At 35.9% G+C, this 71,126-nt stretch overlaps 1 protein-coding gene across 1 annotated transcript; it reads right to left on the minus strand.

Moving 5' to 3' along the window:
• Positions 1-31,834: 31,834 nt before the first annotated feature.
• On the minus strand, positions 31,835-39,689 carry KERA (keratocan). Its single transcript, XM_001363039.4, has 3 exons — positions 39,512-39,689; positions 36,947-37,840; positions 31,835-33,788 (listed from the first exon to the last, which is right to left on the minus strand). Exons 2-3 carry the CDS (start codon positions 37,830-37,832, stop codon positions 33,616-33,618), a joined length of 1,059 nt encoding a protein of 352 aa, XP_001363076.2. The 5' UTR covers positions 37,833-37,840; positions 39,512-39,689; the 3' UTR covers positions 31,835-33,615.
• Positions 39,690-71,126: the final 31,437 nt, after the last annotated feature.

Genomic DNA, 71,126 nt, shown 5'->3' on the forward strand with positions numbered 1-71,126 from the left:
CTTTGATTGGAATTGTGAACCTTGTGAAACTATTATTTCTCTATCATTGAAAGTGTTCAGTTAGAGCCTGTATTTCTAAGGGTGACCAATATTACTTCATGAGTTAGGTTGGACAGGATGGACCATTAGCATCCCTTCCAACTCTAAGATCCCATTATTCTTGAGCCTATGAATATCATAGCTGCTGTATTTGCTAAATCAATTTATTTCCTACTGCTTTCCCTTATCTTCCCCTGTCCCAGGCCATCCAAGCTCCTCTTCCTTAAATGCTTGATCCACATCTGACATTGGTAATATAGCAATTTTAGAAACAATTTTCATCATATGTTTTATTTAAAGGATCCTGCTTGGTTTGAGGATTTGGGGTTTGATTGCCTACACATGTTGTCATTTGCTTACAATGTTGAACAAACTCAGAACAATTCTCTTTGGACACTCGAGGGAACGTGTTTCATGATAGATGCCTGGTTCATATAAAAGCTTTTTCAGTTAACCCTGACTGTCCATTATTTTAATAAATGACTCACCCTCCTATGAAAGATAGGTTTAGTTTCAGCCATGAAAGTCTAATGGCTCTTAAAATTGAACTTGTAGACTTCTTTTTTTTTTTTTTTTTTTTAAGTTTTAATATTATTTTATTTGGTCGTTTTCATACATTATTCACTGGAAACAAAGATCGTTTTCTTTTCCTCCCCTCCCCCCCCCCCCCCCCCCCCGCCTTTCCCTCTCCCATAGCCGACGCATGATTCCACTGGTTATCACATGTGTTCTTGACTCGAACCCTTTTCCCTGTTGTTGGAGTTTGCATTATAGTGTTCATTTAGAGTCTCTCCTCAGTCTTATCTCCTCCAACCCTGTGGTCGAGCAGTTGCTTTTCAGCGGTGTTTTTACTCCCACAGTTTATCCTCTGCTTGTGGGTAGTATTTTTTTTTTTAGATCCCTGCAGATTGTTCAGGGAAATTGCATTGATACTTATGGAGAAGTCCATCACCTTCGATTGTACCACAATGTATCAGTCTCTGTGTATAATGTTTTCCTGGTTCTGCTCCTTTCGCTCTGCATCACTTCCTGGAGGTTGTTCCAGTTCACATGGAATTCCTCCACTTTATTATTCCTTTTAGCACAATAATATTCCATCACCAACATATACCACAATTTGTTCAGCCATTCCCCAATTGAGGGGCATCCCCTCATTTTCCAATTTTTGGCCACCACAAAGAGCGCAGCTATGAATATTCTTGTACAAGTCTTTTTGTCCATTATCTCTTTGGGGTACAAGCCCAGCAGTGCTATGGCTGGATCAAAGGGCAGACAGTCTTTTATCGCCCTTTGGGCATAGTTCCAAATTGCCCTCCAGAATGGTTGGATCAATTCACAACTCCACCAGCAATGAATTAATGTCCCCACTTTGCCACATCCCCTCCAGCATTCATTACTTTGCATAGCTGTCATGTTAGCCAATCTGCTAGGTGTGAGATGATACCTCAGAGTTGTTTTGATTTGCATCTCTCTGATTATAAGAGATGTAGAGCACTTTTTCATGTGCTTATTAATAGTTTTGATTTCTTTGGCTGAGAATTGCCTGTTCATGTCCCTTGCCCATTTGTCAATTGGAGAATGGCTTGATTTTTTGTACAATTGATTTAGTTCTTTATAAATTTTAGTAATTAAACCCTTGTCAGAGGTTTTTATGAAGATTGTTTCCCAATTTGTTGCTACCCTTCTGATTTTGGTTACATTGGTTTTGTTTGTACAAAAACTTTTTAATTTGATGTAATCCAGATTATTTATTTTGCATTTTGTAATTCTTTCTAATTCTTGCTTGGTTTTGAAGTATTTCCCTTCCCAAAGGTCTGACATGTATACTATTCTGTGTTCGCCTAATTTTCTTATAGTTTCTTTCTTTATGTTCAAGTCATTCATCCATTTTGAATTTATCTTGGTGTAGGGTGTGAGGTGTTGATCTAAGCCTAATCTTTCCCACACTGTCCTCCAATTTTCCCAACAGTTTTTATGAAATAGTGGGTTTTTGTCCCAAAAGCTGGGATCTTTGGGTTTGTCATATACTGTCTTGCTGAGGTTGCTTGCCCCCAGTCTATTCCACTGATCCTCCTTTCTGTCTCTTAGCCAGTACCAAATTGTTTTGATGACCGCTGCTTTATAATATAGTCTGAGATCTGGGACTGCAAGACCCCCTTCCTTTGTATTTTTTTTCATTAATTCCCTGGGTATCCTTGATCTTTTGTTTTTCCAAATGAACTTTGTTATGTTTTTTTCTAAATCAGTAAAAAAAATTTTTGGGAGTTCCATGGGTATGGCACTAAATAGATAGATGAGTTTGGGTAGGATGGTCATTTTTATTATATTGGCTCGTCCTACCCATGAGCAGTTAATGTTCTTCCAATTGTTCAAGTCTAGTTTTAGTTGTGTGGAAAGTGTTTTGTAGTTGTGTTCATATAGATCCTGTGTTTGTCTCGGGAGATAGATTCCTAAGTATTTTATTTTGTCTTGGGTAATTTTGAATGGGATTTCTCTTTCTAGTTCTTGCTGCTGAGCTGTGTTGGAATTATATAGAAATGCTGATGACTTATGTGGGTTTATTTTGTATCCTGCAACTTTGCTAAAGTTGTTGATTATTTCAATTAGCTTTTTGGTTGAATCTCTAGGATTCTTTAAGTAGACCATCATGTCATCTGCAAAGAGTGATAATTTGGTCTCCTCCTTGCCTATTTTGATGCCTTCAATTTCTTTTTCTTCTCTAATTGCTACTGCTAGTGTTTCTAATACAATGTCAAATAATAGAGGTGATAATGGGCATCCTTGTTTCACTCCTGATCTTAATGGGAATGGATTTAGTTTATCCCCATTGCAGATGATATTAGCTGATGGTTTTAGATATATACTGTTTATTATTTTTAGGAATGACCCTTCTATTCCTATGCTTTCTAGTGTTTTTAGTAGGAATGGGTGTTGTATTTTATCAAAGGCTTTTTCTGCATCTATTGAGATAATCATGTGATTCTTGTTGGTTTGCTTGTTGATGTGGTCAATTATGTGGATAGTTTTCCTAATGTTGAACCAGCCCTGCATCCCTGGTATGAATCCTACTTGATCATGGTGGATGACCCTTCTAATCACTTGCTGGAGTCTTTTTGCTAGTATCCTATTTAAGATTTTTGCATCTATATTCATTAGGGAGATTGGCCTATAGTTTTCTTTCTCTGTTTTTGGCCTGCCTGGCTTTGGAATTAGTACCATGCTTGTGTCATAAAAGGAGTTTGGTAGGACTCCCTCTTTGCTTATTATGTCGAATAGTTTGTGTAATATTGGGGTTAACTGTTCTCTGAATGTTTGATAGAATTCACTGGTGAATCCATCAGGCCCTGGGGATTTTTTCTTAGGCAGTTCTTTGATGGCTTGATGGATTTCAATTTCTGATATGGGATTATTTAAGAAAACTATTTCTTCTTCTGTTAGTCTAGGCAATTTATATTTTTGTAAATATTCATCCATATCACCTAGATTGGTAAATTTATTGCCATATAGTTGGGCAAAGTAGTTTTTAATGATTGCCTTAATTTCCTCTTCATTTGAGGTGAGATCCCCCTTTTCATCCTTGATGCTATTAATTTGCCTTTCTTCTTTCCTTTTTTTAATTAAATTAACCAGTACTTTGTCTATTTTGTCTGTTTTTTCAAAGTACCAGCTTCTAGTCTTGTTTATTAGCTCAATAGTTCTGTCACTTTCTATTTTATTAATTTCTCCCTTAATTTTTAGGATCTCTAGTATGGTTTTCTTCTGGGGGTTTTTAATTTGTTCATTCTCAAGTTTTTTGATTTGCATTTCCAATTCCTTGGTCTCTGTCCTCCCTAATTTGTTAATATATGCACTCAGGGATATGAATTTTCCTCTAAGTACTGCCTTGGCTGCATCCCATAAGGTTTGAAAGGATGTTTCACCGTTGTCATTTTCTTCAACGAAATTGTTAATTGTTTCTATGATTTCTTCTCTAACTAAATGATTTTGGAGTATCATGTTATTTAATTTCCAATTAATTTTTGATTTGGGTCTCCATGTACCCTTGCCGATCAATATTTTAATTGCCTTGTGATCTGAAAAGGCTGCAGTTAATATTTCTGCTTTTCTGCATTTAAGTGCCATGTTTCTATGACCTAGTGTATGATCTATTTTTGTGAATGTGCCATGTGGTGCTGAAAAGAAGGTGTATTCTTTTTTGTCCCTATTTATTTTTCTCCATATGTCTATTAATTCTAATTTTTCTAAGATTTCATTCACCTCTTTTACCTCTTTCTTATTTATTTTTTGATTTGATTTATCTAAATTTGATAGTGGTTGGTTCAAGTCTCCCACTAATATGGTTTTACTGTCTAATTCCTCCTTCAATTCTCCTAGTTTCTCTATTAAAAATTTGGATGCTATACCATTTGGTGCATACATGTTGATTAGTGATATTTCCTCATTGTCTATACTTCCTTTTAGCAGAATATATTTACCTTCCCTGTCCCTTTTGATCAGGTCTATTTGTACTTTGGCTTTGTCAGATATCATGATTGCAACTCCTGCCTTCTTTCTATTGGTTGAGGCCCAAAAGGTCTTACTCCAACCTTTAATTCTAACCTTGTGAGTGTCAACCCGTCTCATATGTGTTTCTTGAAGGCAACATATGGTAGGGTTTTGTGTTCTAATCCAGTCTGCTATTTGTCTGCGTTTTATGGGTGAGTTCATCCCATTCACGTTCAAAGTTATGATTGTTATTTGTGGATTCGCTGGCATTTTGATGTCTTCCCCTAGTTCTGACCTTTCTTCTTTAGCTTTCTCCTTTTGAACCAGTGATTTACTTTAGGTCGGTCCCCCTAGTCCCCTCCCTTGAGATGCTTCCCTTTCTAGCCCGTCCCTTTTTATGCTCCCTTCCCCTCCCCCCTCTCCTTCCCTCCCTTTTTGTGCTCCCTCCCCCCTCCCCCTCCTTAATTTTCCTTTCTTTCTTGCCCTAATGGATAAGATAGAAATCAGGATCCCACTGGATCTAGATGTTCTTCCCTCTCAGATTTGATTTCACTGAGAGTAAGGTTTAAGTACTTCCACTTCACGCTCTCTTCCTCTCCTTCTCATATGAGAGTTCTTCCCCTCCCCTTCCCATGTGTATCTTTATATGGGAAAGTTTATTCTATTGATTCCCCCCCTATTTCTTGAAGTTAATCTTAGTATTATCACGGTTCCCCCCTCCCTTTTCCTTTTTTTGCCCCAACTTTCCCCAAATCTTCTTGATTCCCCAATCTTTCCCTATGCATGTTTCTTCTAACTACTCTTATGATGGTACAATTTATGAGAGTTACACAAAACATTTTCCCCACATATTAATATATATAATTAGATGTAAATGTAGTCCTTATAGAAGAGAGTTTGACTTAAAGAGAAAGATAAGATTTATCTCCTTTTCCCTTTCTTTCATATTTACCTTTTCATGTTTCTCTTGCTTTCTGTGCTTGGATATTGAACTTTCCACAGAGCTCTGGTCTTTTCTTAGCAAATGCTTGGAAATCTTCTATTTTGTTGAATGCCCATACTTTCCCCTGGAAGTATATAGTCAGTTTTGCTGGGTAGTTGATTCTTGGTTGGAGACCCAGCTCTCTTGCCTTTCTAAATATCGTGTTCCATGCTTTGCGGTCTCTTAGTGTGTTAGCCGCTAAGTCATGTGTGATCCTTATGGGAGCCCCCTTATATCTGAAGCTCTTCTTCTTGGCTTCTTGTAGGATTTTCTCCTTTACTTGGAAACTCTTGAATTTGGCAATTACATTCCTAGGCGTTGTCTTTTGGGGATTTAGTATAGAAGGTGTTCTATGAATCCTCTCTATTTCTATTTTGCCCCCTTGCTCCAGAACGTGGGGGCAATTTTCTTTTATAATCTCCTCTAGAATAAAATCCAATTTGTTGTTTACCTCTGGTTTTTCTGGGAGACCGATGATACGGAGATTTTCTCGTCTTCCTCTGTTCTCCAGGTCCGTGACCTTCTCAGTGAGATATTTTCTGTTTTCTTCCAATTCATTAATTGTTTGGGTTTGCTTTATTGATTCTTGCTGTTTTATCATCTCACTTTCTTCGAGGTCCTTAATTCTGGTCATTAGGGACTGGATTTGCTTTTCAGCCTTGTCTGCCCTTGTATTGGCTGCTTCGAGTTCTTTTTCCAATTGAGCAGTCTTATCTGTCAGACAGCTGATCTCTTTCTCCCATTTTTCTTTCCAGAAGGTTTCCATCTTTTGGATAAGTTCCAGTTTGAGATCTTCCAGAGCTTGTTGATAGTTTCCATTTTGGGAGGCGTGTTCTGAATTTTTTTGGATTTCCTCTTCATTCTCCTCTTTCCCTTGGGTACTTCCACCATAAAAGTTTTCAATAGTCACTTTTTTCCCTTTCTTCCTGGAGGCTTGATTTTGGGCCATGTGAGCCATCCCTTTGGTGGTTTTATTTCCCTTTCCTTTTTGGTCTGGGGTCTGGGTTATAAGAGTGGTTTTTCTGTGAATTTAGGTTGCTTCAGACTAGTTCTTCCCAGCCTCCGAGCCCAGGTATTCAGCTCCGCCCAGATAATCCGTGCGCCTTGTTCAGCGCAGCCCGCCCGAAGTCCGCTGGCTTCTCCAGTGAAAGCGCCCTGAGACGTTTTTTCCTGGCAGTCCCCAGATCCCAAGGACCCTGGAGTGCCCCCCCAGACAGAGACGCTCCCCACTCACTCGCTGTCCTGGTGAGCGCTCAGGTAGCTCACTCTGGTTTTGTGGGGGAGGTGGGGTGGGGGAAGGGCGGCTCAGTTCACTTTTCTGTGCAAGCTTTTCCTTCTTATTTTAGTGTGGAAATGTTCAAGCCCCACGTACCTTTGCCTCTGTGGGGTACTGGGGAGTCCTTCTGTTCCTCCAAAGGTGATTTTATGCTCCTTTGATGTAGTCTATTTCGTTCGGTGCTGGGGAGAGGAAACGTGCGGCGTCTAGATTGCAGCCATGATTACCCGGAAGTCTCTGTAGACTTCTTAATAGAGCTGGATAAATATTGCATTGAGTTTTTCTTGGTGCCTGGAAATGATTATGGTAGATTTTAAAAACAGTTTCATAAAGGACTTTTAATTATAGAATCATAGAATTTTCAGGTTCCCAGCATCTTGTTGGACTTCTATGATTTTACTGATGAGGAAACTAAAATTCAAGGGAGAGAAGTTTATTTTTCAGTCACAAATACAATTTGTAGTGAAACTAGGGCTGGTGGTCAAAGTCTCCAAATCAATTTCATATCCCTTTGTCCATAATATCCCATTCCATTAACCAGTCCCAGACCTGTGGATTTTTTCTATTATTACCACCTCATAACTGAAAGCTGGGGACTGAGATACCCCTTTTGGGCCAGACTTAGAGTATTTCCAAAGATTTTCATGGGCCTAACACTCACATATATAATCTGTGAGCTTGAATTTCAGGGCCAAGTAGCCATACTGTGCAATGAACAATATTACCTGACTCTGCACCAAATGGAATATTTCAGGGTTTTGTATGTGATGTATATGAGTATATGTGGGTGAATAGAGACAGTAGCTAGCACCAATGAGAATTTAATGGCTAGTGTCACTGATTTTTCCAAATCTATTGGCTAGCTAAAACTATTTATGGGAGACATCTGGTCAAGATGGCAGCTTAGAGAAAGCTAAAGTTCAGAGCTCCAGAAACCCTTCCTTACCTATCTCAAACAGAATGCTCCTAGGGCACCGGAATTCAAAACAAACAACAGAATAGACCCCGGGAACACTCCTCCTGGACCTGGAGCAAAAGGTACGGCCCCCCAAAAGTCAGAACCCGAGATCACCTGGATCTAAGGGGTAGGCAAAAGGAAGGTCCCAGAACCCATCCCCCCAACCCAGAGCCCTGAATCCGAGGCAGCAGCAGGAACATTAGGGCAGGCAAAAGGGCCTCGGGAGCCGGCTATTCTGAAGGCTACACCCTGAAAACAACCTGAGCCAGTCACTGGGGCACCCAGACAGCAGGGAAACAGAGAGAGATGGGGGGAGCCTGTAACCCCCTGACCAGGTCCTTCCATCTGAGTCTCACTGCCTCAGGGCATACTCAGTCTGAGGTTAATCCTATCACAAGCCCTTGGAGCTCCAGGAAGCCACGGCCCGTCCTCCTCAGAGTGTAGGCTCATCTGGCCAGCAAAGGCATTGAAATACATCTGAGAGTGTCAAGCCAGGCGCAGAGCATAGAAGTAAGGCAACAGAGAAGCATTCGGGAGAGAACTGAGGAGGGTAGTAACACTGAAACCCCGAAACACCAGCAATTCCGAGCTTCCTGGGGAAGACAGACAATTTGCCTGGGACTAAAGCCACTGAACACCAGACAGATAACAGAAGAGCCAGCCCCCCTCACTCATATAGAGATGGCAAACAGCACAGAAGCAAAAAGCCTCAAAACAACAGGAAAAACAAGAAGGGGGCAACTTTGGACACATTTGATGGAGCAAAAATACAAAATACAGAGGAGATAGAAGAGGAAACACAAGAAAATGCGCCGAAACCTTCCAAAGGAAATGGAAACTCTCCACAAACTTTTGAAGAATTTGAATAGAAAATGATCAAAAAGATGGAAGCCTTCTGGCAGGAAAAGTGGGAATTAATGCAAAAGAATTTCACGCAACTACAAAACCGGTTTGACCAAACTGAAAAGGAAAACCAGGCTTTAAAGGTCAGAATTAGGCAACTGGAAGACAACGAGCAGGTAAAAGAGCAAGAATCAATAAATCAAAGCCAAAAGATCAAGAAATTAAAAGAGAACATAAAATATCTCACTGACAAGGTGACAGACTTGGAAAATAGAGGGAGAAGAGACAATTTAAGAATAATTGGACTACCAGAAAATCCAGAATTAAATAGCAAACTCAACATCGTAATAAAAGATATAATCAAAGAAAATTGCCCAGAGATTCTAGAACAAGGGGGCAATACAGCTACTGAAAGAGCTCACAGAATACCCTCTACACTAAATCCCCAAAAGACAACTCCCAGGAATGTAATTGTCAAATTCCAAAGCTTTCAAGCAAAAGAAAAAATCCTACAAGAAGCCAGAAAAAGACAATTTAGATATAAAGGAATGCCATTCAGGGTAACACAAAACCTTGCAAGTTCCACTCTGAATGATCGTAAGTAATGGAACATGATTCTCAGAAAGGCAAGAGAGCTGGGTCTTCAACAAAGAATCAGCTATCCAGCAAAACTGACTATATACTTCCAAGGGAAAGTATGGGCATTCAACAAAATAGAAGATTTCCAACTTTTTGCAAAGAAAAGCCAGAGCTCTGTGGAAAGTTCGATATCAAAAAACAAAGAGCATGGAATACCTGAAAAGGTAAATATGATGGAAAGGAAAAAGGAGAAAATTGTTATCTTTTCATTTATTCAAACTCTCTTCTATAAGGACTACATTTACATCAATCTATATATATTAATATATGGAAAATGTAATGTGTAAATTGGGGGAAAAGAAAAATCAAATAGAATAATCTTTCTCACACAAAGATTCACATGGGAAGGGGAGGGGAAGTAAACTCCTATAAGAAGGAGAGGAAGAGAGCTTTTACTTAAACCTTTCTCTCAGGGAAATCAACTCTGAGAGGGAAAGACATCCAGATCCATTGGGATCTTGAATTCTATCTTAACCAACAAGGGTAGGGAGAAGGGAAAACCAAGGGGGGAGGGAGGGAGGGAAAACAAAAGGGGAAGGAAGGAGAAGGGGGAGGGGGAGGGAACAAAAAGGATGGGGCTAGAAAGGGAAACATATCAAGGGAGGGGACAATGGGGACTGATTTAAAGTAAATCACTGGATTAAAAGGTTAGAGCTAAAGAAGAAAGGTTAGAATTAGGGAAGGATATCAAAATGCCAGAGAATTCACAAGTCACGATCATAACTTTGAATGTGAATTGGATGAACTCACCCATAAAACATATACAAATCGCAGAATGGGTTAGAATCCCAAATTCTACCATATGTTGTCTTCAAGAAACACACATGAGGTGGGTAGACACCCACAAGGTCAGAATTAAAGTATGGAGTAAGACCTTCTGGGCCTCAACTGACAGAAAGAAGGCAGGAGTGGTAATCATGATATCTGATAAAGCCAAAGCAAAAATAGACCTGATTAAAAGGGATAGGAAAGGTAATTATATTTTGTTAAAAGGGACTTTAGATAATGAGGAAATATCACTAATCAACATGTATGCACCAAATAATATAGCACCGAAATTTCTAATGGAGAAACTAGGAGAATTGGAGGAAGAAATAGACAGTAAAACAATATTAGTGGGAGATTTGAACCAATGATTATCAAATTTAGATAAATCAAATAAAAAATAAATAAGAAAGAGGTAAAAGAAGTGAATGAAATCTTAGAAAAATTAGAGTTAATAGACATATGGAGAAAAATAAATAGGGAAAAAAAGGAATACACCTTCTTCTCAGCACCACATGGCACATTCACAAAGATTGACCATACACTAGGTCACAGAAACATGGCATACAAATACAGAAAAGCAGAAATAATAAATGCAGCATTTTCAGATCACAAGGCAATAAAAATAATGATCAGTAATGGTACGTGGAAAAACAAATCAAAAATTAATTGGAAATTTAAAAATATGATACTCCAAAATCATTTAGTTAGAGAAGAAATCACAGAAACAATTAATAATTTCATCAAGGAAAATGACAAAGGTGAGACATCCTTTCAAACCATTTGGGATGTACCCAAAGCAGTAATCAGAGGTAAATTCATATCCCTGAGTGCATATATTAACAAACTAGGGAGAGCAGAAACCAATCAATTGGAAATGCAAATTAAAAAACTTGAAAGCGATCAAATTAAAAACCCCCAGCAGAAAACCAAACTAAAAATCCTAAAAATTAAGGGAGAAATTAACAAAATTGAAATTGATAGAACTATTGATTTAATGAATAAGACTAGAAGCTGGTACTCTGAAAAAACAAACAAAATAGACAAAGTACTGGTCAATCTAATTATAAAAAGGAAAGAAGAAAAGCAAGAGCATCAAAGATGAAAAGAGGGACATCACCTCCAATGAAGAGGAAATCAAGGCAATCATTAAAAATTACTTTGCCCAATTATATGGCAATAAATACAGTAATCTAGGCAATATGGATGAATATATACAAAAATACAAACTGCCTAGACTAACAGAAGAAGAAATAGAATTCTTAAATAATCCCATATCAGAAAATGAAATCCAACAGGCCATCAAAGAACTCCCTAAGAAAAAAATCCCCAGGGCCCGAAGGATTCACAAATGAATTCTATCAAACATTCAGAGAACAGTTAATCCCAATACTATACAAACTATTTGACATAATAAGCAAAGAGGGAATTCTACCAAACTCCTTTTATGACACAAACATGGTACTGATTCCAAAACCAGTCAGATCAAAAACAGAGAAAGAAAATTATAGACCAATCTCCCTAATGAATATAGATGCAAAAATCTTAAATAGGATACTAGCAAAAAGACTCCAGCAAGTGATCAGAAGGGTCATCCACCATGATCAAGTAGGATTTATACCAGGGATGCAGGGCTGGTTCAATATTAGGAAAACTATCCACATAATCGACCATATCAACAAGCAAACCAACAAAAATCACATGATTATTTCAATAGACGCAGAAAAAGCCTTTGATAAAATACAACATCCATTCCTATTGAAAACATTGGAAAGCATAGGAATAGGAGGGTCGTTCCTAAAAATAATAAACAGTATATATCTAAAACCATCAGCCAATATCATCTGCAATGGGGATAAACTAAATGCATTCCCAATAAGATCAGGAGTGAAACAAGGATGCCCATTATCATCTCTACTATTTGACATTGTACTAGAGACACTAGAAATAGAAATTAGAGTAGAAAAAGAAATTGAAGGCATCATAATAGGCAAGGAGGAGAGTAAGCTATTGCTATTTGCAGATGACATGATGGTCTTCTTAAAGAATCCTAGAGATTCAGCCAAAAAGCTAATTGAAATAATCAACAACTTTAGCAAAGTTGCAGGATACAAAATAAACCCGCATAAGTCATCAGTATTTCTATACATCTCCAACATACTTCAGCAGCAAAAACTAAAAAGAGAAATCCCATTCAAAATCACCTTAGACAAAATAAAATACTTAGGAATCTATCTCCCGAGACAAGTACAAGAACTATATGAACACAACTACAAAACACTCTCCACACAACTAAAACTAGACTTCAGCAATTGGAAAAACATCAACTGCTCATGGATAGGACGAGCCAATATAATAAAAATGACCATCCTACCCAAACTTATCTATCTATTTAGTGCCATACCCATAGAACTCCCAAAAAATTTCTTTACTGATTTAGAAAAAAACCATAACAAAGTTCATTTGGAATAACAAAGGATCAAGGATATCCAGGGAAATAATGAAAAAAAAATACAAAGGAAGGGGGTCTTGCAGTCCCAGATCTCAAACTATATTACAAAGCAGCAGTCATCAAAACAATTTGGTACTGGCTAAGAGACAGAAAGGAGGATCAGTGGAATCGACTTGGGGCAAGTGACCTCAGCAAGACAATATATGATAAACCCAAAGATCCCAGCTTTGGGGTCAAAAATCCACTATTTGATAAAAACTGCTGGGAAAACTGGAAGACAGTGTGGGAGAGATTAGGATTAGATCAACACCTCACACCCTACACCAAGATAAATTCAAAATGGGTGACTGACATGAACATAAAGAAGGAAACTATAAGTAAATTATGTTAACACAGAATTGTATACATGTCAGACCTCTGGGAAGGGAAACACTTTAAAACCAAGCAAGACATAGAAAGAGTCACAAAATGTAAAATAAATAATTTTGACTACATCAAATTAAAAAGCTTTTGGATAAACAAAACCAATGTAACTAAAATCAGAAGGAAAACAACAAATTGGGAAAGAATCTTCATAAAAACCTCTGACAAAGGTTTAATTACTCAAATTTATAAAGAGATAAATCAATTGTACAAAAAATCAAGCCTTTCCACAATTGATAAATGGGCAGGGGGCATGGATAGGCAGTTCTCAGCCAAAGAAATCAAAACTATTAATAAGCACATGAAAAAGTGCTCTACATCTCTTATAGTCAGAGAGATGCAAATCAAAACAACTCTGAGGTATCACCTCACACCTAGCAGATTGGCTAACATGACAGCTATGGAAAGTAATGAATGCTGGAGGAGATGTGGCAAAGTAGGGACATTAATTCATGGCTGGTGGAGTTGTGAACTGATCCAACCATTCTGGAGGGCAATTTGGAACTATGCCCAAAGGGCCATAGAAGACTGTCTGCCCTTTGATCCAGCCGTAGCACTGCTGGGTTTGTACCCCAAAGAGATAATAAGGAAAAAGACTTGTACAAGAATATTCATAGCTGCACTCTTTGTGGTGGCCAAAAATTGGAAAATAAGGGGATGCCCTTCAATTGGGGAATGGCTGAACAAATTGTGGTATATGTTGGTGATGGAATACTATTGTGCTAAAAGGAATAATAAAGTAGAGGAATTCCATGGAGACTGGAACAACCTCCAGGAAGTGATGCAGAGCGAGAGGAGCAGAACCAGAAAAACATTGTACACAGAGACTGATACATTGTGGTACAATTGAAGGTAATGGACTCCTTCATTATGGACAATGCAATGTCCCTGAACAATCTGCAGGGATCTAAAAAACACTATCCACAAGCTGAGGATAAACTGAGGAAGTGAAAACACCGATGAAAAGCAACTGCTTGACTACAATGGCTGACAGGAAATGACTGAGGAGAGACTCTAAATGAACACTCTAGTGCAAATACCTACAACATGGAAATGGGTTCGAACCATGAACACATGTGAAACCCAGTGGAATTGTGCGCCGGCTATGGGAAAAGTGGTGGGAGAGGGCTGGGGGGAGGGGGGTGAGAAAAAGATAATGATCATTGTTTCCAATGAATAATGTTTGTAAATAACCAAATAAAATAATGTTAAATTAAAAAAAAAAACTATTTATGGATTTCCACCTTAAGGTTCCATGAACATTATAATAGGAAAACTCATTACCTCCCAAGGCAGCCAATTCCATTTATAAGCAATCTTTTTCTCTCCTTCTCTCTCCCTCCCTCTCTCTATATCATTCTCTCATTCTCTCTTTCCTTCTTTCTCTCTCTCTTGTTCTCTCATTCCCTTTCCTTCTTTCTCTCTTTCCTTTCACTCTTTCTTTGTCACTTTCTTTTCTTTATCTTTCTTTCTCTCTTTCATTTCTTCTCTCTGTCTCTTTTCTTTCTCTTTCTTCTCTCTTTCTCTCTCCTTTCTCTTTTTTCTTTCTTTGTCTCTTTTTGTTCTCTTTCGCTATCTTTATCTATTTATTTTCTTTCTTTTCTCTCTCACTCCCCCTCTCTTCCTTCCTTCCAAAATGTCCCTTAGTGTCTAAATTTAATTCCTAGAATGGAGCCTTTTTAAAAAACTATTTAATAGAAATGCAGGACAAATGTCATCAACCCAAGGCTTCCCCTGTGGTCTTAATAAATGAAATTCCAGAGTCATTTGCAAGGCAAAAACACAATACCATATTAACTGACTTTATAAAGGGATACATATTTTCCATTTAAAAAATAATTTGTAAAGCTATTAGACTTCCATGCCCAAAATCAAATACATTTCTTAGTTTAGGTGCAACTACATACAAAAACAACAGAAGAGGCTTAGCAGAGAATCTTGATTGATAGCAGTAAAAGTGAGACATGGAACAATGGGATTTAAAAAATACTTTCTCATATCAATTTAAGTAGTAGGCAAAACCAAGAGAACACTTTTTAAGACTGAACAAAATAATAATAATAATAATAATAGATTTGCCTTCTATAAAGAATCTTGCTGGCTGGGTGAGTATAGCTGTGGACCTAAGTTGATGGGGCTAGGTATACAATCAAACCTGTGATCACCTCCAGAGAAGTAAGACACTATGATTATTAAATATTTAATGCCCTCTATCAAGCCAACCATAAGTTGATGTAGCATATTCAATAGGAGATCAGAAATCATTATGCAGAAAATACTGGTTTATTTACTATTGCAACTGGGGTGAAGTCATCCCAGTACAAGGAATTTATAGGGAACTGCTAGTTCTTGTTATAATCTATCAGTAATGTAGATAAAACAGAATTATCACTCGGTGATCAAAAATAACTAGTTAGGAGGGCAGCTAGCTGATTCATTGTATTGAGAACCAGACTCAGAGACAAGAGATCATGGGTTCAAATCTGGCCTCAGACAAGTCCTAGCTGTAAGACCCTGGACAAGTCACTTAACCCCCATTGATAGTCTTTACTGCTCTTCTGCCTTGTAACAATATGCAGTGTTAATTCTAAGACAGAAGGTAGTGGGCAGCTAGAGGGATTGAGAACCAGGAGATTCTGGGTTCAAATCTGGCCTTGGACACTTCTTATCTGTGTGAACCTGGATGAGTCATTTAATCCCAATTGCCCAGTTCTTACTGCTCTTCTCCTCTGGAACTGATACTTAATATCAATTCTAAGACAAAAGGTAAGGGTTTAATTTTTTTAATTAATTAATTTAGGAAGCTGCCAGATGGGGTAGATTCTCCCCTGGACTCTTTTGGCCCCATATCTTCCCTTCCCTACATTTCCTTCCCTAACATTTGACTCCTATCCATGTCTTTGGACTTTGTCATCATCCACACGATGTTATCCTTCCACTGATAGAAGCTCTCACAGGTCTATAGATTTACAACTGCAAAGTATTTTGGAGGCCAGCAGATCTAATCCTCTCACTTTAACAGAAAAGAAAACTGAGGCCAAAGAAGTTAAGTCACTTGCACAGAAACATAGAGCGAGGATAGATATGAATAAAATTTGAACTCAGGGCCAGAAGATTCCAAGTCCAGCATCCCATCTAGTAGCCTATGACCAAGAGAGAACCATGTTAGTAGACAGATTCTTTATCAGACAAGTTATCAAAAGCATCTGAGTTCCTATATGAAGCTTACAAAGTTCTTTTTTTAAATAATATTTTATTTTTCCTCAATTACATATAAAATATATTTTGGGCATTCACTTTTAAGTTTTGGCTTCCAAATTATCTCCCCTCTTTCCAACCTCTGGCCATTTCCCTCTCCCTGAGACAGTACATGTATAATCATAAAAAAACATTTTACAAAGTCCTCTAGAAGGAGGAACTACTCATCAGGTAGGAAGTGTCAAGCAAGCAGCCTTCTTTATCTTTTTTTTAAATTTTTTAACCCTTACCTTCTGTCTTAGAATCAATAACACTATGAATTGGTTCCAAGGCAGAAGAGCAGTAAGGGCTAGCAATGGGGATTAAGTGATTTGCCCAGGGTACATTTCATCATCTTTTAAAAGACTTGGATTGCTACTTTGGTGAATATTCTGCCCTTATGGTTTCCCAGAAGTGTACAGCAATCTCTCATGATCTAATATTTAATGCTGACAACTTTCTGATTTGTTTATCAGGTGCAGAATTGAATAAATATTCATTAAGCATCAACTATATGCCAGACACTGTGCAAAGCCCTTTTAATATATTATCTCATTTCAGATTATCAAATATCAGATATTAGAAGGTGATATCAGAGCCTGATTATCATGAAATCTTCAGAAAGCAAAGAAAGCTTCTTTTGTGTCTGTGCAGAAATATCTGTCTTAAGCTAAAGAAATGGCAAATTAAGCAGAAGCAACTAGAGAAAGTCCTGGAGTGTCTGCATTGAGGAGGGTAAAGCCTAGACAAGGAGCACTTGGAGCAACTGAGGATCTGCTGCCATTTGGAATATCCATGGAACTACCAACATACTCGATGTTTCTCAATCCTAATTGCATCCCATAGAGATTTACTTGGAAATGCAAAAACCTTGCAGTGGACTCTTGCTGCACAAATTTAAGTCTGGGTTGCTGAAATAATCTTCACCTTTGTGTTAAAATATCTGGGAGAGTAGCAGAAACTATTCTTTTCCAAACTAACAAATCCCTCCAAATACTATCACCTTCAGCATGTGGAAACTATTGCCAGAAGAGGAAAAATTACTCAAAACATTGTGGGGAAAAGATGCTATTAAAAGTGAGGGTAGGATTTGAGATCTGGCACTATCCGTAGGACTGACTAGGAAAAAAAAAGACTTCTCAAGAGTGTAAAAGTCTGGCATGGAAAAGGGTAGTCCAAAATTAGGTGAGAGATTTGAAGTCTCATAGGCTTGTCCAGAATCACAAATCATACTCTGAGCAGAGCTGCTCAACCATCTGCCCCTTGTAACTTACCTCTCCAAGGTTTTTGACTTCTATGACAGTGGGGTGAAATCTTTGACCCTGCCCTACAAGGATGAGCTGATGGGGTTGTGGTCTGGGTTCGCCATACCTGCTCCTATCCAGCCACTGGTAATATCCTAGATGGATTTAGGTACCATCCCTCTCCCTAGAATATTCTTCCTTTCTGCCCCTCCTCAGTGGTTGTGGACAAAATTTAACAAGATGTATAGTTCTACATCAGTGTGATCCATCTTAATAAAGACAAGTGGGACATGTATGAATGGCCCTGTGATTTCCTCCCTTAGTGAGAGAGCCAAAAACCCTAAGAGTTTAACCCAATGAGTTTCCAAGAAGATCCAGCAATTGAGGAAGGAGAGTAAGATCTCATCCCTTTGCTGAAAGGTCCTCTTCCTTGGTAGTCAAAAATTCATCACCCTGGCTGCTTGTAGAATGTGGTGGAAACCCCCCTTTGGTGGCCATCTATTTTCAGAGGTGAATACTGACTATAGGAACCAAAGAGTAAAGGGTTAAAATGACATTCAAGGAGAAAGTAAGAATATAATCCATTTAGACCACTATCCCTCTGTCCAGAAGGAATTAAAATTAGAAATTCATGAACCTTTAAAAACTATATTTTTTTACAGAAAAAAACTGTAGGAGGTGGTTATAGATCCCAAATAGCATAATCCAGTATTCATTGAAAGCCAAAACAGATCTTTAAATGTATTCTTGTATCCCCTTCCCTCTGGTGTTTTGTAGTTTTCTTGTGTGACATGGTCATAACCATGACCAAAGGTCTGATTTCGGGAATATCACTGGTACTTCCCATTGATCCATCAGATGACTCATTAAATATTAAATATAAAATTAAATATAAATAAAAATAAATAATTTTTAATGAACGATAGTAACCAAACCTCGAGAAAGTAAGCCGATTTGTATCAGTATTCCTTTAAACCAACAAAAAAAAGGCTTGAGCAAAGTAATAAGGAGTGCTCAATGGTTTTCCTATTCTGTTTTTGTTTTCTTTTATTTCAGTAAGAAAGTATTCCATCATCTTCATTACTAAGGACATATGACCAGAAAAGGATATGGGTCAAGAATCTAGCAGGAAAAGATGTTACATGGATTACAGATTTGTAGGTAGGTGCTACAGTGGATTGAGCAATGAGATATGGAGTTAGGGAGAGGAGTTCAAATTTTGCCTCAGATACTTACTAGGTGGGTGGACCTGGGCCAGTCATAGGACCTCTGTCTCAGTTTTCAAAGATATGAAATGGGTACCTATCTCCTAGTTTTGTCCCAAAAGAAAAAAAAATAGATTATTATTTGTAAAAAAGCACTTTGGAACCATTAAAATATTACATAAATTCTAGTTCTAATTATTATTATAAATTATTATTATTATTGTAATGTGGGTCTACTTGTAGGTCAGGCTCCCATTAAACTACAATAGGAATCCTCAGATGTTAAAGGAAATAGAATTCCTCCAGCTCATTGCCTACATCTTTAGAGGGGATTTCTATAATGTATGTTTAGCAATCACCCAGAGAAGGGAGGTTCTGATCTGTGTCAGAGCTGATATTCACACTGATGGAATAAGAGATTTAGCAAAGCATCAAGCACCCTCCCTCAGCATTTACCCATTCCTGGAGACCTTCCTTAAATCCCCCACGCTTATCTGTGCACAGTTCAGCTGTCAGCATCTCAGTCCACACACAGCGAAGGCAGGATCATCCTGACTAGAGCCCTGAACAACCCACGTAGGTGCCTCTACTGCATTACACACCAGAAAGGCACAGATGCCAGTTGTAGTAACCGCATCTATTAATGAAGCCTTATAGACTGTCCACTCATTTTGGGGCAGATATTATAAAACCAGTGGAGGGGTCCTGATTGCTCTTAATGAACATCTCTGTTTTTTTTAACATCTCTCTGGACATTTTTCTCAAGTATTCTCTCTTCTCACTGAGTGTGGACTGCTCTTTCTATGCCTGTTCTGCATCATTACAATATCTGAAGATACAACAGGCTAATCTGATCCCTTCTAGACTGCCGCATGTCTTCTTGGGATGCCCAGGGACGAGAAAGTGTTGTTTTGCCATGTTTTCTGGGGCAAAGCGACCTATTGAGGATCCTTGACATCTTAAATGCCTTCTGAGGCTTCAGTTGTCCCCTCTGAGTGCTTTTAACGGAACCCCCAGATCCCTGACCTGTGATTTACCTCCTAAACAAATGCCCAGTTTGGAGCAAGGCAATCAGCCCACCTTTGCTGAAGTATAATCAGGGAAGCAATCAAGCTGGACAAAATCTTGCATAAATATGGATTTCATCATGCTTTTTCCTGTATAAGGAACTGTAATAACTCCCTGTTGCCAGTTGGTTCCAATCAAAACTCATAATCGTAGTGCTTGACTGTACATAATCAGAAGCTACCTATCCAGGCTTTTCCCTAGTTACTTCCATACACTATACTCACATATAATTCAGAACACAGGCAGATTCAGTGCAGAGACAAAGCCACCATTCATTTGACTAAGGTGTAAAATTTGGCTGGTGGATGGATACAAGCTGTTAGGAGGGGAACTGGTTACGCCTTGTTTATCACATCCCAATTCAATAAGTCATTATTCATTTGTCAACTCTTTTTAATTAAATGGTTTTTGACAGATTTCAGATCTCCATACATTTATAAATTCAGTCTACCATTTTAATGTAGGCTGAAGATCAGGCTGTACCTGAGCTCTCCTGTGTCACTTTATCAATGGCCTTTGGCTAAAACCAATAAAGTTTAAACCATAAGAGAGAGAAGCTGCCAAGGTCATAAAGAAAAAGTTAGATGAAACAGCTCTAAGTAAAGGCTTCAGAGATGTTGTAGAATGGAATTATTAAACTGATTTTAGAAGCCAAGGGACATGGACAGGAAGTTGGCCAATCTTAGAACAATTGTTCTAATTATTGTGCCCCCAGATTTATAAATGAGGGGAGGGAAGGAAGGAAGGAAGGAAGGAAGGAAGGAAGGAAGGAAGGAAGGAAGGAAGGAAGGAAGGAAGGAAGGAAGGAAGGATGGAAGGAAGGAAAGAAGGAAGGAAGGAAGGAAGGAAGGGAGGAAGGGAGGGAGGAAGGAAGGGAGGGAGCAAGGGAGGGAAGAAAAGAGGGAGGGAGGGAGGTAAAGATTTATTATGTGTTTATTATATTCCAGGCTCTGTGTAAACATTAATATAAACAAAACATAAAAACTCTTAAAGAGATATTTTAAGGGCAGTGTAATCCTATGAGTTGACTCAGTGGATAGAATGCTGGGACTGAAGTTAAAAAAAAACCTGAGTTCAAATTGAGATTCAGACACTTGCTAGGTGTGTAACCCTAAGCATGCCACTTAACCTTTGTTTGCCTTGATCCATTGGAGAAGGAAATGGCAAACCAATTCAGTATTTTTGCCAAGAAAATCCCAAGAACAGTTTGGTCCAGGGATACAAGAAGAGTCATGCATGACTGAACAACTGAATAATAAAACAATCTTCATATTTACTGCCTAGTCTTCTCCCATGATGCTGCTTAGACTGGTGCACTGAACACTAACTTTAGGAGGTAGAGGTAAGCATAGGAACCCAGAGCACTCAGGGTAAAATAAATTGTGATATACCTGCACATATAAAAGCCTAGCAAGGGTTGGAGTGTGCCCTTGGTTCAAAGCTCCAGTTCAAGAACTAAAGCTGGAGAGAAGAGGTAATAGAGGAAAACACCAAAAAATATGGAAAATTATTGCAAATCTTGAGTTCCTCTAAAAAAGAAGAGAACAACTCTATAGATAACTGAAAGCAAAGACTTAAATTTTTTAAAATTCATAGAATAGCATGAATACCTAGAAGAAATGAGGCAAAACTTTATTTTAATGAATAAAGCTCTCAGGGACAATAATAGGAGAATAAATATCTTATATGTGAAAGTGGAAAACCTGATCCAATAAATGGACTTCCTGAAATCTAGAATAAACAAACAAAAACATCAATGGCAACAAGAAATATAAGATAAAATCAAAAGATTGAAAAAAATAGAAAAATATCTGTCTTTGAAATATATAACTGACTTTGGAACAGAAAAATAACTGACTTTGGAAGAGATCATTTAAGAATCATTGGGTTCTCTAAAAAGTATGATTTAAAAAAAAAGGGATAGACATAATTTAACAAATCACAAATGAAAACTGTCCAGATACATTAGAATCAAAGGACAAAGAAAATATAGAAAGAATACAAAGATTACCTCTTGAAAATAACTCCAAAATGAAAACTTCCAGGAATGTCATAGTTAAAATCTAGTAATCTCACATAAAATATTTTTTACATTTATAAAGTATGTTTCACAGATCATCTCATTTGAATTTTATAAGAACCTCGTGTGAGGGAGGTGTTAGTTATTATTCCTTCAGTTTTTTTCACATGAAAAAAATTGGGTTAAAAGAAATTAAGTGATTTCCATCCTCTACCTCAATCTCTAGATAGTTCCTTATCTGAAGTGCATAACATTCCCTCTCTCCTCCATATTTCATTCTACTTCCAATCTTATTGAGGATTAGGGTTGACTTCCCCTTGATTTCAAAACAATGTTCTTCCTATCGTTGGTTCATCCTGAAATTTCCCCCCGTGTCTGGGTTCTCCTTACCCTGGATGAGTCTACTTGCCCTAGTCTTCAGACCATAGAATATCCCTCTGAGAGAACCTCCACCTTCTCCCATCTATATGTTCCTCTAGGTGTTTACATTTTGTGGAAAGTCTGAGGCTGGTCAGCTTTAAATTTTTTTCCCCTTTAAAACCATACCCCCTTGCCAGATGCTTTCATCTTCCTTCCTTCCTTCCTTCCTTCCTTCCTTCCTTCCTTCCTTCCTTCCTTCCTTCCTTCCTTCCTTCCTTCCTTCCTTCCTTCCTTCCTTCCTTCCTTCCTTCCTTCCTTCCTTTCCTCCTCCTCCTCCTCCTCCTCCTCTTTCTCCTTCTCCTTCTCCTTCTTCTTCTCCTTCTTCTTCTCCTTCTTCTTCTCCTTCTTCTTCTCCTTCTTTTTCTTCTTCTTCTTCTTCTTCTTCTTCTTCTTCTTCTTCTTCTTCTTCTTCTTCTTCTTCTTCTTCTTCTTCTTCTTCTTCTTCTTCTTCTTCTTCTTCTTCTTCTTCTTTCTTTCTCTCTCTCTCTCTCTCTCTCTCTCTCTCTCTCTCTCTCTCTCTCTCTCTCTCTCTCTCTCTCTCTCTCTCTCTCTCTCTCTCTCCCCCCCTCTCTCTCCATTTTTTACTTCTTTCCTCCCTCTCCCTTCCATCCTTCCTTGTCTCCCTATACAAGCTGGACCTTTCTATGACTTATGGATTTACTGTACATTCAGAAAAGATAACTGTATTTGATTCAGTGCTCATCTCTATATCTTATGTAGAATTCCCTTAAAAGCTCAGATCACATATGACCCTACCAAATGTTAATGCCACACCCCCTATCTATTTATTTATCTATTTCACATGTTGCCTTACCCACTAGAATGTAAGATTCTTGAAGTAAGAAACGATTTCTTTTTTTTTTCAGTTTTACTTTGTTTTGTTTTGGTTTTAGTCTTGAGTGATTAAGCAAAGTGGTTGTCACATTCGGAGAGGCCCACAGGTCTTCCTATAGTTTTTAAAAGCTTAAAACTAGAGCAGGATTTGTAGGTACCCTCTAGTAACCTTGGATGGTTGATTTGAGTATGATCCTCAGTTTCTAACTTCTATTGCTTCTGAAGTTTACCCTTTGGCACAAGTTGGCTCCACCCTCCCCAATCTCCCAAGCTGGTCTTAAAACATTTTTTGGAAAGTGCTTTTATGTCATTGGAATCAGACAACTTTTGCTGAATTTACATTGTGCAATACTTACCATCTGTGAGTGAGATACTTGTCATTTTAACAAAGGAGATAAAGGACAAGTACATTTGGAAATTGTTACAAATTTGCATGTGGGACAAGAGAACTAATTGCAACAAAAGAGACGTAGAAACACAACTTTTGTTTTTGGCCATGATTTGTTTTCCTCTGCCCACATGAAATATGAGAACTTTTTAATATAAAACTTGGTTCTCTTGCAAACTTTCCCTTTCTTCTTGCCAGCAAGAAATGATATAATTCTTTCCAGACCTGAATTTTGTTTAAATCTTAGTTCTTCCGTGTAGAAGAAAGGATAAATGGATAGGATAAACTTTAGGAAAATCATTCGTCTTTATATCTGTTTAAAACTTAATTTAGTGAGAATGCAACTCATGGCTGGCTTGGAGCCCTCACACTCATTACTTGGCATTTAGTTGTCAGCCAGCTGGTTAAATTCACGTTAGCATTTGTAATAGACACTTTTCAGTGAGGCTGTTTTTTCTTTGGACATGAGTTCTGGTTTTGATTCAAATCTCCATTTCAAATACTATAGTATTATTTATTTTTTTAGTATAATCCTCTGCCCTGGGGCTTTTGTACTCCAGCTGTTGATTGTGCAAATACTTAAAGTTTGAGGTAGCAATTCTCATTTCTTCTACTGAGTTTTCTCCTGAACAGCTGGCAGTACTTGTTTACAAGACTCCAATGAAGTGGCTCAGTCTCTCTGGCTGCCTTTTTAATTTGATACTTGGCATACTTCTTTTCATCAGACCTTTCTTTTCAGGTTTCTTTGGCTATTCTCTTAGCAGCATCTACACTCCTGTGCCAATAATGAGGACAGACCTTAATCAGCTGGTCATGGCCATGACATTAGAGATCCCTATTTTTCCCACAAGGGTTAATTTCTGCTGAAAGGTTGACAGTCAGATTGGTCTTAATCTATTGGTCTGTTTCTATTTGTCTTTTGCATTGGGGGTAATCCTTTGTGATTTTGTCCTTTTTGACATATGAGAATATTGTATTGTATATAGATGAATATATATATAATATACATATTCATAATATAAAGCATCTCAAAGGTTAATTAATTCAACCCATATCATTGTACAGGTAAGAAAACTAAAGCCAGATGGGGATAAATGACTAAATATGACTAGCCAGTAAATATTAGAGATATGATTTCAACTGAGGTCCTCTGATTCCAAATCCAAAATATTTTCAGTCTATTAGAACTGACTCTTAATTATATCAATTATATTGCATGTCCTGGACCAAAGGCATTATTTCTCCAATTAAGTACTAAATACGTATCATACAGGAGCAGTTAGGTGGCACAGTTCATAGAGAGCCAGGACTGAAGACAGATAAAACATATCTTCTTGAGTTTGAATCTAATCTCAGATGCTTACTAGCTCTGTGACCCTGGGCAAGTCACTTAACTCTGCCTGTCTTGATTTCTCATGTATAAAATGAGTTGGAGAAGGAAATGATAAACCATTTCAGTATCTTTGCCAAGGAAGCCCTAAATGGGATCCTGAAGGGTTGGACAAGACTGAAAAAAATGCTGAACAAAAGCAACCCATCATATCCACTATTTTCTCGAAAAGACCTGCGAAGTAAGACAAAGTCAGAGACAGAGACAGAATAAGATGCAGCTTAATGACAATATATGTGATGTTCCATGCACATAGTTTCCCTGTTCTGCAAAGCAGAAAGGGAGATGGATTTATTTTCTCATCTCTTCTACAAGATTAAATTTGGTCATTATCATTCTACAACACTTTACAAAATATACATTATGCAAAATCCAAGTTTGCTTTGTGACTTTTCGTCTTGTTTCTCTTTTAATCACTCTTTATATCCTCTTCTTGGTTCTACTGATTCCACTTTCCCATGCTTCTACCTATTTTGTATTTTTCATATTTAGTTCCTTGTAACAGAGTAATAATTCATTTTCTTTTTTGTTCCCTCCATCATGGACTTATTTTGCTTCCAGTTATTTGATACTAGGGAAAAAAAGAGGACTGGATAAGTTTATTTTTAAAAAAAATTACTGACATTTACATTTTCTCCTATATTTTCCCTTTCCTCCTTCTAGAGAGCCAACTCCTATTACATGAACAAAAACAAAATACTAATGATAATAAAAATGGAAGTAGTAAAACAAAATAAAAGAAGAGAAAAATTTCAGGTAAATCAATCAACACATTAAAAATGATTTTTAATAAATTATTTCATATCCATGGACTTCTACCTCTGTAATGGAGCAAGATGAAATATCTTTTTATATCTCTTCTTTGAGACCAAGCTTAGACTCTGTAATTTCAAAATATCCATGATTTATTTATAATATTCATTTCATAATATATACATATTCCTAACATATGGGCATGATATATTTCAGCATTCCGAGTCTTCCAAGAAGCCAGAAAGTCTTGTAGAATGTTTCATCATTAGTTCTTTGGAATCAGATTTGGTCATTAGAATGCTCAGAAAGCTTAAGTCTTTTAAAAGTTGTCTTCATATGCTATGTATAGTCAGAGAAGGAACTGTTGGGAGTCTGATTGCAGATCAATGAATGCCATCTTTTACTTAATTTCCTTCATTTTTTTTATTGTATGTGTGATTTGTGAAATATATAATGCATGAAAGCACTTGTATAACTTGTATCAGACTATTTATTTACTGCTTTAGGGAGGGAAAGGAGAGAGAGGGAGGGATAGAATCTGAATAGCAAAATGTCAGAAAACAATTGTCAAACATTTTTTCTATATGTCATTTAACAATAAAATTTTAAAAGAATCAATTCTAGAATTTTCCCTGGTATCGTTGAATCTATAATTTATAGACATTTTTGCCTTCTGGAATATGGTCCTGCAAACATAGTGCTCCGTTATAATGGTGGCTGCTAAATGTTATGTAATCCTGCCCATACCTGGTCCTAAATTGAATTCTTTCTTTCCAACTTCTTGGATATCTTTCCTTGACCTGGAAGGATTTTGGTTATAATGTTTCTGGGAATTTTCATTTTGGAATTTCTTTCAGGAGATGACTGATGGATTCTTTCTATTTCCATTTTGGTCATGGTGTTCATATTGTCCGGTGATTGGGATTCTTTTTTCCTATTCAATCTTTTTTTCAAGTCAGTTGGTTTTCCTAAGACATACCTCAATTTTTGTTTTAATATTTCTTGTTGCTTTATGTAGTTCTTGATGCCTATTTGGACGGTTCTCATTTTCAGGGAGTATTATTTTAGTAAGGTTTTGAGCTTCTTGTATGAAGCTATTAATTACCTTTCCAATTCTTTCTTCCATATTTCTTATTCAAACTTTTCATCAAGAAATTTCACTTATTAAAGAAATGTTAAGGTTTTTTTTTTTAATGTTGCTTTATCTCTTTAAGGAACTCTAGTTGAATTTTGCCCAAGATATATTTTTCTTCAAGGTTTTGCTTGTAGATATTTTAATTCATTCTCTTCTAGGTTTGTATTTTGAGCATCTCTGTTGCCTGTATATACCTATATGAATACACACATAAATGTATGTGTATATATGTATATGCATATATCTGGTTATATGTGTGTGTATTTATGGATATATATGTTTGTGTGTATATTTGTATTTATGTGCATATGTATAAATATATATGTACATGTATATATGTTAATGTGTATATGCATATATCTATTTATGTGTATCAATTTATGAATATATGTGTTTATGTATATAAATATCTATTTATGTGTATATGTATAAATATATATTTATATCTCTACATGTTTATGTGTATATGTATATAGCTATTTGTGTATATCTATTTATGGATATATAATTATATATGGAAATATATAATATTATATGGATATATAGCTATTTATGTAAATGTGTAAATATATGTAAATGTATTTATATGTCTCTATACGTTTATGTATATATGTATATATCTACTTATTTTTATATATGGATATATTTATTTATGTGTATTGTAAATATATGTAAATACACATATGTATTTATATATACATATATGTATGTATATCTATTATGGATATATATTTATGTATATAAATATCCATTTATGTGTACATGTGTAAATATGTAAACATGTCCATGTCTATGCATGTATATATTTATTTGTATGTATATTTCTATTTATGTGTTTCTATTTATGGATATATATGTTTATGTATATAAATATCTATGTATATATGTGTAACTATATGTAAATATATTTATATGTCTATATATTTATGTATATATCTAGTTATTGTTTATATGTGGATATATATTCATATATATTTATGTGTATGTATAAATAAATATGAACACAAATATGTATTTATGTGTACACGTATCAGGGGAGAGGGGAAAGAGAGAAAAGGGAGAGGAGAAGAAACAGATTTTTCAAACAGAAACTTAAAAAGCAATGGGCTGTTTAAAAGGATTTTTGACTCTTCTGGTAATTTCATTGATTTTACCTGCCTGTCAGGGAGCAGACTCAGCCCAAAGATTCAACTTTAACTTTGGGGGAGGAAAATGGGTGGCTCAGCGACCTGATAGCCAGACATAAAGACATTTGGTCCTGGGTTAAAATCTGGCCTCAGATACTTCCCAGCTATGGGGCCCTGGGTGGGTCCCTTGAAACCCATTGCCTAGCCCTTACTACTCTGCCTTCCGACAATAGACATTTAAATGGATAAGAACCCACGGAACTTTGAAGAGACTAAAGGCTTGGGCATATTCATAAATTGGGAATATATTCCCTGGCGACCATCTTATATTTATATAAAACCAAGACACAGTAGAAACATTTCAGCGGTCATAATTGTTATATATTTCCCTTGCTCCCAAACATTTTAATTATCACAGTTTATGGCTCCCACTCTCTTATCTACAACTATTTAACACTCAAAACTATTTTAAATCTAACACACGTATGTATCTATATGTACCGATTTATGGATATATATGTTTAGGTATATAAATATATATGTATGTGTAAATCTATGTAAATACACATATATGTATTCATGTGTATGTGTATATGTTTGTTTATTTTTACCTATTTATGGATATATATGTTTATGTATACACATGTCTATTTATGTATGTATGTGTAAATATATGTAAATATATTCATATGTCTATATACATGTGTGTATATATGTATATATTTAGTTATTGTGTTATATATTTGTGGGTATTTATGGATATGTATTTATGTGTCTGTGTAAATATAAGTAAATGCATATGTATGTATTTATGTGTATATGTACATATCTATGGATTTCTATGTTTATATATAAATCTATCTATCTATATGTAGGTGTAGATATACAAATATATACTTAATATGTAAGTGTGTATCTATGTACATATTTATGCATACATGCACATATCTAGTTATGTGTGTATATTCATGGGTATGTGTGTTTATAGATCTCTGCGTCTGTGTGTAAATAGATGTAACTGTCTATGTCTCTCTTTACACACATCGGGATTTTTATTTGTTTGACGGGCCAGAAGCAGGCTTTAATCGAGGGCCGAGTTCTCAGCCTTTCGGGAGAGACTGTCTGAGCTCCGTCTTTTTGCCGCTTTCACACTCTCTTGGGGTCTCAGGAACAGCTCAGGCCGGGTGCGTCCAGCCTGGTGTGATTCAGGGCAGTCTAATTAGGGCTCAGTTGCCAGGATCCCAGCGATGACGCGGCTGCGTGCTGGTGCCTGTCCTGCTCTCTGAGGACGCTGGGTAGGACCTACAGCCACTGCTGGCTCCAGGCTGCGGTCCGAGCGTGTAGGTCCCCGCTTCCATCTTCCCCGAGTTTCCGGTCCCAGACTGGTTAGTAGGCAATACGGCTTCCGGGAGGCGCTTGTCCCTGCACGTGCAGGGGGACTGGAGAGCTGAGAGGCGTTTGGGACTCGTCCCCGCCCTCCGGCCCACTGCTCCCTGGGCTGGGATGCTCTCGCTCACTCCCCCATCTGCACCGTCCACAGTCCTTCCCGCTCGCCTCCTTCTGCTCACCTGGGTTGGAGAATCAACTCACGGCGATTGTTTTCTTCTGGGCTCTCCACTGAGGTTTCTGTCTGTTCTCCCTCCATTAAGTAAGGTTTTAAAACTTCTCCCTTTGCACGCAACTGGTTTTTCAGAGGGTTTAAGACTTGAGCCTACCACGTGACGTTTACCCTAGCTACCTGCCACAAAAAGTGAAATTGCTTCATATTCAATATGTATCTACAGAGTAATCTTCTAAAGTCATCATCATAAGAAGGATGATGATGATGATGATATAAATTATTTATAAGGGGCTTTCTCAGTGACAAGCACTAGAAGAAACACTTTTCAATTAGTGTCTTATATGATCCTCACAATAATTCTGAGAATTAAGTTCTATTATTATCCTCATTTTACAAATGAGGAAACTGAGGCACATAGAGGCCTTTCCCTGTGTATTGTTCTGTGTATCTTCTTTCAGACATTTGGATGATGCCTTTAGAGCTGAGAAGTCTCAGAGACCACCTAGCCCAATCCTGTCATTTTACAGATAAAGAAACTGAGGCAAATGGAAAAGCAACTTGCCAGAACTGGGTTTAAACTTACGTCCAAATCGAATGATTCTTCTGTATACTATTTTCCCCTGATTATAGCTATGCTTGATGATCAGCCTAATATAGTATTGCTTTCTTAAAACACACACACACACACACACACACACACACACACACACACACACACACACACACAAAAAAAAAAACTTTACCTCTTCTCTTAGAATCAACATTAAGTGTCAGTTCTAAGACAGAAAAGTTATGCATTTGGGGTGAAGTGATTTGAACAGGGTCATGCACCTAGGATATATCTGAGGTCAGATTCAAACCCAGGTCCTCCTGACTCCAGACCTGGCACTCTGAGTCACCTAACTGTCCCTGTTTTGCTTTCTTTTTAAGATTGTTTCATTATTGTCTTGCCTACCCGCCTCTGTTCCACTCCCCACAAAGGTTTGATTTTATTTTCAGAAACTGGTGTGTGTATATTAATTTATTAATTTATCTCTCTTTATTTTTCATTTGTTTGTCCATTCATGTATTTATTTATGGGAAATGGCTATTTATCAATTTGTAAGCATCAAAGAAACACTCGATGTGTACCCAGCACTACAAGGGACATAAAGACAAAAGGGACATGGCCCCTAACTTCAAGCAGCATAATGGCAGCTTGGTGAACTCCCACCATCCATCTGCGGGATGACAGTAAACCCTTAAAAATAAGGAATTTGAAGTACAGCCTTAAAACAAATAGTTCACACTTGCTCAGTTTTGATAGGATTTTATTGTTTTTTTAAATTATATTTTAAGTGCATTATACAATATATGCTGTTAACTATAGATTTTAGAAAAGCAATAATATACTTGCAAATAGAAATCCTATTTTTTTCCTATTCAAAAAGGCACTAGAAGGGGGATAAGAGGCTTATTCCCAGGCTAGATGATGTTGGATTTCACTATAGTCAGAAACCAAAGAGTGAGGCTTACAGCTGGACTACCAGGAAATGAATATTATCACCTTCAGTAGCTCAAGATGACTCTTTTCTAAGTTCTTTATTTACAGTTGGAAAGGATCTTAGAGAAGCTCAGTTCAGAGGTTCTCAAAAGTGTGGCCAGGTGAACCCTGGGGATTCTTAAATTTTAAAAATTCATAATGATTTCTAATATGGTAAAAATGTAGCTATAGCCAGGAGTTTGCTGGTAAATGTTTAACAACCATCTCTCTAAAAAAAATACATTAATGACCCATTTTAAAGCTTAATCTATATTATTCATATTTTCTCCATTATTTTTTAAGGCTAAACAATCCACTGAGCAACAACAAATCAGGCCCTGATTTATAAAGTTTGGTGCTTTCTGAGTTGTAAATGCTCACACTGAATTAATTTAACAATTTAACAATTGGCTCTCACCATTTAAACTGAATCTCCCTCTGGATATGCCTTATATAAATGAAAGCTCAATAATTTTTAAAGAGTGTAAAAGGGGTCCTAAAGTCAGAAAATTGTGAGAAGTGCTGCTCTGGTCTAACCTATTCATTTTAAAGATGAGAAAACAGAGGGCCAGAGGTGAAATGGCTGGCTCAGTACCATCTAGGTAATAAGTTAGAGTGGTATAGTTTGAACTCAGGCCATCTTATTCTAAAGAGGACTTTCTCTTCAACCATCTGTGATCTGAAGCAAAGTAGGGAGCTAGAGGTGTAACTAAGAATTCCTGAACCTGAGACAAATTCCAGGGTGGTCTATGAGCATTTAGGTCCATAGGAGAACAAGGCAAGCTCTATGAGGAGTGGAAGAGAGTAATATGGGGATGGGGCTTCTAAATTTGGTGTCATGGGATAGTGGAAAGGGTCCTGTGTATAGAGAAAGATGCCCCAGCTTCCCGCCTTCCCTTTGACCCCCAACTCCCCTGACTGATAAAGAGATGGACTAAAACACCTCTGAGATCCTTTCAAGGCCCTGTTGTTTATCATTTCATTTGTCTGTCTTTTCCTTCCTTCCTTCCTTCCTTCCTTCCTTCCTTCCTTCCTTCCTTCCTTCCTTCCTTCCTTCCTTCCTTCCTTCTTTCCTCCCTCCTTCCTTCATTCCTTTCTTCCCTCCTTTCTTTCTCTTTTTTGCTTTCATTCTTCCTTCCTTCTTTCCTCCCTCCTTCCTTCCTTCCTTCCTTTCTTCCCTCCTTTCTTTCTTTCTCTCTTTCTTGCTTTCATTCTTCCTTCCTTCTTTCCTCCCTCCTTCCTTCCTTCATTCATTCCTTTCTTCTCTCATTTCCCTCTTTCTTCCTTCCCTCCTTCCTTTCTTCCTTTCTTTCTTTCTTTCTTTCTTTCTTTCTTTCTTTCTTTCTTTCTTTCTTTCTTTCTTTCTTTCTTTCTTTCTTTCTTTCTTTCTTTCTTTCTTTCTTTCTTTCTTTCTTTCTTTCTTTCTTTCTTTCTTTCTTTCTTTCTTTCTTTCTTTCTTTCTTCCTTCCTTCCTTCCTTTCTTTCTTTCTTTTTTTCTTTCTTTCTTTCTTTCTTTCTTTCTTTCTTTCTTTCTTTCTCTCTTTCATTTTCTTTCTTTCTTTCTTTCTTTCTTTCTTTCTTTCTTTCTTTCTTTCTTTCTTTCTTTCTTTCTTTCTTTCTTTCTTTCTTTCTTTCTTTCAGATGATTTACTAAGGCACAGAAGGGTTTTGATCTGCATTTGTAAAGCAAGTACTTAAATCATTTGAGACACAGATCATATGATCATCAGTCTAGGATCTTTCTATTACTCCAACCTCTCATAGACAGGGAAAAAGAAATCCAAAGTCCCATAGATAGTAAGCAGCAGATCTAGGAATGAACCTAGAAGGTTCAATAAGATATGGAAAATGCTTAGCATAGCATCTGGCATATAATAGGCACTTAATGTTTATTCTCTTCTCTTTCTGACTCCTTATCCTACAGTCGGTACACTGTACCATGGTGTCTTCTGGTTCTAAAATATTTTTTAATAAATGTTACTATATGAAATCTCATGTTATGAGAGGCTGCTTTACATGGTGGATTTGGCATCAGAAGATTTTGATTCTAATCCCAGCTCTGACATTTACAACCTATGTGACCTGGGTAAATCTTCTTAATGCTTTCAAGCCTCATTTTTCTCATGTTTTAAAATGAAGCAGTTAGATGAGATGAACTTTGAGGTCCCTTCCAACCCTAAATCTAGGATGTAATAAAATTTTTATTCAATTTTCTATCTATTCTGTGCTAGATCATTTGGGAACTAAATGTCCAAATTTTAAGATATGAAAGTAATTCAACAGCAAAATTTCAAAATCAGTGAGATACAAAGAATCTATTATTTCTTTTAATTCTATTTTCCTTATTACTCCATCATTCCTTCATCCTTTTTAATCCATGAGTAAATAACCTTTTTCAAACATGAAAATATGCATGCATGTATACATATTGCCTTCCTTTTCTCAATCAGCAGTGTAATTGCAAGTCCTGGAAGGTAATATCACAGGAAAAAAGAGAAAAGCTAAAGGACACATTATCTTAGAGCATAGAGATGATAATAACCACTCTGCTTTATAAATAAAAAATAACACAAATTAAAGCGACATGGCAGGTATTGTGGCATACTAGTGTTTTTTCCCCAATTAAAAAAAAAACATATACCACTTAACTTTGTAAATAAAAAAAAAATAAAACCAAATCAAACAAAATATATATTTATATATATATACATATATATATATGGATAGTAGAATTATTGAAAGAAAGGGATACCAATCTCTACCTATGAAGTATAATTAATTTTATAACAGAATATTGACCCTGTAAACCCCTCTCCCAGGGTGACTAGGGGTGAGAAAAGGAGGGGTGCTTTAAATGACAACATACTGAAGGAGCCTGAAGCAGACCATTAAGTCCATTGGGATTGGGGGCTTGATTTCATTTCCATCTAGGCGGAGGTATCGGAGACGGGGTCCATCACTGAAGGAATCATGCATTCCTGCCATAGCATGGAAGGGTGGACACATCAGAGAACTGTTGACACCTGTAGAGGTAAGAACAGCATGAGCACTCTTTGGTTTGATCCCAGAAACTCATATATGTACACACACACACACACACACACACACACCACTTTTCTCTAAAAAAAAAAAAAGTTTTGGCATATGATTGTGATGGAATTTATAAGAAATGATAAGTGGGTTAATTTAAAAACAAACATGGAGAGACCTACATGGAATTATAAAGAGTGAAATGATTAGAATTAAGAGAATATTATATACAGCTGTAGACTTCCCTAAACAATGAAAGATTAAGCCCAAAGACACCCAGGCTATCAGAAATTTCCTCCCCCCACTCCAAGCCCAGTTTTCTAACAATCATAGCACACTACTCCAAGAAGCTTACCTTACAAATATGCCTACATTGCAATAAAGTGGGACCCTACTAATATTTCCTTTAATCAATATCTTTAAGATATCAAGAAAATCAATAAAAATCTGGATCACACTGTCTTATTATATTTCATTGAAAACTTTATTCTTGCCAAGAAATAAATTTGGAAAGACTCCAGCCACAAAATAGTTCTTCAGCTGTCTGAGGCATTTAGGATGAAAGAAAACATGGACATTTGTCAGATAAGTGATCATGTTGATTGGTTCCTTAGCAATTATTTCTAGTTTTATAAAGGAAGGACAAAGAATAACTCCACCAACTGAAAAGAACCCAGAGGTCTGTCTGTATCTGAAAGTCCATTTCTTAACCTCACAGAAAACCCAACTCAAATGGCTGAATCTTTTCATAGAGAGAACAGGACTTGTAATCAGGAAGCTTGGGTTTTAGACCTGGTTCTACCATTTACTACCTGTGCAACTTTGAGGAAATCATCTAACCTCTCCGAAATTCAATTTTACGCAGTTACGATATTGGGTAATGTAATTTTGATTCCTCTAGTTAGGAAAGGATATTCCATCTTTTCTTGCCTTGGTTTCTTTGCACATTATCAGAAATTCACTTCCTCTTCTATATCTTTGGATTACTCAGGATGATTCCTAGAGCCTCTTCAGCTCTGAGGTTCTAAGATTCTTTGCACTAGCTGCTTTCTTCACTATTAGACTTCAATATTAGACTGCCTGATTAGGTTCACTGAAAGTCAAGACATTAGAACTATTGATAATGCTGCTGACCAATCCCCTAGTGCTGTTAGAGGAACAAAAATGATGTGAAGTATTGTAAAAACCTGAAATGAGGATATGAATGTTATCTCTTTTTCTAGAATTGTTTTCATTTCCTTTTTTTTTTAATCCATACCTTCCACCTTGGAGTCAAGGCAGAAGAGTGGTAAGGGATAGGTCATGGAGGTTAAGTGACTTGCCCAGGGTCACACAGCAAGTCAGTGTCTGAGGCCAAGTTTGAACCTAGGACCTTCTGTCTCTAGGCCTGGCTGTCAATCCACTGAGCTACATAGCTGCCCCCTAAAATTGTTTTCTTTAAGATAACTTTTGTTATCTTTAAAGGCAGAGAACATTATTCTTGATATATAAACCTTCTAAAATCTTTTTAATTACTTAAACATATTATCCATCTCTTTAGGAGGTATGTGTATTATCTCAGAAAACTAGAAAGAATAGAAATCTTCTTGGTCTATACCTCTGTTCTCCCATTCTTTACTTTTATTCTACTAATGACCTTAACTGAAGGCATAGAAGAATATAGCTTACTTATATACATGGTGTTACTGTGCCATCTAAGCAAGTTCACCTCTTTGGGACTCAGTTCTATCCTCTATAAAATGAGGGGACCAAACTTACTTGATAGACTCTAATATCCCTTCAAGTTCTAAATCTGTGTTATTATCACTAAGACGTCTCAGAAGTTTGGGTATAATAGAAGAAAATGTTCAAGTCAAGGAAATGAATCTCTAATTGTAGAATTTCTAGAGACAGTAGAGGAACTTCCAGGTGTCCTTAAAGTCAAAATAATAATTATTAAGTGTTCTGGATTCTCTCTGTCACTAAGATAGATAGATAGATAGATAGATAGATAGATGGATGGAAGGATGGAAGGATGGATGGAAGGATGGAAGGATGGATGGAAGGATGGATGGAAGGATAGGTAGATGGATGGATGGATGGATGGATAGATAGAGAGATAGATGGATAGAGAGATAGAGATTGAGAGATGGATGGATAGAGGGATAGATAGGTAGACAGATGGATAGATAGAGAGAGAGATAGAGAAAGAGAGAGATGATGGATGGATGGATAGAGAGATAGGGAGAGAAAGGGAGAGAGAGAGAGAGATAAGGAGATCTACTTTTCTGCATATAATGTTCCTCCTCAATCAACTGTGAACTTGTATCTTGAATGCAAGGGCTGTAATTCTTTTATCTGTATCACCTACCTAGCACAATGCCCCTAGCAAATGCTTGAATAGTGGAATTGATTTGAAATGCTCAAATACTGGGTCAACAGAATTAAAAATGCCTCCCCTCAATGACTTTTAATCCTAAAATCATACAACTTAGAAAGTTACCCCCCATGGTATTCATATTACTCTCTATCTGAGTCACTTCCCTCAACAATGGTCCCCCCAGCTTGAGGAACTCAAAGCCAGAAGCATTCAACTTGGGACCAATATGGCAGATAGCCTGTTTTCCCAGAGGAAAAGGTTTCCTCTCTAATAGTTTATAGGATTTCAACTTTTCAGATTCTAGTTCAGACCCTGGAACCTGTTTTGTCTTAAAGAGATCTCTTAAATTATCAGCTAAAAACAACTAATCTACAAAGGTTCAAGTTCAAGAAAATGATAGACATTTTAGAATCAGAACCAGAAATTTTCTTCAATCAGCAATGAAAACAAACGTTTTGTTTCCACAATGATCATTTCCTTTCACATATACATACATTCTTATGTATGTATGCATATATAAATATGTACATTCATATTTTATTGGTACCTTTTACTTTTAGATTGCCTCTGTTTCCCCTTTCCTCATCTTTCCTCTTCACCCTTCTCATAGAACTGACTCTTATACCTCCTTTTCCTTCTCATACAGCTGACCCTTAGAACAACTATTTTTTTCCAAAAAAAGCTAAAAAGAAAATCAGCAAAAGTAATCAACAAGTCAAAAAAAAAGTTGTCCCCTGCAATATTCCATACTTCTGGACCTGTGTATCTGTGTGTATGTCAAGTTTCACTTACTTCTGATTCTGTTATGATCAAGATGGAGATGTTCAAGGTGAGCACTGATGCGTGGAACTTTGGTGAGTCGATTGTGAGACAGCTGTAGATCCAGAATAGAAGAGACATCAAAGCCACTGGTGGGGAGACCTGCATCTGATAATTTATTATAATTGAGCCTCAGGAAAGCCACCTTGGGGATGACATTGAAATAATTTTCTGGTATCCCCTCAATGGAATTGTTGTCCAAGAATAGTTGCATTGTATTGGCCGGTAACCGGGGTGGCATGTTCCTGAGGGCATTTTGGGCCATGTTGAGTTGGATGAGGTTCTTGAGACCTTTGAAGGTGTCTCTTTGGAAAGCATTGTCCAGAAGTTTGTTGTGTTGAAGATCCAGGAGGGTCAAATTCTCCAAGTTGCTAAAGGTTCCTTGAGGAATCCTAGAGACCTTATTTCTGGCTAGCTGCAGCTGTTCTAAACTTCTGGGAAGTGGGGCAGGCACCTCCTCCAACTCATTATCTTCCAGAAATAAGAAAAGCAGCTTCTTCAGCTGGCTCAAGGCCCCTCGCTCAATCCCGTAGTTAGTAATCTTATTTTTGTTGAGATTTATCCATCGCAGTTGGGTGGCATTCACAAAGGGCTTCTCAGGGATGGTTTTGATCAGGTTGTTTTCCAGATAAAGATACCATATTCTTGAAGGGATTGAGGGGATTTCCTTCAGGCCTCTGTTTTCACAGTATAAAGCAGTAGGAAAACTGGGAGGACAGAAACATTCTCGAGGACAGTCAAAAGAGGCTGAAGCCCAGTCATCTGGATCGGTCACTTCATAAACCTGCCTCGCAATTCGAATCCCTACAGTATTGGCTACTAGTAAGACCAAGATGACGAAACAGACTGTGGCTGCCATCAGACCCCCTGGAATAAGGGAAAGGAACTCTCATTAACTAGTTTTCATTATCAATTTTCATATTCAACTCTTTATTCCTTTTGCAGTTCTTTTTGTCCAGATGTGATTGTGTTAGTATAGGGAAGTCCTGATGAGGTTGGGAAATTCTCCTACCCATACCATCATCACATATTTTTAAAATTATTGTCTTAGTGAATTGCCTCTGGTCATTGAATAACATAGTGACTTTTCCACAGTCACAAAAATATTCCAGAGATAGAATTTGAACTCAGATGTCCTTTTCTGAGGGTCAGGCTCCTATCTGTGATTCCATGTTGCCTCTCCTGCTCATCACTGGGTCACTAAACTGGAAAATTAACTTGGGGAGAGGGGTTCAGTCAGGTACTATCAATCTCTCAGAATTTCTTTGAATGCTCCCTAAATATGAGACACTCTGTTAGCCTAGGAGGTGCAGCATCATTTTTGGAAATTATACAGGCTAAATTCCAATCTTTTCTTTTTAATCAAAAGTCCCTGACCACCAAAAAAAAAAAGCAAAGATTAGGCAAACTATAATAGTTCAGATGAAATTCATAACCTAAATTATTTAATATCACTTAATTATATTTAATATCACTTTAATTTAATATCACTTAATAACTATAATAGCAATTAATTAACTTAAAAAGGTGGTGAAAATACATAATTCCAACCAAGAAATCTTTTGCTAATCCAAAGCAAGGGTTTATGTCCTTCTTGAACGACAGATGGGCATATGTTTTTACTTTTGACTGCTAAATGAAGAGAACATCTGGTGGAGATTTTTTCCAGGCTCTTTGAGCCTTCAACCAAAAAGAGAGAAAGATCAAAGCAAGTTTTCCCAGCTGGTTGTTAAAGTCAAGTTGTGAAAACCCAGGGAAAACTGTTAATTAATGGGCTGCTCTCTTTTCCAGTATTAGTTTTTCTCTTGGGGGTGGAGTATAGAATGAAGAAACCCAGCATTCCCTGTACTTTTGCAACTTAAGAATCAAGGTGGATAGTTAGGATATTTAAAGCAGACAATGAACTAGTGAGCTTTCACACATTTGTTTAAAGTACAGGGTATATCTAGTCATGGCAGTTTTCTCATCGATGTGAAATACACACCCAGTTTGGCTTCCTATTCCTTTTGAATTATTAGCTTAAAGTTCATAATTTCCAATTTGGTCAAAGATACGACTATCATGGAGAATTAGCAAAAAAAAATAACTAAAATAAATTAAAACTTATGGTCGACATTAAAAAAATAGATATATTCTGACTTCTTTTCAAGGTATAGATAAATGTTGATCCAAAAGGGAAATGGAGAAAACAGCAATCTTTTAGCAAAAGAATTATTCCTGGTAAATGTAAAAGAGGGAAAAATACATCTGAGTAATTGTCTTTGGGAAAAACATCTAAAATCAGTTCCAGGAACTGAATTTGTGGTTTATTCATTGAAAGAGGCAGCAAGTAGAGGGTGAGGCTGGCTTCAGCAATATTAGCCTCCCCAACTGTTGAATGTTGCTTTGGGCAACTTTCCAATCAAGCAAAATCCACCACTTTTAGACTTTTAGGGAGAACAGACAAATCTGAATTCATTCCCTGATGCCGTTGCCCCATATGTGATGGATCAAGCTCTGAGCATTAACTATAAGCTTAAAAACACAAAAATAATTTACCTTGCTATCCAGGAATCTAGCGCTGAGTCCTAGGTCTGGGTCTGAAGGCTGTTAAAAAAAATCAGTTTTAATTCAATGATGATCTTTGATAGGAATCAATTGATTATGATTTTTCTCCTCTGAGGTTTTTGTTAACAGGAGTCAACAAGTTCACTCTGACCTGATCCCATGTACACCTTATTATCTATTGTTTCCAGTGTGTCAGAATTTCAGAGACAGCCTACCTCAGCTTTCTTGGACCTTCTTCTCCCTTTTTTTATTGGTCACTGCTCTTTGACTGTAATCGTTCCATTCGGGCAACACTGTCGTTTTATGAATCCAGCCTAATATATATGCACCAGTGCTAGAACTTTAACCCCTGCCACCACCATGACACTTCTGTGCCTAGCCAGCAGAGGAGAAGGGCATCTTGTTTTGAATTTAAAGAATCGGTGTCACTTCAAACCATCTTTATTCAACAGCCACAGCTTAGAAAGGGCTCTAATCTCATGGAGACAGGTAGCAGAGGATAATTCTGATTTTGAATTAAAACACACAGATATTAAATGATTTAAATAATTTGATCTCTATAGAATCATTTCTTATATTTGATTACAAAGAATAGACAATGTCATGTGTCTCCATGGAAATCTTCCTAAAATAAAACAGACCTATCAGATGGGCTGTTTTTTTTTTTAAATTAACATTATAATATGTAAAATTGACAATATATGCATATATTTTCTCATGTTTGAATAACTGAGAATTCACTGTCCCAAATGTTGTCATAAAAAGTTATATTTCTTGCTCAATACAAATATACTATATTGTGTATTGATTTGGGACCATTATTAATCCAGAGTAGATTTTTTCTCATTAGTGTAAAACACATGCTTTTTATTAAGTTCATGATTTATAGGAAAACCTGCTGGGTTTCTTTTTGCCCCTTCACCCCCCCCCTTTAAAAAGTTTCAGTATAATGTGTCTTCCAGTACTTCTCTTTGGTAAAGTCATTCTTTCATTTATCCCTTTATTCATCAACCATCTATTAATAACCTACCACATGTAAAGCAATCTGCTGGGATACAGAAAGACAAAATTGAAATTAAAAAAGCCCCTGCCCTTATTTGACTTTTATTTTCCTATCTCAAGATGATGAGCACAAGCAATAAATGTGCTCATCAGAATTTACTATATTCAGGGAGAAGTAGCTTCATTGATCTAATTGTATTTATTTTTCAGTCCAACTATCTCACACTTAATGATGCAGAATAAGATTCAATGATAAATTTGAGCTTGATTTTAGGGGGAAAAATTCTAAAAATTAGGAATAGACAAAAGTGCACTGGCTACCTTGAGAATTACAGATTCTAGTCACTGATCTTTTAGCAGACGATGACTGGTATATTGAAACATGAATTTGTTTTGGATTGTGAATTGGACCACTGAGATCATTTCCATTTTTAAAATTATTTGATTCTGTGATTCTATTGAATAATGATCTTAAGACAATCACATTCCCCCAACCTCCTCCCTATTTGCCTCATAGCCATATTCTAAATCGGGATTGATGGCATGTTTTTACTTAAAAAAACAAACAAAAAAACTTTACCTTCTGTCTTAAAATCAATACTAAATATCATTTCCAAGGCAGTAGAGCAGGAAAGGCTATTCAATTGGGATTTAGTGACTTGCTCAGGATCACACAACTAAGGAAGTGTTTGAGGTCAAATTTGAATTCAGGACCTCCAGTCTCAAGACCTGACTCCCTATCCACTAAACTACCTGGCTGCCACAACTGAACCCATTTTAATACCTTGCTTCTATCTATATATCCATTTCTATATGGCTATTGCCTTAGTGCTGGGATTTTTCACTTATTTTTGTGTCCTGTACTTCATTAAGAATCTGATAAACTCTATGAATACCTTCTCAAAATAATGTTTTTAAATTCATAAAAGTAAAATTCATAGGATTACAAAGGAAATAAATTATATTTAATTAGATATATAAATAGATAAACAGATCTATGTGTGTAGATAAGTTATTATTGTTCATCAGTTATTTCAATCAATAATTTCAGCTCTTCATGACCCCATTAGGGGTTTCCTTGGCAGAGATACTAGAGTTATTTGCAGTGTCTTTCTGCAGCTAATTTTACATATGAGGAAACTAAGAAAAGTGGGGTTAAGTGACTTTGGACAAGTCACATTCTATAAGTGCCTGAGCTTAGATTTGAACTCAGGTGGTCCTGACGCCAGACCTCTATCTACTGTGCCAGCTAGCTGCCCTGTATATATACATGTTTATATGTATATATCTCCATGTATATATATTTATGTAGATAAATATATATAACTATTTCATTATATTTACATATAAACTATATTTCAATATGATTTCCTTCCTATGAAATCTTTTGAATTTTATTTTTATAAATTTAACATTTATAAATTTATATTATAAATTTACAATATATAATATAAATATATAAAATTATATAAATTTATAATATATTTTATTAAAACTATAAATTAATATAATTCTATATATTTATATAGATAGTTATATATTATATAAATGTATATAAAGCATAAAATATTTACATAAATTTATATAAATGTAGAATTTATTATAGATATATTTATATAAATTTATATGAAGATAGGATTTAAATAAATTTATATAAATATATAAAATATAAAATTTATATAAATTTATATGAAATATAGTATAAATTTAACATTATTCAATATTATTCTAAGAAGGGGTCTGAAGGCTTCACTAGATTATCAAAGAAACACAAAACACAAAAACAGATGAAAATCTCCTGCAGTAGAGTGATAGTTTGAACCCAAGGTAATATAAGCAATATTGGGTCTCTTCTCACTAAACATTTAATGACCCATCCTCTCTTTAGGCTTTTGGAGTCATCACTCAACTCTATGTATCTTCTATTTCCTTTTTTCTGAAGCTCATAAAAGTGACCCTATGGCATCATATAAAAATGGAAAAGAACACTGAACCCATTTGAGTCCTTGCTTTTGACCTGGCTTCAAATCAAAGGAAACTCCATTACTTGTTAAGGAATAGGGAGAAACTGTAACTACCTTCACCTCATGTTGCCCACAACCATAAAACATAATGAAAAACCTTTTGTTTTGTTTTGTCTTGTCCCTCATTATACTTTGCCATGTATGGCTGTCAGGATTTCCAGATAGCTAATGGGGAAATATTTTGTTCATTGTGATAAAATTTCTTTGTGGGTCATCACCTTCCTCCTTCATTTGTGAGCCTCTGGAGGACTGTGACTTCCTCAATTCTTTCATACTGGTTAAAAGGACTTTCACTCATTAAAATGAAGATGATGAGGACTTGTGACTCACACAAGCTTTTGTAAGAATTAATGAGGTTAATTTGCCTAGTTGTCCCATCCTTACTCATACATAGCACATGTTTCAGGACTCAGAACATGAGACAAGTGCAGAACTAAGAAGGGCATATAGTTTAATGGAAAGAGAACAACAATGCTAGCTTTGGAGTCAAAAGATCAGAGTTCAATCCCATCTCCGATGTTTTCTACCTAAGTGATCTCAAACAAGTTATTTTGACTTCCTAGACATTAGAAGTAAAGGATAACTGAGTTCCCTTACAGTTATATTTATAATATTTTGATATAGCAGAGTCTCTTTGACCCAGAATAATAATTCAGAAGTATTTCTGTTGCCTTAGAACTCTGTGAATTGTTTGAGGAAGTTTTAACAATATTTCTCAAGTCATTGGAATTCTATCATAATTTTTAGCTATTCCAACATGTGCTTCTTGTGCCTTTTTTCTATGATTTATCCTTCCCTCCTCTTCATTCTTCCATTGCTCTCTTCTTGACCAAACCTAAAGAATTAGTTATTTCATATCTTACTTCTCTCTAAAAAGACGGCACAGTAGAAGACTCGAAGAAGACACACATTACCTCACTGGTGATTCCTTTTGACTCACACATAAATTGGATTTAAATGAAGCAGTATTGCACAAACTCATCAGCATCACTCTCTCCTACAGAGTCATGGAAGTCCAGTGACAAGATAAAAGTCAGAGCAACCAACTGGTAATGGGCCAGAATACAGTGGATGCTCTTGGCTTCCTCAATATCTAACCAAGCTCTGAGTGCTCCATGGCACTCACTTCCACAACTTTTATGGCCACTGGAACAAATTGTTCTTGCCCACCCCTTCTACAAAGTGCTACAGATTTAACACTGTTCTCAGAGTCTAGAAACTTGGGTTTGATTCCCAATGGTACCAATGATCATATTTGGACAAGTTCCTAATCAGTGTGATACTCACCTGCAAAATATGGATAATAGTAACTGAAGCATATCTGTTTCATAGAATATTTATGAGGATGTGCCTTCTAAATCTGAAAATCCAATGTTAGCATGTGCATTTTATAGAGAGGGTAATCTTTAATTCAAAGTGCATTTCTAAAAAATGTGGTAGTTTCTCGGTGACCGAGAATGACTATTGTCTTTGTGCATTATCATCTATTGATGTACCCTCATGTGGCTTTGAAGTCCAAAGACTGAGGATATTCAGTGGTTATTTCAGTGATCCTATGGTATGGTGATTGAATTTCCATTACTAGAAATGCAAAATGGAAATTCAAACACCATACCATAGGATCACTGAAATAACCACTGAATATCAAAGAATTAGGATGCAAGGACAACAAAATTTTTCCAGGTGGGGAGGTTTAATTGGAACTCCAGCAAATCACAAAAGAACTATTCTTTTTTAATATTAAGTTGACCATGCTCTAGTAAACTAAAAAAGATTTTCCCTTAATTATACTTTGGAATTCTCATTTTTCTTAGTATTTATAAAATGCTTGTTCAATAATTTAAGGAAAATGAGAACCTACTCATTTCAGTTGCTGTTGTTACTGTTACTATATGACATGACATCTATGAACTGTATGTTATTCAATTTCCCTATTATTCAATAATATTAACTCTAAAATAAAAGGACTGGACTATATTATTTTGAGATGGCAGTTATACTGGCAATGACAAGTTAGTTAATAAAGTTTTTTTAGTTTAATATCAAACAATTAATAAGTATTTCTTTTTTTAAAAGAGTACAATATTTATTAGGTGATTATTGTATGCCCAGCATATTAATAATCAAAAGAGCTATATAGTTAATTTTAAGACAGAATCCCTGAACTGAAGAAGACCCTGGTATCTTGTAAGCACAATAACACTTTACGCTATGGAGATTTCTGTTAATGTAATTACAATATTTATAACTGTTTTAGTAAGTTAAATGTAGTCTAACGAAAGGACTGATGGATTTGGAATAAGGAGATTTAGGCTGGAATTCTGGCTTTGCAAGATGCAGCTAATTGGTAAAGTGAATACAGTGCTGAGCCTGAAATAAAGAAGACTCATCTTTGTGAGTTTGAATCTGGCCTCAGAAACTTCTTAGTTGAGTGACTCTGGGCAAGTCACTTAATCCTGCTTACCACAGTTTCTTCAACTGTAAAATGGGCTAGAGAGAGAAATGCAAACCATACAGTATCTTTGTCAAGGAAACTCCAGATGAGGTCACAGAGAAGAGAAGAAAGTAATTCAAGAAAACTAAAGAATTTGATGGGGTGCCAGTGACAGTGACAGTAGCATGTCAGGCACTTGAAGCCCACCAGCCACCCTCTAAAAGACCAAGAAAGAACAACAGTGCCTCAAAGTGAATCCCGGAGTGGCAGAGCTAAGAGAAGAAGGGGTAAAACGATGCTCTGATCCAGAACATCCTTGAGAGATCAAGGAGAACTCATCCTAGTGGACTATGAGGAGGGAGAATGATGAACAAACCTCTTAAGCTGCAGGAGAAAGAGCAAAGCTGACTTGGTCCAGCATCAGCAGGGTAAGAACAGAAGCCAATAATATAGAACAAACAGCCATGGGAGGAATTCATTTCAACAAGGTTCAGCCTTGACAGGTTTGGGCAGAATACAACTTGAACCACTTGAACAGAACATCTGAAAACCTTCACACTGCAAGACAACCAAGCCACCTTTTCAGAATGTTCAATCTGAGATCAACATGGCTGAGCTAATCCTAGACACAGGACAGGTGCTGGGCAATACTCCATCTGCCCCAGACACAAAGGTAAGCTTCAGCATAAAGATAAAATCAAGGGGAAAAGTAACCCCCAAATGGGCACAAAAATAGGAAAAAAAGGCTAAAATTAGAAAAATGTCTCAAGATAGATGACTAAAGCATAAGCTCAGAAGAGGAGAGCAATACAGAAATTAAAAGGTATGAAGTCTCAAAGGAAAATGTGGAAGGATATCAAGTCCAAAATGAACGCCTAGGAGAGCTCCAAAAAAGGATAGAAAAACAAATCATGAAAAAGAAGAAAAAGTAGAAAAGAAATGATAGAAAAAAATCAACAGCTTGAATAAAAATTTACGTAAGAAAATAATTTCCTAAAAATGGAACTATTAGAAAAGAAGTACAAAGCCTCAAAGAATAAAATTGCTCCCTAAAAACTAGAATTGGACAAATGGAAGCTGACAACTTCATGAAACAGCAAGACAAAATAAAACATTTAAAACAATTTTAAAAATATAGAACAGAAGAAAACTTGAAATCTCTCACTGGAAATCAATTCAACTGGAAAATACATCCAAGAGAAATAGTCTAAGAGTCATTGAATTGTCTTAAAGCCATGAGAAAAAAGGAGAAAAAAGAATTTGGGCATCATATTGAAAGAAATTATCATGGAAAACTGCCTTGATGTTCTTTTAAAAAATTAATGAAGATATTTTATTTTTACCTATTATATGTAATAACAAAGTTCCACATAAGTTTTCCGATGTTATATAATCCAAATTATTCCTCCCTCCCTTTTCTCCCCACTCCCACGGCTAGTAAGCAATTCAATCTGGGTTATGCATGCATTATCATGCAAAACATTTCCATATTGTTCATTTTCAAGAATAATCATATAAAACCAAAGCCTCAAAACAAAAATTCAAATAAACTTAGATTAAAAATCACATGCTTTGATCTGCATTCTGACTCCATCAGTTCTGTCTCTGGAGCTGGATTGTCTTGATGTTCTTGAACAAAAAAAGAAAATAAAAATTTTAAGAAGTCACTGATCACCTCCTGAAAGATATTCCAAATTTAAAAATACCAGGATTTTTATAGCCAGATTCCTGAAAAAGCAAGTCAAAGAGAAAATACTACATTTAGCCAGAAAAATTAAAATCTAGAATCCAATGTAATATGAAGCATTCCATACTCATGGTTTCTCCACACCTCCCTCTTCACACACAGTAGAAGTGTCTTCTCATATTTCTTCAATAGGATAAAACTGAGTCATCGTAATTTTACATTCTAATTGTTTTGTTGTGTTGTTTACTTTTCCATTTACATCAATATGGTCAATGGGTATATTGTACTCTTGTTTCTGCTCACTTTACTTTTCATCAATTCATAGAAGTCTTCCCAGTCTTCTTTATATTTATCAAATTCACTGTCTTTACAAAATAGTAATAGTCTATTACTTTCGGGGTCCACAATTTGTTAAATCCCAATTGATGATATCGTATTTTGTTTCCGTCCCCCCCCTTTTGCTACTAAAAATCTATTATTATAAATATTGTATGGTACATGGGATCTTTCTTTTCGTCATTCACCTCATTGGTATAAATACATGGCAACAAGATCTCTTCAGTCAAAAGGTATAGATGCATTATGGTCTTTTTATCTGCATTATTCCAAATTGTTTTCTAATATAATTATACCAATTATTCTCTCCACCAGCAAGGAATTAGTGTGCCTAACTTTCCCCAACCCTTTCAGAATCAATGATTTCTGACTTTTATCACCTTTCCCAACTTGATGGATATGAGGTAATACCTCAACATTGTTCTTACTTGCATTTCTCTTATTAATAGTAACTTGGAGCATTTGTTTATATACTTGCTAATCATTTGTGATTATTCTTTTGAGAATATATATTTACATTTTTGGATGATCTGCTTATCAAAGACTGACTTGTCATGGAATATTTTCGAAAGAGGAGAAGCAGATGACATGGCCATACTGTTTATAGTACTCATTGTCACCTTTGACCTGCTAACCAGGGACAGATGCATGTTAAATATATGTCTAACTAATGGGGATTGTGTAAGGTTAACTCCTTTGAGTTTGTATGTTGCATGCCGCTGTCATTTATTCCCTGCCACTTTAGAGCTGAGGATTTTTCAGCAGTCTACAAATTGTATTATTGCAAACATACAAATTTAGTAATGATCAATTTCATCATCTGAATTTCCTTTTTTTTAAAAAAAATGATATATGTGGATTTAGAAAGTGGACAACTTAACATGTGCACAAAGGGGAATTTTTCCTTCAAATCTAACATTGAAACTTTACTTCTCCAACCATTTTCCCATGAATTTTACTCTTTAAAATTGCTTTATATTATGATATACATATATATGTATATATACACATTTTTATTAACTTCACTATGCTCATGACATAATCCCTTGTAATCTCCTGGAAGGGAAAGAAATATTTTATTTTGTCACTATATCTTTAGTCTCTAGTACAGTATGCTGGACATAGGAAGAACAGAGACAGGGTACTAGAGTACTAGAGACTGGGGATACCATTTGTTGAATTGAACTGACCTGATTTTCTATTATCTTAGAAGGCATATTGAATTAATTCCTCAATTATTCCTTAAAGGAAATTATTCGTGGCTAACTTAGATCCCTCACATTGAAAATCTTGCATTCAACATCTGCTTTGTCTTGCTGTAATCTCAGCAAAAAATGGAGACCATCTGGTTGCCATCCTCTATAGGAAACCTCTTAGTGTATTTCATATTTAGAGTTATTAAATTTTTCCTTACAATTCCCTTTGTTAAGTCAGAACAAATCCTTTTCTTATGGATCTTGGTCTGTCATCTTTGTGGTTCTCTTTAGAACTCTTTTTTGGTTTTCCAGATTTTTCTTTAAGTGAAGAGCACAACAATTATCTGAAAAAGCTAGAGAGAATGAATGGAAATTATTTCAAGATAGCTAGTACAATGGAAAGAGCTTCCAGTTTAGAATCAGTGGAGTCAGGGGAACTGGATGTGCATCCCAGCTCTGCAAAAGGTGTGTGTGTGTGTGTGTGTGTGTGTGTGTGTGTGTGTGTGAAAGACAGAGATAGAGATAGAGCAACAGAAAGAATCAGTGAAACAAAGATAGAACAAGAAAAAGAGAGGAGAGAGAGAGAAAGAGAGAGAGAGAAATCAGAGTCTAGTTTCAGAGTCTCCCTATCCCTCCCACAAAAAGGTTGTTCCTAAGCAAAACTTTAAAATAGGCTGAGAGCAAATTGTACATGTTAGAACATCTTCTTAATGACTCCTACATACACTCTTTTCACCAAGGTATTATGTTCTTCCTGGACAGCATCATATATACCATATCATTTTGGTGACCTTCTTCCTCCTTTTCTAAGTAGAACTTATCTTTGTCTTAGTACCTTCATTTTCTGCTATTTTCATGGTGATAACAAATTAGAGAGAGGGAGAAAGAAAGAGATAGATCAACAGACAGAGACAGAGAATCAAAGAGATGTAAGGAGATGGGTAAATGCTCACGACACAAGTTGACCAATCTACATATTACATTGTCTCTATGTACCATTAAGAAATCCAGAGAGTGATCTCTAGGCAGGTAGGGAGAGAGAGAGAGAGAGAGAGAGAGAGAGAGAGAGAGAGAGAGAGAGAGAGAGAGAAGAAAATAAATAATGAGAGAGAGAGTTGGAGAGAGGAAATAGAGTCAGAAAAAGAGAAGGGAGAGAGAGAATTTATTATGAACTTATGTATCAAGCATTATGCTAAGTACTGAGTATATAATTACAAGCAAAGGATATTATGCATCCCCTCAAGGAGCTTACTTTCTGATGAGGGAAGGGATGGAAGAGAAAGAAAAGACAAGAAGGGTATCCATCATACTGGCTAAACCTTTGTGGAGAGTCTTGGGGAGAATATGGTCAAACATCACAAATAATGAAGTGGTATTGGTGTGATCAGTGCTGTTGTAGGAAATAATCAGAAGTGATGAGATCACAGATCCATTGAATTATTGGAGTGATTAAGTTCTAGCATAATTTATTCCTTAACCTTGTGCTCAGAAAATTCATCTTTTTGCTTGAGTTTATGAGGTGTCTTTTTTATGAAGGGCACCATCTTCTGGAAGGCAATTTGGAACTATTTCCAAAAGGCTTTAAAAGACTGTCTGCCCTTTGATCCAGCCATACCACTGTTTAATTTGTACCCCAAAGAGATCATTAGGAAAAAAGACTTGTACAAAAATATTTATAGCCACGTTCTTTGTGGTGGCAAAAACAAATTGGAAAATGAGGGGATGGCCTTCAATTGGGGAATGGCTGAACAAATTGTGGTATCTGTTGGTGATGGAATACTATTATGCTCAAAGGAATAATGAACTGGAGGAATTCCATGGGAACTGGAACAACCTGCAGGAAGTGATGCAGAGTGAAAGGAACAGAACCAGGAGAACATTGCACACAGAGACTGATATGATACACTGTGGTACAATCTAATGTAATGGACTTCTCTACTAGCAGCAGTGCAATGATCCAGGACAATTCTGAGGGACTTATGAGAAAGAACACTATCCACATCCAGAGAAAGAACTGTGGGTGTAGAAACACAGAAGAAAAGCATCTATTTAATCACATGGTTCAATGGGGATACGATTGAGGATGTAGACTCTAAATGATCACCCTGGTACAAATATTAATAATATGGAAATAGGTCTTATCAATGACACATGAAAGACCCAGTGGAACTGCTTGTTGGCTATGGGAGAGTGATGGGAGGAGGGGAGGAATGAAACATGAATTATGCAACCATGGAAAATATTTTAAATTAATGAATTAAATAAATAAACTTAATTTTAAAAAATTAAGGGCACCATCTGAAACTGCTGGCAGATATTTGTCAGATATTCAAAAACATTTTTTTAAATAACAAGTTGTCAAATAGTCATGTACAAATAAGGGATCAAGGAGATATGAGAAGCAATGTTCAAAAATGATGAGTACTTTCAGAGACAACTTGTGGAAGAAGCAATGTTTGATTTGCTCAATCAGAGATTTAAGTTCAACCCCTCCATATTTATTAAAGATTATTTGGTTCAGTGATTGATTATCACCTTAATTATAGATTGTGGACCTTATTTCCCTTATCTAAAAAATGCAGAATATGATCTCTAAGAGGTCATCTCATCTCTATCTCACCCCTATAGTCTCAATATGCATGAGATGGGTCAACCTCTTTTCAGGCTGATACACTGCCTTATTTAAAAAAAATGTTTAGTCTCACTTTCCAAAGGAGAGAAATGCCAGAATCACAATTTCTCAGATATTAGATCTGTCAGAAACGTCAGAGGAAACCTATTTTAACTCATTTATTTTACAGATATGGAAATTGAGATCCATACAGTGTAATGCCCATTGTTGCCCAAGTAGCAAGTTACAGAGGCAAGACAAGAATCTGAATATTGATCTTTTGACACCAATCCAATACTCATTCCACTATATCATTCTGCCTGTTTAACAATAAGCAATTACTTCTGAGTATCAAATTCCTGACCTATAACTGGAGGTAAAATTAAGCCACATATTTTGAAGAATTGTTTCCAGTATTGATCAATCCATAAATATTTAATAATGGCCTCCTTTGTGCCAGGTAGTGAGCTGGCTTTCATGAATACAAAGACCAAAACAATGAAATAATCCCTGTCCTCCCCATGTCTTCAGAATAAACAATATAAGTAGATATTAATATATGTGTATATACACATTTATATATTTAAAATAAAGGATCTTCTTGGAAGAAAAATTAGTAGAGAAGAGAAATTAGTAGAGAGGAGTTGGGGATGAATCAGGAAAGCACTCATGTAGGAGGAAGCATTTGAGATTAGATCTGAATGAGCCTAGAAATTCTAAGGGCTGGAAGTTGGAAGGAAGTGCATTTCATGCATAGGAAAATAGCTTATACTAAGGCTCAGACATAGAAGACGAAATATTCCGTGTCTGATGAATAACATCTAAGTCATTTTAACTGGATTGCCAATACATAAGACTAATGAATTATGATGTCAGGAAAGGTAGAATAAAGTCAAATTGTAAAGAAACTTAAACATAAATTAGAAGAGCTTGTATTTGATTTTTAGAAGAAATAGGGAGAAATCTGAAGTTTTTGAGCAGGGGAATGATGTCATATCAGTCCTTTTGTGATATGTCTTTGAACATGGTTCAGAGGATGTACTGGAAAAAGGAGAAACTGGAAATGGGGACATCAATCAGGAGGCTATAGAGATAGTTCAAGCAAGGAGTGATGAGTGTCTGAAACAGAATTAATGATATACATTGCGGAGAAATATTCAGCAATTTAAAAAGTCTTCAATACACATAAACATGCTCTTATAACAAAAATTGTTGCCATATGCAGTAGCAGGAGCATCTGTCATTTCAGTCATCCCAAGGAAAGCTTCTTGAAAGAGGTAGGGGGCTGGTGATTGGCACTGAGAGGAGAAGAAAGAAAACAACAAGATCTACTCTTGGTTTCCTTGCTTGCTTTCAGAAGTGTTAGCTTTCTCAAGGGAGCAGCAACAGGAGGTTGAAATGATGACAATATTACATAATGGAGGTTCAGTTCCCCTGGAGGGGGTAGAGGAGAGGTTGGCTACACTACTGGCCAGAATCCTCATTCCTGCAGATGATATAAATGAAATCCAATGAGACTTCTGGAATCTCCATCACTATAGACTGGCACCAAATGCATACTAGTCAAGCCACATATTTTGTTTAGATTTATTCATCCCCCCCCCAGAACCAAAGCAGATTTATATGGTTGTACTTCAGCTACTTTAGCTTTCATAGTAAAATGACAGAACCAAACACTGAGCTGTTATGGAGATGCAAAAGTACAGAGTTGTTTACTTGAAAATAATTTTTCCCCTGAATAATTCTTGTGAAGTAGCAGTAAAGCACAAGACTATTTTCTCTATTTTAACAGATGAAGAAATGAAGTGACATCCAAGCTTATGAGAATCAGGATTATGAATTATGATTATAATAGAAAGAACATTGGAATTAGGAGGTGTGGGTTTTAATCCTGATTCCAACACTTATTGGCTTGGGTGACCTTGAACATGTCAGTAGATCATGTCATCATAAAGCTAGAAGACCTTAGGTGCCTTCTATTTCAAAATCCCTCATTTTACAGATGAAGGCACCCAAGAAATTTAAGTGACTTTCTCAGGGTCACTTAGGTAGTGAAAAATATAGAATGTACTCCTTCTACTCTTAGGCTTTCTAAGTCTCAGGTTTTATATCCCCAAAAAAAGTGTTTAATTATCCATAAACTACTTAACATACAGGACAGTTGTGATGAATTTAAGAAAGGAAATTTCAAGCTGTAACCTATAAATTGTACTGCTTTGACTGGTAATAACAATGACAAGAATGCAGTTGGGATAGGGGGAGGTAGTACTATGTGATCTTACCAAATCACTTAATTCCTCTATATTCCTCATGTAAAATGGGAGGGGTGATTGAGGTTCATCCACTAAGGTGTCTCCAACTCTAAAACTGTGATTATGACTTTTACTTGGGGTGATCTGGGAAAGCCTTATGAAAGCTTCCCATAAATTAGGTTTTGAGAGATGAAAGCACTTCAGCAGAAAAAAAAATGTAGCAAAGGTTGGTGCCCAAGCAAAGGAGATAGAAAAGAACAAATAATATTTTAAGAATTTCATGGGATCCATTTTTCCTGAAATGTATGTAAAAGGGTTATAGGAAATAAATCAAGGAAATCTGGTTATAAGCAGATAATCAGGATGAATTTGGACTATCCAATAAACAATGGTTGTAAAGGGATATTTTAGAAAATTCAATCTCACAAAAGTATTCAAGGCATATTAGAAAGAAAAGGGGCTGGGGAGGGCAGAGCCAAGATGGCGGCTTAGTAGCAGTGAAAGCTGAAACTACTCTGGCAGTCCTTCCAAACCAGTCTTTAAAAAGCACCTCAAAATGACTAAAGTCAAAAATCAACAGCAAGACATAGTCAGGGGGCTCTCCTGCTGAACATAACTTGTAAGGTAGGCAGAGATAGTCAAGTTCCTCTATTTTCAGGATAAGGGGGAACCAAAAGAAAAACTGTATATAGGGGAGTGCTGGCCAACCCCATCACCACACACACACACACACACACACACACACACACACACACACACACGCGCGCGCACACACACACACACACACACACACACACACACACACACACACCCCTCAGCTATTGCACTAAGTCCCAAGCATATGCATGGTCCATTTTTGGGATCCCTGACCCCTACCAACACTACCAACAACAAAGCGCACTAGATACCACATCCTTCCAGGTACAGGCATCAGCCCACAGTGAGGCCAGGAAGTCCATAGTTCTTGGCTTGTGATGTGATGAAGAAGACCTAGCCCTAGGGAAAAATATGTCATTGTGTCGAGCCCTGCAAGTCAGCAACAGAGGAGATAGAGTCATCAGCTTTCAAAACTTCCAGTCCACAGGCAAAAAAAGGTAGGAAAATTAGCAAACAGTGAAAGAGACATCGAATCCTTGAAAATTTCTATGGAGACAAAGAGCAAAACAGAGAATCAATAGGGGATTGTGAGTTTCAAGAAACCACATGCAAACATTCAAGAGAAAATGGGAATTGGTCTCAGGCTATGGAAGAACTCAAATTTTTTTGAATTATTTGAATTTTAATTTTAATTAAAAAATCAAATAATCTGGTGAAGAAAAATGGAAATAAAATAGGGAAAATAAGTAATGCAAAAAGAAAATAATATCTTAAAAAACAAAATTTGTCAACTGGAAAAAGGATCCAGTGAGGAAAAGAGTTCCATGAAAAGTAGAATGTACAAATTGGGAAAGGAGGATAAAATGGTCATTGAGGAAATTTATTTTTTAAAAATTAGAATTAGGCAAACAGGTACTGATAACTTCACAAGACATCAAGAAACAATAAAATGAAATCAAAAGAAGAAAAAATTAAATGTCACATTGAAAAAACAACTGATCTGGAAAAATAGATCCAGGCAAGACAATTTTAGAAGTATTGGACTACCTGAAAGTCATGGCCAAAAAAAACAAACAAACTAAAACCTAGACATCATATGATAAGAATTTATCCAAGAAAACTGCTCTGATATTTTTGAACAAGAGGGTAAAACAGAAATTGATAAAATCCACAGATCATCTCCTACAATAAATCCCCAAATAACAACTCCCAGCAATATTATAGCCAAGTTCAAGAGCTCCCAGGTCAAGGATAAAATACTACAAGCAGACAGAAAGAAATAATTCAAATGTCATGGAGCCATAGTCAGAATTATACATGATCTGACAGCTTCCACATTGAAGGACCAGAAGGCTTGGAATATGATATTCTGGAAGGCAAGGGAACTGGTTTTAGAACCAAGAATCACCTACTGATCAAAACTGGCTATATTATTTATTCTTTCGGGGGGGGGGTGATCATTTAATAAAATAGAAGATTTCTAAGCATTCCTGAAGACCAGACTTAAACAAAAATTTGATGTCCAACTACAAAATTCAATAGAAGCATGAAAAGATAAATAAGAAAGAGAAAAAAAATGTAATGGCTTAAATAAGGTCAAATTGTTTGTATTTCTATATGGAAAGATGAGATCCAGAACTATTAAAAATTATCATTATCAAAGTAGTAAGAAGAAGTATACTTAGACAGAGGGTATGGTATTAAGCTGTTTAGGTAATATGTTAAAAACTCTGTAATAATTAAAGGGATTTGTTGATATTGAAGAAGAACAGGGGATAACAAAGGGTTGTGACAGGGAATGGAGGAGTTGAAGGGAGAGAGGGAATATTGCTGTTGGTGAGGCAAAAGTATATGCCTCTGATGAGAAGCTATCTTTCAAATTGGGGTTCCCGAGAAATGGGCCAAATCCCCGCCTGAAGGAATGTCTTTTCTGTTGATTGATGTTGAAGATACCCCATAGCAGGTAAACATGGACCCACCTGAGAGACAAGCCTGCCCCCAGACCAGGTTACCCAGCAGGGGTCCAGTAAGGACTGTATAAGGTCGAATGGCAATCCTTAGGTTCAGCTCCCTCTATGGCCACCTGAAATGATAGACCTCTTATCTGACTGTGGTTATTTAAATAAAGATGAATTTAATAACAAGTTTGGATTGGGGAGGTATCAGGAAAGAGTGAATTGGGATTTCCCTAGATTGCATTTGAGTCTCTCTCTCAACTTTTGAGCTGAGGCCAGGCCTCGCAGGCTGGTGGAGGGTTTCTTTTATTCCTGTCTATGCTAATCTATGCTAGTTTTCTTAAATTCAAAGTCTTAGCAGTAGACAGCAAGAGGAATAAAAGGTTCTGACCTTTAGAGCTGCTTGGTTCTGACTCTTTGGGTTGATGCCCCAAAGACTGGCTTTACAGTTCAAACTACTCCCCTTAAATCCTTTTGTTCAATGACAAAATCACAGGAATCCAGGTAGAGCACACAGTTGGGAAAAGTCCAGGAATAGATGAACTTCTATCCTGAGACAGGGAGAGAGGCTCCTTCCAGTCCGAGGACCAGGAAAGAGATCTCAAGAGCATCTGTTGCTCTCCAAGTTCCCCTCCCCCCACCAACTGCCATTGCTGTCCATCAATTTTATTCTAACTTTCCAACTACTGTTTGCTCCAACTCAGTGGCAGAAAGTCCAGAACTTGCTTCCGTTTTCCTTTCCACAACTCTATGGGGAAAAAAAGAGAATTGTACTAAAAGAAATGAAATGGGAAGAGAGAAGTACAATAGGGTAAATTATATCCTATAAAGAGGCAAAGGTAGGAGGAACTATTATGCTCCAGGGGAGGATAAGAGTGGTTATGGTACTTGAATATTACTCTCATTGTAATTGGCTCAGAGATGGAAGAACAGCCAGATACATTGTGATATAGGATCCTTTTTTAACCTATTGAGAAGGGGAAAAAGAAAGGGGTTGGTGCGGAGGGGAGTAATATAAAGTAGAGGAAATAAGGGAAGTGATTAAAAGCAAAACACTGGTGTGGAGGAAAAGATTGAAAGGAAACAGGGCAGGATTAAAAGAGGAAATCAAGATAGAGAGGAATACACTGATAGTAATCATAATTGTGAATGGGATAGACTCATGCATAAAACAGAAGTAGACAGCAGAGTGGATTAAAAACCTGAATCCTACCATATGTTGTTTGCAAGAAACACATTTGAGGCAGGGAAATGCATACAGAGTAAAGGTGAGAGACTTGAGCAGAATCTATTGGGCTTCAACTGAGCCAAAAACAAACAAACAACAATAACAAAAAAAGAAAAACCAGGAGTAATAATCATCATCTCAAACAAACCTAAAGCAAAACTAAATCTGATTCAAAGAGACAAGGAAGGTATTTACATCTTAATAAAAGGTATTTTAGACAATGAAGTAATATCAGTGCTTAATATATGTATATGCAAAATATAAAGCATCCAGATTTTTAAAGGAGAAGCTAAAGATCCTTAGGGAAGAAAAAGACAGTAAAATTATACTAGTGGGGAACTCAAATCCTCCCCTATCAGAACTAGATAAATCTAACCAAAAAATAAATAAGAAAGAAGTATAGGAATAGAATGAAATTTTAGAAAAGTTAGATTTAATAGATAGCTGGATAAAATTGAATAAAGGAATATAATTTATTTTCAGCAGGGTATTGTACATATGCAAAAATATTCCTAGGGCATATACATTTCACAACCAAATGTAGAAAATAATAACTGCAACATTTTTAGATCATAATGAAATAAAAATTATAATCAATAAGGTGCATGGAAAGATAAATTTAAAATTAATTGGAAACAAAATAAACTATTTCTTCAAAACAGGTGGGTCAAAAAATAAATCATAGAAAGAATCATTAATTTCACTGAAGAGAGTGACAACAAGAAGACAACATATCAAAATTCATAAGATACAGCTAAAACAGTACTCAGGGGAAAATTTATATTCCTGAGTGCTTATATCAATAAAATAGAGAAAAAGCTGATCAGTGAATTGGGTGTGCAACTAAAATAACTAGAAAAACAAATTTAAAATCCCTAATTAAAGACCAAATTTAAGATCCTAAAAATCACAGGAGAAATTAATAAAATTGAAAGTAAAAGAACTATTGAATTAATGCATAAGAGTCAAAGCTGGTTCTATTAATTATAGATGGAGCATTGGTTAATTTGATTTAAAAAGCAGAAGTGAATAAAATTATCAGTATCAAAAATGAAAAGGATTTCACCTCTAGTGAAGAGGAAATTAAAGCACCTAGGATTAGGAAAAAGGATATTTTATGCCATTTTATTCCAATAAATCTAATAATCTAGGTGAAATGTACAAATATTGACAAAAATACAAATTGCCTAATTAATAAAACAGGGAATAGAAAACTTAAATAATCCCATCAGAAAGGAAGAAAGGAAGAAAGAAAGAAAGAAAGGAAGAAAGGAAGAAAGAAAGAAAGAAAGAAAGAAAGAAAGAAAGAAAGAAAGAAAGAAAGAAAGAAAGAAAGAAAGAAAGAAAGAAAGAAAGAAAGAAAGAAAGAAAGAAAGAAAGAAAGAAAGAAAGAAAGAAAGAAAGAGAGAGAGAAAGAGAGAGAGAAAGAGAGAGAGAAAGAAAGAGAGAAAGAGAAAGAAAGAAAGAAAGAAAGAAAGAAAGAAAGAAAGAAAGAAAGAAAGAAAGAAAGAAAGAAAGAAAGAAAGAAAGAAAGAAAGAAAGAAAGAGAAAGAAAGAGAGAGAGAAAGAGAGAGAGAAAGAAAGAGAGAAAGAGAGAAGAGAAAGAAAGAAAGAAAGAAAGAAAGAAAGAAAGAAAGAAAGAAAGAAAGAAAGAAAGAAAGAAAGAAAGAAAGAAAGAAAGAAAGAAAGAAAGGAAGGAAGGAAGGAAGGAAGGAAGGAAGGAAGGAAGGAAGGAAGGAAGGAAGAAGAAAGAAATTGAACAAGCCATCAACTAACTCCCCAAGAAAAAATCCCCAGGGCCACATGGATTCACAAGTGAATTCCATCAAATATTTAAAGAACAAATTAACCCCCAAACTATACAAACTATTTGACAAAATAAGCAAAGAAAGAGTTTTACCAAATTCTTTTTGTGACACAAATATGACTTGGATACCTAAGTCAGGAAGACTGAAAACAGAGAAAGAAAATTACAGACCAATATCTTTAATTAACATAGGTGAAAATATCTTAAATAAAATACTAGCAAGGAGACTGCAACAATATATAACAAGGATTATTCACTAGGAGCAGGTGGGATTTATGCCAGGAATGCAAAACTGGCTTAATATTAGGAAAACTATCAGCATAACTGACCACATCAATAACCAAACTAAAAAAAATCACATGATTATCTCAATAGATGCAGAAAAAGTCTTTTACATAATACAACACCCAATTCCTATTGAAAACACTAGAAAGTATAAAAGTAAAAGGGTCTTTCCTTAAAATAAGTATTATTTATTTTAAAAAATTAGCAAGTATCATTTGCAATGGTCATAAGTTAGAAGCCTTCCTAGTAAGATCAGGAGTGAGGCAAAGATGCCCATTATCACCACTAATATTTGATAATGTACCAGAAATGCTAGCTTTAACAATTAGAGAAGACAAATTAATTGAAGGAATTAAAGTAAGCAATGAGGAAACTAAAACTACACTATCACTCATTGTCAATGATATAATGGTATGCTAAGAGAATCCTAAAAAATCAACTAAAATTAATTGAAACATAACTTTATCAAAATTTCAAGATACAAAATAAATCCACATAAATCATTAGCAATTCTATATATTTTCAACAAAACTCAGCAGCAAGGATAGAGATAATCTAAAATCACTTTAGACAATATAAAATACTTGGGAATTTATTTCTCAAGAAAAAGGCAGGAATTACATGAACACACTATAAAACACTTTTTACACAAAGGATAAACATTAATTGCTCGTTGGGTAGGCTGATCTAATAATTAAAAAAATTACAATCCTACTTAATTTATTTGTTTAGTGCCATACCACTCAAACCAACAAAATACTATTTTATAGAACTAGAAAAAATAACAAAATTTATCTGGAAGAACAAAAGATCAAGAATATCAAGGGAATTAATGAAAAAAGTGAAGGATTGTGTTGTGGCAGTACTAGATCTTGAATTGTACTATAAAGCAGTAACCATCCAAACAATCTGGTACTGACTAAGAAATAGAAGGGTGGATCAATGGAATAGATTAGGGATAAATGATTTCAGCAATCTTGTGTTTGATAAACACAAAGATCCTAGCTTTGGGGATAAGATCTCACTATTTGACAATAATTCTTGGGAAAATTGGAAAACAATATGGCAATAATTAAGTTTAAATCAATATCTCACACCCTATATCAAAATAAGGTCAAAATAGGTATCTAATTTAAACATAAAAAGTGATATTAGTAAATCAGGAGAACATGAAAGAGTTTACCTATCAGATCTATGGAGATGGGAAGAATTTATGAAGAAACAAGAGATGACAAACATCATGAGATATAAATGAATAACTTTGATTATATTAAAATAAAAATGTTTTATACAAACAAAACCAATGCAACCAAGATAAGAAAGGAAACAACAAAGTGGGGGAAATTTTTTATAACAAATTTCTCTCATAAAGGGTCTAATTTACTCAAATCTATAAAGAATTAAATCAAATTCATAAGAATCCAAGTCATTCCCCAATTGATAAATGGTCAAAGGATTTGAATAGGCAGTTTTCAGATGAAGAAATCAAAACTATTTTTTTTTTGTTTCATATAGCAAACCAGGTTCACTTCATTTTTTTTCTATTTTAAGTTTACTTAATTAATTTAGACTTATTTTCCCATGGTTACATGATTCATATTTTTCCCTCCCTTCTTCCCTACCCTCTCCCATAGCCAAAGAGCAATTGAACTGGGTTTTACAAGTATCGTTGATCAAGACAAGATCTATATTATAAATATTTGCAATTGAGTGATCATTTAGAGTTTACATCCCCAATCACATCCCCATTGAACTATGTGATCAAGCAGATGTTTTTCTTCTATTATTTCTCTGGATATAAATAGCATTCTTTCTCATAGGTCCCTCAAAATTGTCCTTGGTCATCACATTGCTCCTAGTAGAGAAGTCCATTACATTCCATTGTGCCACAGTGTATCTGTCTCTGTGTACAATGTTCTCCTGGTTCTCCTCCTTTCACTCTGCATCACTTCCTGGACGTCATTCCAGTTCATATGGAATTCCTCCAGTTCATTATGCACAATAATATTCCATCACCAATACATACCAAAATTTACTTAACCATTCCTCAATCGAAGGGCATCCCCTCATTTTCCAATTTTTTGCTATAAATAGCACAACTATAAATATTTTTGTATAAGTCTTTTTCCTTATTATCTCTTTGGGATACAAAACCAACAGTGATATGACAATGTCAAAGGGCAGGCAGTCTTTTAAAGCCCTTTGCACATAGCTCCAAATTGCCCTCCAGAATGTTTGGACAAAGTCACAACTCCACTAGCAGTCTATTAGTGTCCCAATTTTGAGACATCCCCTCCAACATTTATCACTTTCCTTTGCTGCCATATTGGCCAGTCTGCTCGGTGTGAGGTGGTACCTCAGAGTTGTTTTAATTTGCATTTCTCTAATCATGAGGGATTTAAAACACTTTTTCATGTGCTTATTGATAGTTTTAATTTCATCATGTGAAAATTGCCTATTCATGTCCCTTGAACATTTGTCAACTGGGGAATGACTTGATTTTTTTGTGAATTTGACTTTATTTCCTTATATATTTGGGAAATTAAACCTTTGTCAGAGAGTTTTGTTATAAAAATGTTTTCCCAGTTTGTTGCTTTCCTTCTAATTTAGGTTGCACTGGTTTTGTTTGTAAAAAAACCTTTTTGGTTTGATATAATCAAAGTCAATCATTTTACATTTTGCAATGTTCTCTATCTCTTGCTTGGTCTTAAATTCCTTCCTTTCCCACATATCTGACAGGTATACTATTCTATTTTCACCTAATTTATTTGATTTCACTCTTTATATTTAAGGCATTTAACCATTTTGAATTTATCTTCATTTAGGGTGCAAGATGTTGATTTAAACCAAATCTCTCCCATACTGTTTTCCAATTTCCCCAGCAGTTTTTGTCAAATAGTGAGTTCTTGTCCCCAAAGCAGGGGTCTTTGGGTTTATTGAACAGTAGCTTACTGAGGTCATTTACCCCAGGTCTATTCCATTGATCCACCCTTCTGTCTCTCAACCAGTACCATATTGTTGTGATGACCACTGCTTTATAGTGCAGTTTAAGGTCTGGTACTGCTAGGCCCCCATACTTCACATTTTTTTTCATTATTTCCTTTGATACTCTTGATCTTTTTTTCTTCCAGATGAACTTTGTTATAATTTATTTCTAATTCCAAAAATAGTTTTTTGGTAATTTGATAGGCATGGCACTGAATAAGTAGATTAATTTGGTTAGGATTGTCATTTTTATTATATTAACTCATCCTACCCATGAGCAATTAATATTTTCCCATTGTTTAGATCTAGTTTTAATTGTGTAAAAAGTGATTTGTAGTTCTGTTCATATAATCCCTGTGTTTGTCTTGACAGATAGATTGCTAAATATTTTATATTGTCTAGAGTAATTTTAAAAGGAGCTTCTCTTTCTAACTTCTGCAGCTGAGTTTTGTTGGAAATACATAGAAATGCTGATGGTTTATCTGGGTTTATTTTGTACCCTATAACTTTACTAAAGTTGTTAATTATTTCCATTAGCCTTTTAGTTGGTTTTCTGGGGTTCTTTAAGTATACCATCATATTATCTGCAAAGAGTGATAGTTTAGTCTCCTTGTTGCTTACTTTAATCCCTTGAATTTCTTTTTGTAATTGCCACTGCTAGTGTTTCTAGTACCATGTTAAATAATAGAAGTGATAATGGGCATCCTTTCTTCACTCCAAATCTTATTGGGAAAGCTTCTAACTTGTCCCCATTGCAGATGATTCTTACTGATGGTTTTAAATATGGACTGCTTATTATTTTGAGAAATGGCCCTTTTATTCCTACACTGTCTATTGTTTTCAAAGGAATGGGTATTGTATTGTGTCAAAGGCTTTTTCTGCATCTATTGAGATAATCATGTGATTTTTGATGTTTTGATTATTGATATTGTCAATTTTGTGGATGGTTTTCCTAATATTAAATTATCCTTACATTCCTGATCATGGTGGACAATCCTTGTGATCACTCACTAGTGTCTTTTTGCTATTTTCTATTTAAGATTTTTGCATCTATGTTCTTTAAGGAGATTGGTCTGTAGTTTTCTTTCTCAGTTTTTGGTCTGCCTGGCTTAGGAATCAATACTATATTCGTGTACTAAAAGGAATCTGGTAAAATTCCTTCTTTGCTTATTTTGTCAAATAGTTTGTATAATGTTGAGATTAGTTGTTCTTTAAATGTTTTATAGAATTTACTTGTGAATCCATCTGGTCCTGGGGATTTTTTTCTTAAGGAGATGTTTGATGGTTTGTTCAATTTCTTTTTCTGATATGGGATTATTTAAGTGTTCTATTTCTTCTTCTATTAATCTAGGCAATTTATATTTTTGTAAATATTCATCTATTTCACCCAGATTGTGATATTTATTGCCATATAATTGAAGAAAATAGTTCTTAATAATTACCTTAATTTCCACTTCATTAAAGGTGAGGTCTCCCTTTTAATCTTTGATACTGTTCATTTCATTTTCTTCTTTCCTTTTTAAAATTAGATTAACGAGTACTTTATTTTGTTCAAAGTACCAGCTCCTAATCTTATTTATTAATTCAATAGTTCTTTTACTTTTACTTTTATTAATTTCTCCTTTGGTTTTTAGGATTTCCAATTTAGTTTTTATTTGGAGATTTTTAATTTGTTTTCTTTCTAGTTTTTTTTTAATATGCATGCCATATTCATTGACCTCTTCCCTCTCTGATTTGTTGATATATGCACTTAGGGAAATAAATTTTCCCCTGAGTACTTCTTTGGCTACATCTCATAGATTTGGATATGATGTCTCCTCATTGTCATTCTCTTCAATGAAATTATTGTTTCTATGATATTTTAGAACCAACCAATTTTGGAGAATCATATTATTTAATTTCTAATTAACTTTTATTTATCACTCCATGTACTTTTACTAATTATAATTCTTATTGTATTATGATCTGAAAGAGTTGCATTTATTATTTCTGCTTTTTTGAATTTGTTTGCAATGTTTTTATGCCCTAGTACGTGGTCAGTCTTTGTGAATGTATCATGTGCTGCTGAGAAGAAGGTATATTACTTTTTGTCCCTATTAATTTTTCTCCATATATCTATTAATTATTTTTTCTAAGATTTCATTCACATCTCTTACCTATTATTTATTTTTTTTGTTGGTTTGATTTATCTGGATCTGATAGAGGAAGGTTCAGGTCACCCACTAGAATAGTTTTACTATCTATTTCCTCTTTAATCTCAAATAGTTTCTCCTTTAAAAATCTAGACACTATACCATTTAGTGCATACATGTTAAGTATTAAATCACTCTTGATTAGAGAAATGCAAATTAAAACAACTCTAAGGTACCATCTAACATTTATCATATTGGGCAATATGACAGTAAAGAAAAATGACAAATGTTGGGCTGAATATGGCAAAATTGGGACACTAATGCATTGCTAATGGAGTTGTTCATGATCCAACCATTCTAGAAGTTTCTTGGAATTATGCCTGACGGGATACAAAAGAATGCATACCTTTTGATTTAGTAATAGCACTATTAGATCTGTATACCAAGGAGGTAAAAAAAAATGGGAAAGGACCTATTTGTAAAAAAAAATATTTGTAGCTGCTCTTTTTGTGGTAACAAGGAATTGGAAACTAAAGGGATGTCCCTCAATTTCAAAATGGCTGAACAAATTGTGGTATATGATGGTGATGTAATATAATTGGGCTATAAAGAATGATGAACAGGAGGATTTCAGAAAGAACTGGATTAATCTACATGAACTGATGCAGACTGAAATAATCAGAACCAGGAGAACATTGTACATAGTGACTGAAACATTGTGGGATGCTTGAATGTAATTGACTTTGCTACTAACAACAATACAATGGTCCAGGACAATTCTGAAGGACTGATGAGAAAAAACACTGTTGACCTCCAGACAAAGAACTCTTGGAGTAGAAATGTAGCTGATAAATAATTTTTACTTGTTTGTTTGGATATATGTTTGAGGTTTTTATTTTAAATGTTTATCCACTTAAAAATGAATATAGAAGTATGTTTTGTGTGATAATACATATATAATCTAGAAAAAAGACTGAATCTACTCTATAGCAATGGTAGACACCTCTGAAAATTGTTTTTACCTTGTTTTATGTCATGTTTAGTATTAATAAACTTGGATTCCTTAAATTAAATGATCTCTGTTACTTTATATTTTCAAAGATTCATATAATATTGCCATATGCTTTTAAGTTGCCTTTTTTTGAGAGCCTGTATAGTAGGGTTTTTTCTGTGCCAGATAAAATGCATTCATATAATGAATGGAAATAAAACATGCAAGCAAGCAATATAAAAGAATCAATAAGGAATATTGGATTGTCTACATCATGCAGCCATTTACTAATAGTAAAGATGTAGTTTATTGTGGAATTTCCCAAGAGGTGTATTTTCCTTAGTTTATCTTTATTAGAATGTATACAGATTGAGGAGGCAGGTAGATGGCTCAGTGGACTGAGAACTAGGCTTAGAGACAAGAGGATCTGGGTTCAAATTTGACCTCAATAACCCTGGGCAGGTCACTTAAATCACATTGCTTAGCCCTTACCACTTTTCTGCTTTGGAACAAATATACAGTATTGATTCTAAGATAGAGGATAAGGATATATAGGACATCTAGGTGGAACAAGTATAGAACACTGAGCCTGGAATCAGAAGGCTCATCTTTCCGAGTTAAAATTTTGCCTCAGAAATTTACTAGTTGTGTGGTCTTGAGCAAATAACTTAACCCTAATTGCCTCAGTTTCCTCATATTTCAATGATAGAGAATGAAATGTCAAATGACTCCAGTATCTTTGCCAAGAAAACCACAAATAAGGTAATGAAGAGTTGGACTCAACTGAAAAAGTGCTGAACAGATGGAAAAGTAGAGTAATGAGCCAGCAGTTACTGATGTTCTTTAGATCATCTATTTAATTTTTTTTCTTTTAACATCAACAACAACAACTAAAAAAGCATTTATTTTCTTCTTTTTCCTCCTCATATCCAAAAGAAAAAAGAAAACCTTTGCAATAAACAAGTTTGGTCAAATAAAACAAAGCACTATGGTGGCCTTGCCTAAAACAATGTGACTCATTCAGCACATTAATTCATTTCTTCTCTGTCAGGAGGAAAGTTGTATTTTTCATTATCCATTCTCTGGAATCATGGTTGATGACTGTGTTGATGAATGTTTAAGGTTTTCCCAATTGTTTATTTTTGCAATATTATTATTATAATTTAAACTATTCTCCTGGCCCTGTTAATTTCACTCTCCTTCAGTTCATAAAATAATCTCCACTTTGTCTGCAACAAACTCTGCCTTTTTATAAACCTCACATTCTGTCTTAGAATCAATAGTAAGTATTAGTTCCAAGACAGAAGAGAAGTAAGGACAAGGTGATTGGGGTTAAATGATTTGCCCAGGTTCACAGGGCTAGGAAATGTCCAAGGTCAGATCTGAACCCAGGAGTTCCCCCTGACTATCTATCCACTGAGCCATCTACCTGCCCCTCTTTCATCATTTCTTACAGCAAAACAATATTCCATTGCATTCATATTATTTATCCAATGACCAAATCACATAATGGGTTGAAGGCACTTAGCACATTTCCTGGAATATTATAAATGTATAAATTATAAACATCCTCCCTTCCTATTCCTCAAATAGTGGACACATCTGTTGTTTCCTATTATTTGCCACTACAAAACAAGCTGCTATATATGTCTGTTCATATAGGTCCATTTCTTCCATATCACTTGTGGTATAAGCCTAATAGTGATATACCTGTGTATTCACAATTTAATAACTTTTGAGGGATTATTCTATATTGCTATCTAGACCAATTTATAGCTCAAATAACAGTGCATGTATTATTAGTCTGTTCATTTTCCCCAACTTGGTCACCTATTTTAGAAAATAAGTTCCAAGGTTTTTTTTTTCCTATGTTGTTGGTATCTTTGCTTTCAAAATTGCATTGCTTCTATAAATATTTGGTCTAGCCCAACTGCTTCTCTGGTCTTTGTTTTATTTCACACTGTTTCTATTTCCTTCACATCTGGAACTGATGTTAAATCCACATGTTATGGCTCCACTATCCTGATGGCAAAGAGAGTTCATTATGAAAATCTTTGTGGATCTTTTAGTTTAGAAAGCAAGTATTTCACAAATATTTATGAGTTCACAATACAAGATAATTAGACCTCTCCTGAAACAATGTTTCTTATTTTTGTTGGATGGGTGATGAAACCAACTCTGCCAATTCCTTTATTTGCTTTCTTGGGAGAACCTGGCAGCTATTCTATTATAATGTGACTTCCTCGAGGCTTATGGTTTTCTTCTCCAAACCTCACCCAGCTCATAACTCCCTCCTTTACCTCCATACCAGTATCCTTCTAGTACCATCAGTATCTCCATCTTGGTTGCCTCTTCCTCTGGTTGATGAGTTCCTCCCTAGAAGCTTGATTTGAGAAAATACTCCCATTTCTAACTCCAGTCATTTTTGCTCTAAACCCAGCTCATGCCATGTCTCTCAGACTACTTCCTGACCTTTGCCCCCAGGTCACGTTCTTCTCCATATTACATTTCCCCTTTTCAGCTTCCTAGATGGTGACTTACTCCATTAGAATGTAAGCTAACTTAGGACAAGGACTGTCTTGATTTTTGAAAATTTTATTCTAAATGCTCAGCACTGTATCTGGAACAAAATAAGTTTTCATTCACTCATTTACTGACTCTATCTATAGATTCTATCTTATTTATTCTAATATATCTAACTCTATCTATCTATCCTTCTATCTTTCTATCTATCTATCTATCTGCCTGTCTGTCTGTCTATCTGTCTATCTATTCCTATTTGTCTCTTAGTTCTGTCTATCTGTCTTTTGTTCTATAGTCATATATGTACATGTATATATACACACATATGTGCATTTGTTTTACAGAAAATATAAAAGATTCATCAGTAGATATTTGCAATAATCAGCATATTATCTTATAAGGGCTTTAATCATGGAAGTGGAAATGGAAATTAAAAAATATATTATAACATGAACCATAACAGCAGAAATAACAACTTGTATTCCTCATAACAACTCTGGGAAGTTGGTAGTAGATGTATTATGTATAATTGAAAATCTGTTACCCTAAAAAAGACCTACATTTCCCGGGAGCCCACTGACTTCCTGCTCAGTGCCATCTGTATGGGCAGAGCAATGAACTACAGCTATGACTTCAGGTAGCTGGAGAGCAAAAAGAACTTCATTTATAATTTCTTCATTAGCTGTAGATTTTCCAACTGAGGTTAAAAATCCTCTCTGGAGCCATAGCATACCCACTGAATGACAAATGACAAAAGCAGATCTAGAATCTGTATGAATTGTTGCCTTTATATCCTTGGCAATTATACAGTTACTAACTCATTTTCCAGATGAAGAAACAGTTTAATAAAAACCCAAAATAGCAAAATCAATAGGACTTTGTGATTTTAAATAAGGGAAGGGGAAAAATCAAAGATGAATCAAATTTAGAACCTGGAGATGATGATGGAGGAATGAAGGATAGTGTCTTTGGCACAATGTGGGAAGTCAAGAAAAGTCGTTGGTTTTTTTGGCTGCTTTGGGGGGAAGATGTAATGATTTCAAAGATTTGTAGGATTATAGGATTTAGAGTTGGAAGAAACCTTAGAGATCATTTCATCTAACACTTGCATTTTGCTGATCAGGAGACTGAAGCCAGAGAGGGGAAGAGTCTTGCTAAGTCACATATGTAGCAAATAGCAGAACCAAGCTTTGAGCCCAGGTATTCTGAGGTAAAAGTTGATTATTTATTGCATCTGGAGTTTGCAATGATGGATGCTTTGGGTGTTAGAAATGCCAGCATCAGGAAGTCATAAATGCAAAATCTGAACAAAGATAAGAGACTAATAACAGTATTAAAAATGGTGATATAGAACTTTAACTATATACCTTATGCATTTATTGAATTTTACTTTATATCACATTTACATATATATGTATATATACATGTCGCTATTCTCATATGTATGGGGTGCTCAGGGAGGGGTAGTATCTCTGGTATGGAGGGCTTGTCGTGCCCTCCTAGGGCAGCTCGCCAACTTATGACCCCCACCTGACACCCAGCTCTCACTTGTAGCTCCCAGTAGCTGCTAGCATGTGGCAGCAGCCACACCCCGGGCAACGGCTTCGACAGGCCAGCTAAGCCTTGTGAGGGTAGCCATCGGGTTGACGTCGACCCCTGGTGAACCAGGGCTTTGCTCACCCAGCATGTGAAGACTGCTTCGGTGGAATAGGCGGAAGAAACCAACAAGAAGGTTCAGTGGCTGAGAGGGCGACGCAGCAAAGCACTGTGGAGTGCTTAGGGCGTGTTGGAGCACAAAAGACAACACGGCCATCCAATGCAGCTGAGAAAGTCTCCGGGTGTAATGACTTTTTGTGCCACTGGACCCAGGCTTCCAACGCCCAGAGAGTGGGACTGTCTCTGTGCATCGACTTTTCCACTTAAATCTCCTTCACGCACAAGTGTCTTTGTGCACACTATGCTATTCATAGATGAAAGCACACAAAGACAATCGTCATCCTCGGTTACCGAGAGACTACTACTACTACTACTACTATTCTCATCATCACCATCATCAACAACCATAACAGATATTTATTATCTCCTGTATTACAGATGCCGTACTAGAAACTCCACTTATCAAATCTTGGTTATCTCCAACAGAACATTAGATGCTTCACAGAATATTTGTTGAAATGGAATTGTCTGGTATCTGCCACATCACTTGGATGACCCATCTCTTGGCTTGGGAGGCCAAGTATTTTCCTGCTCTTTAAACTGTTTTCATTGTCTTTACTCTTGCCACGATGAAACCTGTGCTAAGTTTATTGAATCAATATGAGCCAACCAGATCCAGATTAGAACTTCATACAGGTTTCTGCTTTCCAAGTCTGGCTGGAGAAACATAAGGAGCTATGATGATTGAGGTCATGAAATAACAAGTAGGTGTCTAAAACCCTTTGAAACAAGTTCCTGATTTTGTAGATAGCTTATTGCAATCATATTTGGCACCTTTGCAAAAGGATCCATAAACAGCTGGTCTTCCAAATGGTGCTTTTTTCTATGCCTCACAACTCCAAACAGTTGTCTTCTCATGTGGCTTGAATTCCCCAATGACCTAAAGGATGCGTGCTTGAAAGAAAGCAGGACTGAATGGCAGGACTGATGTTTGCTTTGCCTCTGAGTTTTCCACAGGAGAAAAAAATCATTTGGAAGCCTGGTCTGGAGAGCAGAAAAGTCATTTGGAAGGGGAAACCAGTGGGAAAATGAAAAGGGCATGCATAACCGATAGGAAAAAAAAAAACAACCTGTAAAGAATAACTGTTGGAATCCAGAGGTGATCTGGCCAAGAAAACCTGCCATGAAGCATTCCTTTCTCAATAAAGAGAGTTGCAGATTGCATTCAGATTCCTGGAAAAATAAGGGTAGTTGACTATATACCATGCAGTGTACATTTTACAGTAAATCTTGTAAATTTAGTTCCAAATAAGATTTTCATATGGAAGGCAGGAAATACCCCCTGTCTTGTTAATGTGATCAGTATTGACTGCAAAGGGATTTTTTTTAATTGTATTAATCTTCAGATTTCATGAGCAAGAATACACTCACTGACATGAGCTTAGCTGGAGTATATCATTCTCATTTAGGAAAAGTTGTTAAAAAATAAAAGCAATATTGTGGAATGATCTACTGTGATAGACTTGGCTATTATCAGCAATACAATGATTCAGGACAGTTCCAACAGACTTTTGACAAATAATTCTCTCCATCTTCAAAGAAAGACTGGAGTCAGAATACAGATAAAATCTGATAATTTTTCAATTGTTTTCTTGGTTTTATGTTGGGAGGGTTAGTTTTATAAGATTATTCACTTACAAAAATGAACAATATGGAAATCTGTTTTGCCTAATAATACAAGTATAACCCAAATCAAATTGCCTGCCAGCACCAGGAGGGGGAAGGGACGGGTAGGAGGGAAATAAAATTTGGGAAAATTGTTATTACATGTAATTGGTAAAAAAAAATTAAATGAAAGACTAAAACAAAATATTGTTCAAAAAAAGAGTTTCATAGGTTTCAACA

This window comes from Monodelphis domestica, chromosome 5, assembly GCF_027887165.1.
Source record: "Monodelphis domestica isolate mMonDom1 chromosome 5, mMonDom1.pri, whole genome shotgun sequence".
NCBI classification, from domain to species: domain Eukaryota; kingdom Metazoa; phylum Chordata; class Mammalia; order Didelphimorphia; family Didelphidae; genus Monodelphis; species Monodelphis domestica.

Coding starts and splice junctions, on each gene's coding strand:
- KERA (XM_001363039.4), bottom strand. CDS start 37,832: ATGGCAGCCACAGTCTGTTTCGTCATCTTGGTCTTACTAGTAGCCAAT. Junction 33,789..36,946: donor TGATCATAACAGAATCAGAA/GTAAGTGAAACT, acceptor TTACCTCTACAG/GTGTCAACAGTTCTCTGATG.